At 42.8% G+C, this 60948-nt stretch overlaps 1 protein-coding gene across 3 annotated transcripts; it reads left to right on the top strand.

Moving 5' to 3' along the window:
* The first annotated feature begins 694 nt into the window (after window positions 1–694).
* Window positions 695–55596, top strand: AP1S3 (adaptor related protein complex 1 subunit sigma 3). 3 transcript variants are annotated; one of them, XM_026491825.3, is made up of 5 exons: window positions 695–847; window positions 36365–36543; window positions 38614–38722; window positions 45738–45875; window positions 51477–53517. In XM_026491825.3, exons 1-5 carry the CDS (start codon window positions 845–847, stop codon window positions 51510–51512), a joined length of 465 nt encoding a protein of 154 aa, XP_026347610.1. In that variant the 5' UTR covers window positions 695–844; the 3' UTR covers window positions 51513–53517. The 3 variants fall into 3 exon arrangements, with proteins under 3 accessions (XP_026347610.1, XP_057161080.1, XP_044237000.2); XM_057305097.1 differs by lacking the exons at window positions 695–847; window positions 51477–53517 and adding exons at window positions 27525–29137; window positions 54540–55596; XM_044381065.3 differs by lacking the exon at window positions 695–847 and adding an exon at window positions 28285–29137.
* The last annotated feature ends 5352 nt before the right edge of the window (window positions 55597–60948 follow it).

Below are 60948 nucleotides of genomic sequence, written 5' to 3'. Positions count from 1 at the left end.
GAACATTATGTATACACTCAAAACTCTGCTTACAACCTGGGGGTCTGGAGACTTCTACCGTCCCAGGTAAAAACTCTAGACTTAAGAAAAATCAGGTGGAGAAAGAGAGAGACTGGAGACTTGACGGCACAAAGTCTTAGGAAAGACATCTTAAAACCAGACCTGTAGAAAACGATCTATGTCCTCGGATTGCAGGGTTAAAAGAGATAAAGAAAGAAAGAAATCGGGGCAAGTAACCTCTTCTAGTTCCGGATCTGCCAACCACTCCTTCCCTTCGCGGTTTAGGTCGAGCCCGCCTCTTGCCACTTTCCCTAAGTGTATTCTCAAGTGCCAGGGCAGATACACGTTTCTCAAATAAATGAGTGACACGTTCCCAGGGCAGAATCAGGAAAGCAGTCCCCTCGGGGCTCCCTCCTTAGCGCTTCCCAGCGCCCGGGGTGCGGAGGCGCACGCAGGTGCCTGTGCACCTGCTGCCGCCTGCGGGGCGCTGGGCTGGGAGAGCAGCGGCGCGGGGCGGGGAGAGTGGCGGAGAGGCGGAGGTGGAGGAGGCAGAGGAGAAGATGGAGGAGGGAGAGGGGGAAGTGGAGGAGGGAGGGGAGGGAGAAAGCGGGGGAGGAGGGCGAGGAGCCGGAGGCAGAGGGGTAGGAGGGAGAGGGGAGGAGCGCGGGGAGGAGTCTGCAAACTTTCAGTTCGAGGGCATTGTGGGAAGCAGCCATGGTCTGAGGCGGGCACCTCACCTGTCAGCCGCGCCGGCTCCTGCGCTCGCCTCGCGCCCTCGTGACCACCGCGCTCGCCACTCGCCGCTCGCTCCTCGGCGGGCGGGGGCGGCGGAGGCCCGGCCACCATGGTGAGTGACCCGGGAGCGCGCGCCGCGGGAGGCATCTGCGGCGGCCGGGGGTGGGGTAGGGGGAGCCGCCGCCGGGTCCGGTCCGCGCGCGTCTGCGGTCCCGCCGCCGGAAGCCGTCCGGGACTCCCTCGGCCACCGGCGCGGCTCCTTCATTCATTCGCTCGTTCGCTGTGCGCGTCGTCTGTGCCGGGCACGAGGCCAGGCTCCGGGTGTCGCGGGGGACCAGGCGGACCTGTGCTGGCGGGGGGCTTACACTCTCCGGGGAGGCTGCGGACGCGGGGAGACGAGTCGTCTACCGGGAAAGTAAAGGTTACCTCCGCGAGTGTGTGCTCCGAAGTCCCCGCTACCACCGGATGGGGGGGGGGCACCTCTAGGGAGGACTGCGGGGAAGGCCTCTTGGGGGAGGTGACATCTGAGCTTTTGGAGGTCCTGAAGGGGCGCTGCCCTAGTGGGCGCGGACGGAGCAAAGGCCCAGAGAAGAAACCCTTGCTTGTAGCAGAAAGACGGACAGAGGCCAGAGCCCTTTGAAGCAGGTCCTAGAAGCCAAGTTAAGGAGTTCGGGTTTCATTCCAACAGAGTTGAGCCTTGGGAGCCTTTTAGCAAGATAACAGACCTCATCCCTTCTACACTGAAAAAAATGCCTCTGGCTGTTGGCAGAGAGTGGACTGGGGTGTGTGTGAGGAGGGGTGTCAACGCAGACACAAGGAGACCAGTTTCAGTGCCCCAGCTGAGAGATCCTAGCATGCACTGGGGTAAAGACTGTCGCAGGCACCCCTTCCAGTGCCTTCAGTCCAGGGCTACTGTTCTGAGAGTGTGAGGGCCCCACTTCCCCAGGTGAGCTCACCTCCCAAATGTAAGCAGGAACAGAAGTGACCTGCACTGTGAGGGCTGGAGGGCCCTCCTCAGGCAGGAGCAGGAGGGCCTGTGGGTTCAGAACGTTGGTGGACAAGGACAGCAGCGGGGTGCTGAGCCCCTGGACGGAAAGGCCACAGATGCGGGTTCCCAGAGGAGGTTTGGTTGCACAGACTTGAGGTGCCCTGGTAGTTTGTTGAGGGTTCCTTCCTTGTAAGTACAGCACCATGCAAAAAGGAGGCTGTAAATAATGGAGCAGTTCTGTTGGCTTGCTCAGGTTTCCCAAGGAACATGGTGACAGTGTGCCTAGCTCGCCATTATCATTTACCTAATGGAGGATGGAATAAGGCCCTGGAAATTCTGAGTAGCAAAATGCTACTTCCATCCCGAGAGCTGGGGCAGGATCCTTGCTCTAGACAGCGCTCGCTGTGGAGTTTTCTTTTTCCTTGTGATGTCATATAAACAGGTAATCAGAAATGTGTGAAGTTTCCCTAGCTTTTCCACCAGGCCTTGCCTAACAGAAGTGTTCATGTTATTACTGAGCACTTCTGCTGGGCCACACGGGATGCTCAGCCCTTTCCATTCACCGTCTCAGGCAATCCTTGTAGCAACCAGATGAAGGTGTTATGCTCTTTGCGTTTTACCTGCTCTGATCTGTTCAGCAGTGTGGCCTTGGACAGCCCCCTTGACCGCTTTGTGCCGGTTTGCTCGTTTGTGAAATGGGGATAATAAGAAGGGGTTCTCCAAGTGCAGTCTGAGGAACTTAAGGAGTCCCTAAAACTTTTCAGAGGTCCACAAGACCCAAGTATTTTCATAATAGTTCATAATAGCACTATGATATTATCTGCCTTTTTCACACTCATTCCTACGTGACTGTCTGTGGAGTTTGCTTGAAACTGACATGCGCTGAGATAGCGTGACAGTTTGAATGCAGAAGCCCCTCGGAGAGTCCAGCCACCTCCTATTGAGTCGGTCGTCAAAGAGATTTGAAGAATTGTAAACCTGCGCCACTCTTCTCACAATTTTTTTTTTCTTTTTTTGCTTTGGAAAATATTGTGACTTCGTGAAAAAGATATTTCTCTTAATGTGTAATACTACTTAAAATGAATTAGTAAATATCTAAAAATTTTTTCCCATTAAATGTATATTACAGTACCTACCAATGGAGACAACCTACATACATAAAAGGTCTTGGGGGCTACCTATTTTTAAGAGTGTAAGGGGGTCAGAGACAGGCTCTGTGAGTTAATGCAAGCGAATGCATTTAGAGCAGCTTTGCCCTCTGTAAGAGCTCAGGGACTGGGGCATCTCCTCTGTTCTTCCTGCCACGAGGTGACACCACCCCGCCCCGTTGCCCAGCAGCTTTGGCTTTTTGGCGAGGGCCACTTGGTGACTCCCTGTCTTTCTCCTGCTCCATTCCTGACTCTTGCCATCTCTTACTCTAGGAACCTGGAAGATGCTTACAACGTCCCACCTGCTGCCTCTCCACCAGAAATGGTTCTTCATTCCCTTGTGCGGGTGGTCCGCATGTCTAGCACTAAGACTTCATACGTCCTGAATCTCAGGACTGTGTTTGTATCTGGATTATCTTATTTGAATCAGTTTTGTACTTCTGCACCCTGTCTTTGTTTTTGAAACCTCTGCCATGGAAAACAATGTAGGGTTACTGTGTTTCAGGGATTCCCGCGGTTTCTGAGCCCAGTGTATTTAAACATCTTAGTGGGAAGAGTTTAGTACTGAATGGTTGACAGTGTTGATGGAAGGAGGAGGATTTTCTTTCTTTCTTTCTTTTCTTTCTTTCTTTCTTTCTTTCTTTTTGTTTCTTTATTCTGTTTTCTTGTAAGAAGTTGGCAGTGGGGACTTGGTGACATTTGAAAAGCTTTGGGGACACCTTTAGTAAAAATGCAAGTCGACTTTGCTTTATGTAGTCTTCATGCTTTTGGAAAGTTGAAGTGACTTTCAAAACCACATAGTCAACAAAACAGAGGAATCACTCACTGAAAGAAACTCAAACGGTGACTGGTTTTTTGAAATAGGAACCATCATCTTCTTGTGCTGCAGAACCAATTCTCATCGTGTATGCTGTTTATCTAAAGTGAGAGAGACTTCCACTAAAAAAAAGAAAAAATCACAGATTTCTTTGGTATGATTTTAAATCTTCCTTGAGAGAGAGAGAGAGAGAGACCTTCCCAAGCTGAACTGTGAAGCCGTTTCTTTATGAGCATTGATGTTAGCTTGAAACAGCATGAATGCTTCTTCTCCTAAATCAGGTCATTCAAAGTTGCCCATGTTCATCCTCATCTCATTGTGTTACGTGCAAACAGGAAGGGTGAAGAGGAGTTGCGGAGGGTGAGGGGGGAGAAGTCTGACCCGGAACCTATAGATCCTGCTATGATCCCCTCCTCCTCACCCAGTAGATCAGTGTAATTGTCCCAGGCTTAAGTGAATTGTAATAAGTGTGTAGTTACTCTGGCAGTTTAAGGCCCAGTTTGAGGGTGAAGTAGTCTGTTAGAGCAATGAGCGCCTGCCTGCTCTGAGGCCCGGTTTGGGCTGCTGGCCGGGGGTGAGTGTAGAGTAGAGGGGGTTGGGAATACGGGAGGGAAATGTCCCTCTGTGGTGTTCAGTTGTCCCCAGAGGGTAAACCACGACAGCCCTTCCCCAAGGTTTCCCAACAACACCAGTGAGACTTGTATTTACCCCTCGCCGGGATTGTTACTTCTGAGTTCCCATTACCGGCTTCTGCGGCAAATACCATCAACAGGTTACAGGCCTTACCTGGCATTTTACGAACAGCAGCTGGAAGGAAATGGTCAGCTGATTTGTAGTTGCCACAGGGCATTTGCAGTGTGTGTCCTTTCGCGTCCCTTGAATGATTTCATTATCGACTAAGACAGAATAGATAAAGCTACCCCTCCTCCCCACTCCACCCCCCAACACAAACAACAGAAAACTCCTTGAAGAGTCCCCAGAGATAAGCAGTTTTGGTTATCTCCATGACTCATTCCTTCGATATTATTTTGTAGTTACAATGGCCAGAGGTTCTCCCAGTGGTCCGAGATTTCACTGGGATAACTTCTTTCCTGGGACCCTTACTTGCCTCTCAGAAAGTCTCCTTTCTGGTCTATCTTGTTCTTCTCTGATGGAATTCTTTGTTTTCCCTAGAGTATCCTAGCCATTTACCCAGGACAAACTTCCTTTTGACCACCCGGATCCCCCAGATTCTGTGATATGAGAGAGAATGCACACAGGAACCAGAGGCAAAGCCCGTTGAATCCTCTCAGGGCTGCCCTGACCTGTCTCACCAGCATCCTGACCAGCTGGAGAAAATGTGCTTATTATGTGGCTCCTGATGGCAGGATAAATTGTGAATTTTAACTATGATAAAGGAGTGCTGCAAATGATTTATGTTAGAAATGAAATGCCATTGACTATTATGAGGAAGCTGGCCTTTGAAAAATCTCTGACAGAGTCCCAAGTCTGAGACCTCAGATCTGAAATGACTCTCTCTAACGAGTTTCTGGAAAGTGCCTGGGGGAAAAGAATACAAGCGTTCGCTAGTCTCTCCGTGTGATGGGGCATAGACCTATGTATGTTCGGTCAAGAAGGGCACTCAGGATTCCATATTTTAATGTCCTTGTTGGATCTTTTCTAGCAAGACTTCAGGGCTGGGAAGAAATGACGGGTGTGTGGTGGGGTTCAGTGGATACGTAAATGCTACAGTAACCTTCTTTCCACACTGGGCCATTAAAGAGGGGGAAACTAAGGCCATGGCTTGCAAGCTGCCATGCTTCTACTCATTCTTGTAGAGGGACAGTAAGGAATGAACGTGACTTCTACAGATCATTTCAGATTAAAGAACTTCTCTACACAAAAACGCGAATGCATTTGGGTCCAGGATACAAAATTCATACAGACTTTCAAGATAAAAACCTAGGAAATAGCTTGTTTATGGCTAGGTGCTTAAGATTAGCATGCTTCACGTCTGCCTTCGGCTCAGGGCGTGATCCCAGAGTCCTGGGATCGAGCCCCACATCGGGCTCCCTGCTCCACTGGGAGCCTGCTTCTTCCTCTCCCACTCCCCTGCTTGTGTTCCCTCTCTTTCTGGCTGTCTCTCTCTCTGTCAAATAAATAAAATCTTTAAAAAAAAAAAAAGATTAGCATGCTTCATCTCACAAAGCTTCCTGCCTTTTCTGCTGTTTCAGTTATTTGGGTAGAAAAAGTTGAGCTGGTGCTCTAAAGCAGGGATCAGAAAATTTTTTCTGTAAAGTGCTGGGTTGGAAGTATTTTAGGCTTTATTGGTCCTATAGTCTCTATCATTGTCACTTAACTCTTCTATTATAGAGTGAAAGAAGTCATGGACAAGATGCTAATGGGTGTGGGTATGTTTTAATAAAGCTTTATTTATAAAAGCAGGTGGAGGGCCAGAATTGAGCTGTTGGCTATGGTTTGTTGACCTGTGTTCTAAGGTAACTTCCATTAATTCACTATATTCGACAAATGAATTGGACACCTGCCCTATGCCAGACAGTGCTTCAGGTAGGACTGGCTATATAATTTGTGGCACCCAATAGAAAATGAAAATGTAGGATCCCTTGTTTGAAAATTATTGAGAATTTCTAGATGACTGCAGAGCATTAAACCAAGTCTAGGATCCTTCCAAACTCAGGGACCCAGGTAAAGACTCTGGGTTCATGGAAACTAGCCGTGAGGTTAGTTCATGGAAACAACCCAGAGGTTGCTCATGCTGTTCGGGAGCCCATGTTCTTGGTGGGAAGTTCTCTAAACTTTCTAAATATTTTGTATCAATTACACAGAAGAAGATATTGCAAAGCATTGGTAAATCATCATCTCATTTTTACTTCGTGGAATTTGCAGACATTTCTGAGGCAGGTGATGTGGGGACCTGTCGGGGCATGTGGAATTGGGAGCAGTCCTGGGCTTGGTGGCTATGTCAGGCCCTGCCATTTCAGCCCTTTGTGGCCAGAGGAGGAGGGTCCCTTCATCCAGCGACTCAGCTGGCCCTTGGTCACTTCCTGAACCAGTTCTGGCTGGACAAAGAATTCAGGATCCATATCCTTCTCCCAGGCATTGCCTTTGTCCATGTCCGCATACGTAACGGCTTCCCCAGCCCCTCCCAGGTTTGCCCTAAAAATCTGGGTGTGGTATCCTTTGTCAATGTAAATCCTGTACATAGCTCCCCATTTGTGTAAAATAAGGCAGATACACCCATATAGAAACTGGGAACTTCTAGGAGGATATGCAAGAAACAGTGATTCTTTCTGGGAAGGGCTCTAAGCATCTGCTGTGATGAAGTTTCACTTTTTATTGTATGTTCTATTAGACCATTCAGTTTCCTCCATTTGAATGTCATATCTTCTAAATTACATAAAAAATGACTTTTTAAAAATTATGTCATTTATATTACTTCTCCAGCAAAACTCTGTTTTGTTTTCCCCTATTTTTGTAACTTCTTAAGGTTAGATGTGTCTGGAATTGGGATGGAAGCAGAAATTCCCTGAAAATACACACACACACACACACACACACACACACACACACACACACACACAGAGGCTTTCTCTAACTTGGACTCTTGGCCAGACTTCTGAGATTCCTGTTTGTACCTTGCTTTCATATGAGACTTGAGAATAACCGAGGGGGAAAATGTGATTCATCTTTCTCATTTCAGAGACTCCGAAAACCTTTGGTAACAATGTAGAATGTTTTCTACTCACTTCCTAGGACTCAACGATTAAAATACAGAGATGGCTGTCAGATCACCTGGGGTTGGCCTCTCTGCATTCAATACAGAGCCAAACATTCCAGCGAGATTAAGAAGTCATGTCCCTGAAAAAGTCCAGAAGGCCCTATCAAATGTGGCATCAGATTCTGATTATCACTGAACTGTTCTGCCCCCAATTTCAGTGTCTGCTTCACACCCCCAGCTCCCCTTGCTGTCCTTAAAGAAAAGAAAAAAGAAAAAAAAAATCAACTTTTCATTATGCAGGTGAAGCTAGAAAAGACTTGGGAAAAATGTTGCTTTTAAGAGAAGTGTCAGAATTTCATCGGGGGACAGGACATGCTGTTGGAAGACACATCTTTGTTGTGTAAATATTTGGTGACTGGTTCCCTGTGGAAGTGACACACAGGGCGTTTTGCCCAGCTTTCCCCCCCTGGAGCCGCTGGCGGAGGGCAGTGTCAGATGTCAGGGCAGTGTGTCCAGTAAGAGAATAAGATGAGGCAGACAGCCCCAGGCCCTGCATGTAAGCTCTGTGATCTTGAGCACTTCGCTTATCCCTCTCACACTGGGCCTACTTCCTCAATTTACCTGAAGATCAAACAAGATAATCCCGCTCAAGCCCTTTGCGCGAGGCCTGGCACCTAGAACGCATTCCATCAACGTTAGCTAGGTTATTTTTAAGAGAAACTGGAAAAAAACTCGCAAAATGTTTAAAAATGGTTCATAAGTTGTTTTTTTTTTTTCTCCCCCTAGGGAACTTATTTGAACCAATGAACTAAAGAAACAAAGTATCCTAGACTGTAAACACTGGGGAGGTGGGAGAAGGTAAGGGTTATCATAAGATCACAGTGTTTTTCCAGTGTGGTTCAAAACCCAGCGTATGTCTAGGACATTTTTCTTTTATTTCTTAGACAAGTACTTTCAGTTTCTTTACTAAGAAGCCAAGTCCTCCATTCTGGTACGTGGCATATGAATCCTACCTTTCAAAGTGTATTTGGCCTCATGACTTCCATACTTTAAGGATTCAGATAATCTACACCAACAGTCTTGGTAAAATAGTAAGGGGGAAGGGGGGAGTTGACTGTATAACCAGGCAGATCCATCTTTCAGATTGAACCTGAACTTTGAAGGAGGGTGATGGATGTGCCATCTCCTGCCTCCTAACAAGTTTTGTTCAGGCTGTAGACATCGTTGTCCAGGTATAAAGGCCCCGGGGACAGATTTTTAATGAGTGCTGGGTAGGCTGCGGTAGGAAGAAAATGAAAGTTCTTAACATTTAAGTGATCATTACCAGGCAGGGTACTGAGGTCAGCCTAGTAAGCATAGCCTCTCAAACTAAGTTGTTCTCAATCACAAAAAAAATTCACATTAAGAAAGATTAAATAAGCATCACTGTGAAACATGAATAGGGTCCCAAGTTATTAATGTTTCGTTCGACTTCAAAGTCATAATGAAAGTTGCCTGGAATGTCTACTATTTCCAGTATTTCCTTGCTCCTCAAATGATTTGAAAGAGAACCAAAGTCCAGTCTGCCTCTCAGAAGACTCCAGGAGAAAAACCTAATTAGAGGAGTATTTACTATGAGACAAAAATTCAATGATTAACCAGTATTGTTGGTATATTCCAAATTGATTACTCTGTCCAGACGAAGTGATAAATGAAGAAATAATATGTGAATCACTTCTCAGGTTTTTTTTTTTTTTTTCCTCACTTGTTTTCCTCTTTGAGCTCTTAACTGGGGAGGTTATTAGAAAAGAAAAACCCACAAGTGGAACATCTGTTTCTTGATTATAAGAAACTTGTATTATCGGGAAGAAGTTTCTCACATGCACCGTAAATCTGGATGAGTGTGGGAGTGGATCATTAAGCACCAATGTTTGTTGTTCAGATTATGTCATTGCTGCAGGAATTCCGCGGAGCAGGACTTGGGAGGGGCTCATGGGAGGGAGAGAGAGGCACGGGACTGAGTCCAGAAGGGCAGGGCTATCCTGCCTTCAGCTTTTCAGAAGAGAGCAAACCGTGCGTGCGCTGGGTGTGCGTGTGAGTGGACGGGGTTGATAAGCAGACCGTAACGACAGGCAGTTATAAGGAAATGCAAATGCTGGAGGAGAGCCTGGTTTCTCGTTGAGGCCCCCTTGTCTAACTTTGCTCTCCCATCAACCCCACTAGGACAGGATTCATCTGGTATCATCCGGGAATGAGACTTCTCACAAGTGGATTTTCCAGAAAGTTCAGAGGGAGAAACTTTTTTGTTTTTGTTTTTAATTTTAGAGGTGGAAAGATGTTAATACTCTTCTCAAGCACTTGGGCAAATGGGTCAAAAGTAGCTTGAGGCTTGTCCAAAGTCAGGAGCAGCCTCACTTCACTCCTTCACTCCACTGCTTGGTTTTGGAGATGAGTTGCCTTCGTAGCGGCCAAGGTACAGTGTTACTGAAATTGCAGGTGGATTTAAGAGAGGGTGTGTGTGTGTTTTGTCCCGAAGGGGTTAGTTCCCTTGTGTACCTCTAAAATACCATTGGCTGTTCTTTCCCTCACTATCCTGCATGTCTGTCCCCAAACATTCTTCTACCACTTTCATGTATGTTTCAAGAAGGAAAGGTCATTTTAATGGCGGCGTAAGACAGACATCACTAGAAAGACAGAAGAGGATAACACTTGGAAGGATGGCTGCCCTGGAAATAAGGGGACTCAGGGTCGTCACCCGGCTATGCCAATAGCCGTGACGTTCACCACTCCCCTACCTCCCCAGGCCTGTTTTTGCTGTCCCATGAAGCAAGCAGCAAGCAGGGACCTGAGGCATACTCTTAAAAATCCTTTCTGGCTCTCCCAGTCTGTTATGAGCCACAAGAAAATCCTCTGCCTCTCCAAACCCAAAATACACTATTTTCTGAATGTCTCAGAATCAGAGGCAGGGCTGGCCTGATGCTCAGTTGTTGAGCCGTGTGTCCTTGTGTTGCTGTTGGTGAGAGTTGGGCTTGTCCTCACTGCAGCCCGCAGGTGGAATTTTCACGTCCACAGCTGGCCTGAAGGAATGATGGCCACACCAACACGGAGTACGCGTAAGTAGATAGTGAGTCATTGCGCTGCTCACACGTCTGTTTGTTTACAGAGTCTAGGCATGGTCGTGAGTGCAGTTTTGGCCTCGGTCAGGTCAAGTGTAAAGAAAGCATAGCATTATCGTTTTGCTTTAGGTACACATTTACTGCATACCTACTGTGGTCTAAACCCGGAATGGGAGCTTATGAAGAGCTATAAAGGAAACAGAATTGATAATGCTTCTGATCCCATTTGGGGGGGGGGCATATAAATAGAGCAGCTTGTATGCTACCCTGAACTGTGGGTTTCTTCGAAGACTGTTGAAAATGAAGATGTGGCCAGCAGGGGCTGGGGTTCATAGGGAAGTGGAGATTTTGAGAGGGGTCCTGAAAGGATGTTACGGACCTGCTTCCACGAGGAGCATATTTCAGACATGGGCAGAGAGGAGGAGACAGGTGGTAAGGTGGGTCCCAGCAGGAGGTGCCTCAGGGCCCACAAGCCCATTGGCATGGGTGCGTGGGGGAACGAGTTTGGAAAACATACATGCATACACACACCCAAAATACCCAGATATCTAGTGTGCAAGAAGAAGTGGAGTACTTTGGTGGAGGATGTTGAAAGACAGGAGATTTTCTCCATGTCATTCATCTGGAGGACGGTCCAGGAAGGTCTGGCTTTTTTGTCTTCTGTCCAGCACTGTCATTTCATAGATGTGGACTATGAGTGGTGTGACAGGCCCTGCTTGGGACAAACACCTAAACTAAATCCCTGTTCCTCTGCGTATTTTTGGATGGTGGAGGGCAGTATGTACCCATACGAATGTTACTGATTTGAGGTGTTAAAAATGTAGTTTTATGTTCATCTTCTTTGTATTAGGTAAGTTGAACAACAACACCCATTTCTCAGAAGAACTTGAACCTATCTTTGCCTATGATCATTTTATTTTATTTTTTTAAAGATTTTATTTATTTATTTGTCAGAGAGAGAGAGAGAGAAAATGAGAGCGCGCACAAGCAGGGGAAGCAGCAAGCAGAGGGAGAAGCAGTCTCCCCCGCTGAGCAGGGAGCCAGACACGGGACTCGATCCCAGGACTCTGGGATCATGACCTCAGCTGAAGGCAGAGGCTTAACAATTGAGTCACCCAGACATCCCACCTATGATCATTTTAAAACAAATTTCAGGCAGTAAATATTTATTGAGCAACTATATGTCAATACTTATTAAAATTCAAGCATTACACTTACTTAAAAATAAAACATTTTGAAACATACGAGACTGGATGTGAAAACTTCAGCTTTGGTGCCTTTTGTAGAGCTTTGGAAAAGACTTCTCCTTTTGTCAGTTGCAAAATAAATAACTTTTGTTCTGAGAAAAAAAAAGTTTTTCAAAGTGCCCTTCTTTGAAATAATGGGCTTGTCTGATTAACTGATGTTTATCCATATTTATGAGTAAAATCAATATCAAAAGTGTCTTTTAAATCATGGTAGAAAGTAATTTTTGGAGGAACGAGCTTAGCAAACATTATCCCAATAAAATTTGCATTGGCGCCATCTCTGCCCCATGTAAATCAATTTCAGGGTCAAAATGCTGATATTTTAAAGACCACACTAAATCTTGCTAACACAGAGACATTAAGAATTTTTAATAAAACCAGCCTTTAAATCCGATTTTCCTGAGCTCCTTCGTATAGCTAGTTAATGTAAATGTATTTTATCAGTAAGTGTTCAAAGAATAGAATAGCTTTGCAATAATCCTTATATTTTTAGCAAATATCTACAACATAATACACTTCCAATTTAGAATTATATTCTGTACTAGAGTCTTGACTGTGGAAGCTAAAAATTTTAGACCTTGAGCCAAAGTGACCCAAAAAGGTGTAAAGTTCTTTTTTATTAACTGCGAAATAAGACATTCATAAACAGACTAAGACTTCCTTTTCTTTACAAAGCATCTTTTTTCTCCCCAGTTTTTTTGAGATAGAATTGACCAATGCATCTTGGGGTGGTATTTTTTTAATAACATCATTGAAAGATTTATAATTAAATATCAGTTTTACTGCCAAGTCACACATTTATGGGTGCCAATGACTTTGTTTTTTTCTGTAGCTACACATTGCCAAAATTAGATTTGATTTCTGAATTTTAAAATGTTGTGCAAGGAAAAGAAGTGAGAAAATAGAGTGTATTTTTCTAACATTGCCAGTTTCTCTATTGGGTGATGTGAAGAATGGTTATTTCCAGCGAAAGTGATCCCAAAACATCTGTTGTATTCTCCCTTAAAAACAAACAAACAAACAAACAAACAAACAAAAAAAACAGTTCATGCTGTTTGGAAGGTCTAATCAAAGAGAAACAGGTGTTCAAGATTGAAGATGTTAAGTCCATCTTCAGCCCTGTCGACGCATGGCGGACTGTGATGGCCCCCCAGTGGGCCAGGCCAGTGCAGGGTGTGGTCTGGTGCTCCTTGTGCTGCTTTTGCTTGGGAGTTGGAATCACCAGGTAGAGAGTAGAAGCCCTTTGGCCAATGCATGTTTATTTCATCATCCACCCTTCATCACTCACACTGAGAGTAGAAGGGGCCCGGCAAGGAATCGTATAATGAGATTTGAGCGGAGGTCAGGTTCACGATCAAGTAATAAGCCTTGAAGTTACTTTAATGGCAATTACAATAGCGTTAAACTGTGGACCTATGGCTGAAGCTTAAATCTGTGACAATGAAATAAAGTCACGTTAATGAATGTAGCATGTATAAAGTACCATGCTGGCGGTTCTTCAAGTTTTCTGGGGTAAGAACCCTTTTGAAAATCTGTGAAAATTTCTGAACCTATTCCCTAGAGCAAGTGCTCATAAATCTAAAATTTTGCATAGAATTTTAAGAAGTCTACCAACACCCCTCTCCCTTTTAAATTATCTTAAACCTTGGGCATTTATTGTAAAGGTATAGAATCCTAATCTGAAAGCACTACCTAGCCCTGCCACCTATATCTTGATGATTCCAGAAAAGTCTTTTAAGTGTCAACAACTTAATTTCTTTTATCTTCAATATGATACATCACCTAAGTATGTGGACTCAACATATAATTTGTGTAAATGCGCCCCAAACCATGCCCGCCATGGAATGGGTCGTTCTTGTTGATAAATATCATTGTCACGTGGAATACTTTGTTCATATTGGTCAATAGACTGGAGTCTTCCTGGAGGACAGGTCCCTGAGAAGTTATAGAGCCCAGACAGGGCACTTCTTCCCCTGGAGCTGTGTTCACAAATTTTTCCAAATTGTCCTTGTTTTTCAAGGACTCTGAGCAGAACACTGCGGCTAACACGGCTATCTTCAGACAGCTACTGTTGAGTAGATCGTGAAGCCTCTTTCTGGTTGTCGTTCCAGCCGTGGAATGACCACACCATGGTTGACTGGACTGTGTCTTCTATAGAGAGCTAATCTTGCCACTGTGGGCTATTTTAATTGCCAGGTTATGAGGATTACCTGTAGTCTTCTGTGAACAGCCTACAGTGCTGTGGACGGTAGTGTTATGCATCTAGTGAGCACAAACTCAGAAGGCTCAAAAGCTGTAATTAGTCTCATGTATGCAATGCACATTTGAAGACTGCCTTTGATCGGTAGGAAGGATTGATGTGTGGATGGTGGGTAGAGGTCAGGCTTTAAAGCCAGACGTATCTGTTTTGGAATCCCTCCCTGCCATTGGCCAGACTTTGAGCTTAGTCACTGACTTGGGTATTCTAGGACATCTGTCTGGGGTCTCGTATCAGTGTTCACTATCTGTTCCTTGCTGGTGGTTATCGAGATTGTGATGGCTTGTGGTTACTCACACTTCCTGCTTCTCTTAGCATCGCAACATGTTCATGGCCTGGAGTCCTGACTTTGCTCAGAAAGGGGCCCTATGATCTCTTGATTTGTTTTTGACAAGTGACCAACTGAAGTAGTTTTTTTCAAATGTATGGAGATGAAAGGAATAATCATCCACTCTCTGTCACAGAGGTTTGTCATCGCCTATGTTACATTACATTCCTAATTTAGCCAGTTAACCCGGATGATAAAGTTCCTCTGGTAGTATCGTGTTCTTTGGACTGCAGAGTAATGTACACATAAGAAGGGTTTATGTGCTTGAATTCTTTGCTGTGGAATTAAAGCCTTTTTAGATTTCTTAGGAAACTAGAACCCATTGCTTTAGTTTTTCTGACAAGGTTCACATGTCAGGTTGGTTTTACAAATCTGTGCGTCATTCATTTTAGGTTAGTTAGTACCAAGGTCTGAAGTTGGTTCATAAACCTTTAAGGAAAATGATTGTTATCTGAAGGTTAAATCAGAACCTAAAAGAATTGTTACTTGGGTCTTTCTGAAATTAATTAACCCAGTCTCTCTGCTTTCCCTGGATTGAATCCAAAATCAACTGTATACAGTTTCTCCCAGACTTACCTCCTCCAGACTCTTCCTCGCAAAGAATATGTGTCCTACACTGGAGCCCACGACTCAAATTAACCACGCAAGGAGAATCAAAGTCTGTCCAGTTTTATAGCAGATTCTCAAACGTTCTCCAGGGTGGTTTATAGAACATTTACCAAATCAATGGTATTGTTTTATTAACTCTATTAATCCTCTTGGTAAAATGAATTAAAAGCCCAAGTCAAAAATTAAATCATGTTCATTTAAAATAAAGTTGGGTCTTTGTTATTACTGTCAGCCTGAAATCTCTTGCACAGTCTTAGAATTCTTGCTGTATTTTTTAGTTTAATGTGCAAACCTAGTTTGGATTGAAGTAAAATAAGAGTTTCTATATTTGAAGTATGAGGCTGTTTTGTAAATGGCGGATAGTCCCATGATCGGTGAGAATTTTGTTCGTGCCGTTTGTTAGGGTCTTTGGAAAAGTAGTCCTAGGTACATGCCCCTGATTATTTCGGCCTGGAGTGGTGACCAGAGATGGTTTAAATGTTACTTTTTAAGTATATTTGGTTTCAGAATGTGGTTATGTCTGAGAAACAGAAAGGTCAACCCTTTGTCGTTTTTGCCTCTTTATTAAACTCCATTCTGATGGGTGTGGTCTCTGTTCCTAGGCTGTAGGCTCTGAACGAGACAGAGCAGAACAAAGAACAAAAGGCAGAGAATAGCCATTTCCCATTGTTATCAGAGCAGACTGTGAGATACCCAATGATGCGAGTTATGCCCACGGCAGCGTCTTCTCTATGATTTTGCTCACACTTACTCGGCACATTCTTCCTTCCAGTGACAGTCACAGGGGTCAGGGGTCTGGGGTACAAAACGCAGGCCACTTCCATATTCTGAAGTCACTGGCATGTGAAAAAAACGAAGTGACTAAGCCAGGCTATAAATACTGCGGCACTTTTTCAAGCCTTGTGCTTAACCGGTGAATGTGTGTAGCATACATAAAATACCGTGCACTTTCTTTTTCCCTTTTGCAGAATGTTTTAGGGATTTATAAAACACATATCGATTCACTGTGTAGGCCCGGAGCTTGGACTGGAAATGGGCACAAGCTTATGTCCCGTATGAAGAACATCTCTGTCTTTTGGCCTCACTGGGGCTTCCCTGTGACCTCCTGGATAATACACAATTCTAAGTTTGAGATCCTTTGTGGATGTGAGGCTGGCCCCTTCCTTCCCACCCCTTGCACTCAGAGGGGTACCGCGGCTTCTGAGGATGACTTGTCTGGCTTTACGGGAGGTCAGAATGGCATACATGAGGCAATCGTGCAAGAAAAGTCCATTTTGTCATTGGCTTCATTACTGGGTTTGATTCCAGTTTACTTGTTTTTGTGACTTTATGGCACATTCCTGGTTTTACCCCTCCCTCTCCCTCCATTATTTGAACAGTAGGACAGCGGTGTTCTAGCAAAACTCCGTGGAGATCCCCAAAGCCCCCCAACATCTCTAACCAGAGCTGCTCAGATTTCACTTTCTACTCTTTGTCATTGACTTTTATTTAGATCTAGACATTCTGTGTTTAAAAAAAAACAACCCTCAAACTTGAAAACCACTTCTCTAAGGGCAAAAGGTAGAAGAGAACCAAGTTTTATTGCCCTTGTCTTACGTCAGGTAAGCAATGGCTCACAGATCTGGGGGGAAGACTTTGCTCAGTCAACGTGATCCTTGTGTTTTTTTAGAATATTTGGTTTCTGAGAAGTATGAAAAAGTGCTTTATGACTGCCCATCTGAGAAGCGCTCTCTGCATCCCATTATTTGAAAGAGTCTGTGGTTATTGTTGCCTCGTGTGATAGGTATCTAGAGTCAGACAGTTGGGGTTGAAAGGAACCATGGAAATGATTTCAGGTCCAGCACCCCAGAGATGCTGGTCAAGTTGCCTAATCACATGGAACTGATTCTTGGTAAAATCCGGGATTGTAACCACAGTTGATACCACTAGGCCGTGTTGTTTTCCTAGGGCAATTATTTCATTGACTCAGTAGTAAATAGGTAGAGAATAAGCAAGCTTTAAACTACTCACAGAGCACCTAGAAACTACCAAATCACATATTCTAATTTCTATAGCTGATGTCCAGGAGGCCCCAAGACATAAACACAACTCCCAAATTCCAAATAGGCTTCAAACCAGAATGCCCCCAGCATCTACAGTTGTATATAGATGGAATTGTTAAAAATGGAGCCAAAACAGCTCAATGAAAAAAATGGACAAAGGTCTTGAAGAGACATTTCTCCAAAGAAGATATCAAAATGACCAACAGGCACATGAAAAAAATGCTCAGCGTCAGGATTCATTAGGGAAATGCAAATCAGGATGATAATAAGATAACACTTCACACCCATTAGAATGGCTGCTATTTAAAAAACCCGGAATATAACAAGTGTTGGTGAAGATGGGGAGAAATTGGAATTCTTAGGCACTGCTGGGGGGGAGTAGAACATGGTGCAGCTGCTGTGGAAAATGGTATGGTGTTTCCTCAAAAAATTAGAGAATTACCATATGATCTAGCAATTTCATTTCTGGGTACGTACTCAAAAGAATTGAAAACAGGGACTTGGAAAGATTGTGGGAGCTCCTGGGTAGCTCAGTCGGCTAAGTGTCTGCCTTCGGCTCAGGTTATGATCTCAGGGTCCTGAGATCGAGTCCTGCATTGGGCTCCCTGCTGAGCAGGGAGTCTGCTTCTCCTTCTCCCTCTGCCCCTCCCCCTCTACCCACCCCGGCTTGTGCTCTCTCTGTCTCTCTCTCAAATAAATAAATCTTTTTTTTTTTAAAGAGAAGATTTGTGCATCCATGTTTTAAACAGCATGATTCATCAAAAAGTAGAAGCAACCCAAATGTCCATTGATGGATGAATGGATACAATGTGCAATATATATATGCAATGGAATACTATTGAGACTTACAAAGGAAGGAAATTCTGACACAGGCTACACTGTGGGTGAGCCTTGAAGACATTATGCTAAGTGAAATAAGCCAGTCACAAAAGGACAAATACTGTGTAATTTCACTTCTGTGACATATCTAGAGTAGTCAAATTCATAGAGACAGAAAGTAGAATGGTAGTGGTTAAAGAAAGGGGGGGTAATCAGAAGAGGGAATGAAACATGAGAGACTATGGACGATGAGAAACAAACTGAGGGCCTCAGAGGGGCGGGGGTGGGGGAATGGGATAGACCAGTGATGGGTATTGAGGAGGGCACGTATTGCATGGTGCACTGGGTGTCATACGCAACTAATGAATCATTGAACTTTACATCGGAAACCGGGGATGTACTGTATGGTGACTAACATAATATAATAAAAAATCATAAAAAAAAAAAGAAAGTAGAATGGTAGTTGCCAGGGGCTGGGGGGAGGGAGGAGTGGGAAGCTGTTGTTCAGTTCAATGGGGTACGGAGTTTCAGTTTGGGGAAATGACTAAGTTCTAGAGACAGATGGTGGTAATGATTGTACAACATTAGGAATGTATTAAATGTCACCGCACTATACATTTAAAAATGGTTCAAACGGCAGATTTTATGTTAGATATATTTTACTACAATAAAAACTTAAATCCTTAAAAATGGAGCCAAAATTTAAACCATAATAAAAGGATAAGGCACTTCTTAAAAGAATATTGTAGTGAATGGATCAGTAAGAGAGGGACCTTAATGGTTTATTAAAAATAGTGGCTGTCTAATTTATTGGGAGTTTTCTATCCATCACACGGTATTTGTTGAGCCTTTTCTGCATAGCATTTCTTGGTGGAACAGTAGATCTTTGCATTTTGGTAAGTAGACATTACTTCATGTGTTATTTCAAGAAAGGAAATAACAATGCTTCTTTGGGCCAGCTGCAAACTTAAGAGTCGTGTATTTCGCAAAAGAAAGAAGGGGGTCAGGTATCATTTATTTTCCCTCTGTCATGTATTAAGCCACTTAGTCTAAATTTTCACTGGCCCAGCTGCATTTTACTTTGGTCAAAAGACAGCTGTAACCTGGAATTTAAAACAAACACACATGCGTGTGTGCGCGTGCACACACACACACACACACACACACACACACACACACACACCAACAACAGTATTTGACTTCAGTATCCCCAGGCAATCATCCTGACTCAACTGTTACTACTGATAGAACTTTGGGCAGCACCTCTCCTCTAGAACTGAGTTTCTATTAGATCATATCCAGTAGACTATTCAGCTTTAGCATTTTGCGAACTTTCTGGTCGTACCTTGAGATTTTTAGTGCATATACAGATTTAAAACAGCTTGCTCTTGTCTCATGATCCATATAGCTCTTTTTTCATTTCTCAGGCAAAAAAGTCCTTGAAGATTGCTTTTGAAGAAAATACAGAAAACCCAGTAGACTCAGTAAATAGCCTAGACTTGGGAAGAGCCATGGTCAAAGATGTCAAATCATCTTGATGTTAGATGGTGTTCTGTTAACGTCATTCTCAGTGTTGTTATGGAAACATTAAGCCCCCACACGCTAGCGTGATGGACTGTGTTATCAACTCTGGAGTCGTGCAGCTGGTGGGCCCTGCCGCTTCTCTGCCCTGGGAACAGTACCTGGAAAAAGCACGAGAACAGAAAGGGATGGATGCTGACAGAGACTTGGATCCCCATTCTGAAAATACTGGCTTGGAAATTTAAAACAGAGTTTTCCCAGGAGAACAAAAAAGTGAAATGGCTATGTCTAATGAGTGGTTTTAAGAAAATTCTTTTATTACCTACCTACATGTTTCACATGTCCTTAGAGGCTTGCTTTCTACTTGCTGTACCGTCATCTAGGTACATGCTAGGCAACAAGCCTGGTCTACTTTTGTGTTGTCAAGATTTTTCCTTTGGCTGTAACTTTTTTCTGATAGTTGATTGTCTCGTTTTCTGGGAGGGGTAATATCGAATGTGCTGGAAGAACAGATACTTGTATCCAGTTGAAAAGTTGAATGTTCATCAACTAAACGTCACATCCCCATTGCAATGACTTCATGATTCTTAGTCGTGCCAGTAAATGGGCTAAGGGAGATTTTCTTTGACTATAGATGATGGATTATTCCTTTTTTTCTTTTACTATAAAATTTATAGGAAGAAAAATGCATAGTGTTCTCATGTTGCTTTTTCATCTGTTGTCCTAAATTTATCCACCAAAGATTGGCACTGAATATACACTTGCATGCTGATAGTATATCAACATTGCCCAGAAGAGATGAATTTATCTTCTCTCCCACAGGCAAAATTCTGCAATTAAGATGTGAAGCAATGGTTGATTTAGACATAATTCAAAAGCTATCAATATTATTCTAAACATTAATCTTCTAAATTCTCACAGCTCTATTGTGAGTTAACTAAATAATTCCATTTTACACATTAGCTTTTCTTTTTCATATTATGGAACTACTATTGAGTAAATTACTGCTTCATTGTCTTCTTACAAGAGCAGATCTGTCATATTCATTCATTCATTCATTCATTCATTCATTCAAAAAGCATTTATTGAGGGCCTACTATGTGCCAGGCACTGTTTTGGAAGCTTGGGATACATCAGTACACAAAAGGCTACATGACTACCTCATGGAGCATATGTTGTATACTGTGGAAAATGATAATAAAATAATAAAGTGGGGCACCTGGGTGGCGCAGTCAGTTAAGCATCTGCCTTAGGCTTAGGTCATGATCCTAGAGTCCAAGATCGAGCCCTGTGTCAGGCTCCCTGCTCAGCGGGGAGTCTGCTTCTCCTTCTGCCCCTCACCACACTTGTGCTTTCTCATTCTCTATCAAATAAATAAATAAAATATTTAAAAAAATTAAATAATATAATAAAATGTTAAGTCACAAATACTTTGAAAAATACTGGAGTAGGGTTGGAGGATTAGGAGTGTTGGGGCAGGCCAGTGATGGTAGCACATCATATGTAAGTGGTCAGGGTAGGCCTTACTGAGAAGCGGATTTTTTAACAGATTTGATGGAAGTGAAGAAGTGACTCATGCAGATATATGGGGGCAGAATGTGCTGAGCAGGGGGTACAGCTGGTGCAGAGGCCCTGAGGTAGGGCATGCTAGTATGGCTAGGAGAGGGCGAGTAAGGGGAAGAGTGTTTGGTGACATCAGAGGTAGGGAGGGGCACATTGAGTAGGGCCATGTAGGTCATGGTAAGGACTTGGCTTTTTCTTAGAGAAAGCATTTTGAGCAGGGAAGTGACCTGTCCTCTGTTCAATCTGGCTGCTTTATTAAGAACAGATGGTAAGGGAGCAATGGATGAAGTCATTGTTATGACCTGTCTAATTAAGTCTCTTAAAACTTCGCCAGGCTGATAAAATTTGTTGAAGGGAAAATGTTGAGCGTTCTAAGGAAATTTAGTTGCATTCTTTTCTAGTGCTAATATCAGTCTGGTGCATCCGAGTTGATTTACCATCAGAGTATTAAAATTTAAGGGCCTTTTTAGGTCTGCCTTAAAGAAAAGGATGAGCTATTTAAAAGTGGAAGTTATGTACCATGCAACTTTCTAATGTAAATGTGCTGAAAAAGAGGCCTTTCTTCCGTTGTGTTTCTGGTGGCCTATGGAATAGCCAAAGGAGAAGCAACCCCCACCCCGCCATGTACTCTTAGATTAAATTCCCAGTAATAGGGGTGCCTGGGTGGCTCAGTTGGTTAAGCGTCTGCCTTCGTCTCAGGTCATGATCTCAGGGTCGTGGAATTGAGCCCCACATCGGTGGGCAGGGAGCCTGCTTCTCCCCCTCCCTCTCCCTCTGCCTGCTGCTCTCCCTGTTTGTGGACTCTGTCAAATAAATAAATAAAATCTTTTAAAAACGTTCTCACCAATGGCCTAGAATTTAAAATGTATCCAAAGGGAGGAGGTTGCACAGGGAGGAGTAGAGGCAGCACTTCCCAGCCTGGCTCCCTGGGGCTTCAGGGACAGTGTTGGCTTGAAGCTGCCAGTGATGCCGTCAGAGCAAGATGGCGGTCTCCAAATCCTCAAGGCTCAGTTCTAGCGATGTTACCTCCCTGTGTTTTGGTTCTTACTTGCCCTTTGAGAAGAATTTATGTTAACTGTTTTTTCACTTTCGATGAAGGGAATGCCTACAAATACTGGGCTATTTCTTGACCTAAAGCTCACAACAGCAAAGCCGTATTTTCTCTGGCAGGGTGTGTTGGTGTGGGGTTGGGGTATGTGGCAGAGTCCTTGGTCTGGCGCCCCTGAGTAACAGCTCTGCCTCCAGCTTCCCAGCATCCCAGAAAACCCAGTTCTTGCCTTCCTATGTTACGGTAGCTACTGTATTGTGTAGTTCCCTAGCAATCTTCGCTTAAAAATTTTTAAAACTATGACTAATACATAATTATTGCAGAAAATTTGGAAAAAAACAAATGTAAAGAGGAAAATACAAACCACCTGAAATGATGCTTGAGCAAACCTTGTGATGTTGTTTATACAATGACTTTTTTCTGCAAATATTGTAAAAAATAAACATGAACAATATCTGAAATTATTGAGAGACAGAACATATACAATTTCAATCACGTGTATAAAGAATATACAGATATTCTAAATACTGGAAGTATAAAGTCAACTTTCAAAAGTAAGAGAAGTAAAAGGGAGAATCTAAAATGATATAAGATGGGGGTGCCTGGGTGGCTCAGTTGGTTAAGCATCTGGCTCTTGATTTTGGCTCAGGTCATGATCTCAGGGTGGTGAGATCGAGCCCCGTGTTGGGCTTCATGCTGGGCGTGGAGCCTGCTTGAGGTTCTCTCTCTTTCTCTGCCCCTCCCCCTCTAAAAAAAAAAAGAAAAAAATGATATAAAATGATAGGCGGCAAAAATGATCTAAAACACAACTAAGTGATATGATATAAAAACAATCAGCTAAGTGATATAAAAATATATAAATGAAATGATATAAAATAATCCTTTGTTTATATCAAAAACTGAAATGTGACTATGAATTTTACAAGGCATGCATTTTACTTTACTGGAGTGATTCCCGGGAGGGCTGATTTGGGTTTGGCACATTTAGTAATGAAAGCATGTGGTCATTCGGAACCTGTCTGGTTTCTTTTTAACTTGGCAAGCATGCCTGCTGGAGAGCTATGTTGTTTTTCTAGTGTTTGTAATTGAGTCTGTCTGCATTTTTATTTTTCTAGAAGTTAGAAGTTTGACATTGTTTCTCTCTCTCTAACCTTAACTTAGTACAGCACCAATTCTCCTATAACAAATTTGATTCTGTACTTGATCAGTCAGCTTTAGAAATGGGGGTTTCTGGTACACTTGGACTAGTGAAGGCACAAAGTATCAGATTTAATCTTAGGATCATCATCGTTTGCAAAAGTTCTGAAAACCATTATAACTAAATTGTGTGTATTGCTTGGGTAAAAAGCATAAAGCAACAGGAAAAGAAGACCTCAACTCATTGAAACTTCAAAGCAAAATAGGTTAAGGATCAGCTTACGAGAAACTAAACTACATTAAAAAATTTTTTTTATTGTTTCAAGTTTTTACTTATATTCTTATATTAACTATATATATTAACTAACTAGAATACATATATAGTGTATATACTATATATATATATATATAGTGTATTATTAGTTTCAGGAGTAGAATTTAGTGATTCATCACCTACATACAATACCCAGGGCTCATCACAACTGCCCTCCTTAATACCCATCACTCATTTAGCCCCTCCTCCACCTACCTCCCCTCCAGGAGCCCCCAGTCTGTTCTCTGTAGTTAAGAGTCTCTCTCATGGGGGCACCTGGGTGGCTCAGTCAGCTAAGTGTCTGCCTTAAGCTCAGGTCATGATCCGAGGGTACTGCACCGGGCTCATTGCTCGTCGGAGAGCCTCTTTCTCTCTCTCCCTCTGCTGCTACCCCTGCTTGCGTGCACTCTTTCTCTCTCTGTCAAATAAATAAATAAAATCTTTTTTTAAAAAGAGAGAGTCTCTCTTATGGTTTGCCTCCCTCTCTTTTTTTTTCTTTCCCCTATGTTCATCTGTTTTGTTTCTTAAATTCTACATATGAGTGAAATCATGTGATATTTGTCTTTCTCGGACTGACTTATTTCAGTTAGCATAATACCCTCTAGTTCCATCCACGTCGTTGCAAATGGCAAGATTTCATTCTTTTTTATGGCCGAGTAGTATTCCAAACTACATTTCTTTTTTAAGATGTGTATAAGAAGGAAGATGGACTTCTGAACTACAATAAGGTATTAGCATGTACTTGACCACGCACCGTTACCCTAAAGTAATTTAGAATGGTATTGGATACACGTCGGAAGTGTCTAATGGATCACTTATGCGGCAGAATAAACTTTGAGACTAAATGCTTTTGTCTTGACTTTAGAAGCGTAGCACTGTCTGTTGTGAACTTAATGGTAGAAAACACAATCTCCACAAGTATTTCAGGAAAATTGCGCATAAACCTGTAAAGTCACAATAGTCGTTATTTCTTTCTTCCTAAGCCCACTGACAAGTTGTCAAGGCTTCTGTTCAATGCTGGCCTTTTCTTCGCTGGGCTACGCAGAGGCAAGTTCTTTCTAGGGTGGTTTCTCCATGAATATTTTCTCACGGACTCTTTTTACTTGACTTATAGTTGTACACATTTCAAGGCTGTATAATTTCAGGTGCTGGCTGAAGGTGATTTTCAACTTACCAGCACCAAAATGCCCATGGCCTACAACACGGCTGCAGAATTAAGTCTTTTCCTAAGATTTGGTATTCGAGATGGACATACAAACACATTTTACCATGAATATCCTTACTTAAAAACTTCCCTTCCTTCCACGTGACCCAGAAGATCCTGGTCTTTTCTGTCATCCGGTAGTTTGGAGTCAGTGAGCTGGAAAACTGGGAGAAAGGGAATGACGGCATTGGCAAAGCGGGCGTGTTCACTTGAACGTGCGTTGTGACGTGAATTAGCGGTTACACCTCCGTGTTGGCAGCGCCGATCCACAGCCACTAATTAGAGCGTTCGGGACATGTGCTCAGCCACTGCCTGATGGCTGTCCTGTCATGCCTGAGCCGTGGGTGGGACCTAAATTTAGGAGTGTGAACCTAGGCATCGATTGGGAGGCGCTGCATGTCTGACTTTACCTGGCTCTCATCATAAGAGTTTTTGGGTCTTTTGTTGGGTTCGTTTTGTTTTTCAAGGGCTGTTGTTTAGCCTCTGGGAAGGGGAGATGCAGGATAGGGTAGGACACAGTTCAGCCTTCTGCTTGAATTTGAATTGTGACAGCCTTGCATTCCACATTTCTGCTGTCAGTTCTACCTTGCAAAGGCTGGGAAAATTAAACTTGTTATTAAATGTGTTCTGAGGCTAATACTTCCATCATCCTGGCTCTTTCTCTCTTGTTTTAGTTACATCAACTTTCCCACATGTGTCCTGAACTCAGGGATACAGTTTTCACCCCAGTGGCAATACGTGACCTGCCGTCCTGGGACTTTACAAGAGCACTTTTCTTTGAGTACACAATATGGCCGGACCCATCACCTCCACCCGCATGCTAGGTGTCATGCTGTTAGGATAAAGCCAGTTAATTGTTACATGAAGCAAAAAGCACTTACAGATGGAATGCTGAGAGGTAATATTTAGTACCACTAAAACCGCCTCACGAAATTGGGGTATTATACACAGAATAGCCCCTAACTTTTGTGTGCCCTTTTGGCTCCTCTTGACTCATCTTAGATATAAATTAAAAAATCAACTGGCTGCATTTGACTTTGAATAAAGCTTTAGCTTTCTGAAAGAAGAAGACCTATAAGTTCACTTACGATCTATTTGAGGATAGAGATCTGAGACCTGGGGTGGATTGTCTTCATTGAGCGTCAGTGATTTACAAAAAGCAAAAGAAACTTGGCTGCTGGGGCGCCTGGGTGGCTCAGTCGTTAAGCGTCTGCCTTCGGCTCAGGGCGTGGTCCCAGAGTCCTGGGATCGAGCCCCGCATCCGGCTCCTCCGCTGAGAGCCAGCTTTTTCCTCTCCCGCTCCCCCTGCTTGTGTTCCCTCTCTAGCTGGCTGTCTCTCTCTCTGTCAAATAAATAAGTAAAATCTTTAAAAAAGAAAAAAAAAAAGAAACTTGGCTGCTGGTAGACCTATTTGTTCACCATTGATAACATCTTTGTGGTTTAAAATTGCTTTAAACAGGGTTCAAGCAGTCATGGAAAAATGTTGCCTTCTAGTTACAAAGGGTGGTTCAAAATCATGGTGACTTTAAAAGTGGTGAAGCCGGCCCAGTTGGTGCCAATGCAGGGGACTTGTTTTCCCTAAAAGGAGCCGATGCCACATAACCACTTAACCGGTGGGCTCTAGAGCCAGCCCAGCTCTGGAGTCTTCTAGCTGATTGACCTGGAGCAAGTACTTCACTTTTTGGGGGCCCCAGTTTCCTTGTCAACGAAATGGGGCAATAATAACATTTTGTTGAGGACTAAATGCGGTGTTGCATGTAACGTGCTTAGCGTGGTGACTAGCACATGCAAAGCATTCAACCATTTTTAGTAGGTCTCTGGTGTGAGCGTAAGACTCACTTGGTTATAATTATTTGCATACACAGAGAAAATGAGGAAGAGTTGTAATTTTAGCTTTGCTGGAAAACAAAAAGTGGTTGAAGGCACGAGTGCGAAGAGCCTTGGTCTGGGAGGCGGGAGCTCGTTTTAACTCTGCTGCTTACTAGTGACGCAGCCGAGGGGCCAGCCATGAGCCCTGTGGGTCTGCAGTTCCTCCTCTTCAGAGGAGAGGGTTTGCACCGAAGCTGCTCTGTTGTCCTTTCTAATGTCAGCATTTTGTGAGTCCAGGAATGAGGGATTATTTCGTTTTAAATACCTCCCTGTGGTAGACGGAGAATAAATATTTGCAGAGTCGAATGGCATCTGCCCACCTTATCTTTGGAATGTAGATGCTTTGGTTTTATGATGTGCATTGTAATGGCATAGAAAACAGCAGCGATGCTTTTTGAGATTAAAAAAAAAAAAAAAAGACAAAATTCAAAGCCACGGGCACACTGCTGTAATAAAGGACCACAAATGGTTTGGCTTAACCAACAGAAATTTATCGAAGTCCTGGAGGCTAGAAGGCCCAAATCAAGGTTTCAGCAGGGCTGGTTCCTTCTGGGGACCCGGAGAGACTCTGTTCCATGCCTTTCTCCAGCTGCTGGGGGTTTGCTGGCCGTCTTTGGTGTTCCTTGGCTTCTGCTGCATCACCCCCACCTCTGCCTTTATCCTCCCCTAGCATCCTGTCTGTGTGCGTGCCTGTGTCCAAACTCCCCTTCTGAGAATGGTACCTGCCATTGGAGTAGGGGCTCACCCTACTCTAGGATGAGCTCATCTTAACTGATGACGTCTGCAGTGACCAAGGTCACATTCTGAGCTACTGGGGGGCAGGACCTCAACATATGAATTTTGGGGTGATGCATTCCAACCCACAATAGGCTGCTTGTCCTGTCCTCTAGTGCTGCTGCCCGGAGGCCCTTCCTTCCTTCCTTCCTTCCTTCCTTCCTTCCTTCCTTCCTTCCTCCCTCCCTCCCTCCCTCCCTCCCTCCCGTCCAGTAAACACTGCTGTGCCCTACAGTATAGGTAGATGGATACAGATGGTTTTATAAGAAATTTTGTTTACAGAAGGAGCTTTAAAGTTGTACATAGGTGGTCACAGGCTAATTCTCAGCAGTTAGTCCTTTAATTTGTGGATTACCTGTAACTTCTGTTTCTGATCTCATTCCTTTCTTCCTTTGCTCTTGCTGCCCCTCTGATGCTCTTCCTCTTTCCTCCTCACCTCGTTGGCCTGGCGCTATGCCTTCTTCCCTGGGCATTTCACTTGTCCTAAGCAGACCGTTCTGCCACCAGATGGTGTGCAAGGATCAGGAAAAGAATGGAAAGATGTTGGCTGATGGAGCTGCTTTTCAGTATATTTAATTCAGGAAAAGGCTGACACAGTGAGCCAAAAGTGAGATTCTGAGATGGCGTGGATTTTACTTTCCATTTAATATTATCTTCTTTTATTGTAGAAACAGAAACCAGAGCTGGAAATCTTGAGGAAAAGAAACCTATACAATTTGATGAATTAAGTTAATAGGAGATTCTGATTCACAATGGATTTGACAGTAATATGGGGCTGAGATGTGGAAGCAAGGTTCTCAGGTCAGAGGGCTGCTTCCTCAAACAGACAGACTGAGAAATCACAAGAAAAGGAAATCCACTGCGTGCCCGAATGCTACAAAATGACATTAATACAATAGGGGGCTTCAGCTGTCCCCCTAACTCAGCAGTGTCACGTGAGGCCTGCAGCCCAAATGCGCTTCGAGACCACAGCCATCACAGCGTGCTTTGCTTAGCTTGAATACTATTTTGTTAGTATTATTATTAATATTAATTGCCAACATTAAAATCACCCCAATATTTTACATAATCATCCAGATTTTAGGCTTCTTTTGGAAAAAAACCATCTGAAGACCCAGCAATACTGGCTGATATTTTTTTTCCTGGCAATACCTTAGTGTGGCTGAGTTGTGCCTGTCCCTTTAGTCAGGACCTGCGATTTCCCGTTTCTCTGTGTTTCTTTTACCTCCTATTATATTACCCTGAACTTTTACCTTTATTTGAAAGGTTACCTGACTCTGTGCCCAGCCTGTGAAAGGTATTTGAGTATGTGACCCCGCTCTCCTGTTTCATAGGGGAGGACACAGGGCCTGGAGGGAGGAGCCGATGGCTGGTTGAGGGCCACACCTGCCCCATGGTTCCTGCTAACCCTTGCCACCCTGGTGGGGAGAGAGAGAAGGCAAACGCTAAGAATTAATGCATGAACTGCCGTTACTCAGTCGTGGAAAAGGAAACTGGAGGCTCAGACACACATAGGTGAAAAAACAGGGAGCCTGAGGTAAACGCCTGATCGAGCACTTGGAGAGAATTAGATACACGACCAGAAGGCCGCAGGTCAGCAGTCAAGAGAAAGAAAGGGGCTCTGAATGACTTACCGGCAAGTTTGGACTTGTCTTTGGGGCAGACTCATTATCTGAGGGTTGGGACGGTAACCGAGGAGAGTAGGTAGCAAGTTAAGTCGGCCAGAACTGGGTGGTTTATGATTACCCAAAGAATCAACAGAAGGCCTCTCCGTGTCCCTGCGGGATGCCCGTCAGAGGCTCTCTCCGTCCCAGTGTGGGAAGCGGTGAGGGAAAATAGATGGGGTGCCAGAGGTTCCAAAGGAGGAAGCAGAGAATGTGTTGCTCAGGGAAGATGAACGGCAATGTAAGTGGGCGGACTCCCGGGTGACCGATTGGCAACTGCAGACATTTATTGAGCGCTTACTCTGCGCTGGGCTCTGCGTGGGATGTCGCAGCCCCCCAAGGCCCGGCCTGGTGATACCTTCCCTTAACCAAATTTGGGTTCGCCGATGGTGAAGGCATAGCATACTCTGGACGTAATCTGAAACAGTGGTTGAGATACACAGTTCTGGTTGGGTGGCGTGTAACAAGTTTTGAAGAAGTATAATTCTAATGTCTGGCGTGTGACAGGTTTGTTTCAAAGGGTCACTAAGCTAGAGGACTGACAGATTGTCAGTGAACCTTCATCCTAAAAAGTTATGTAAATGACTTTTGTGAAAGTATCATCCAGCAAATCTTATTTCCACTCAGGGCAGGCTGGTAAAAATCTATAAATAGAGAATCTCCCTAAAGACTTTAGCAAATGGCCTTTGTAGAGGGAAGATAGCTTGGCCTGTGGAAGAGCAAGCTCTCTATGGCTATAGCCCCATAAGCAGGGAAATACATCTGGCTGGTAAAGAAGCAGTGGATACCCCTCTTCACCTTCCAGAAGCCTCTCAGATGCTGGAGAAGCAGCAGCCGTGGAGGGATGGTCTTGCAGGTTTGAAAGCAGGCTTAGAGGGAGGAGGAAAACTGTGATTGTACAAACTGTGTAACCCTGAAGGAATGAGTGCCCAGACCAGTTGTGTGCAACACTTTTATAATTTTATAATTGATTCTAAAACAGTAGCTGCATCTCACCGTTTGTGGGCCGGAGGACTGTTAAACCAGTCAGGGTGAGCTGCCAGAAGATCTGGGATGCAAGTGCTGAACTCATCTATTGCATCTGGAGAGATGTAATTCCACTTGTAAACTTAGGATGCCCAATAAAACCCCAGGCTTGTAAAAGGTCATCTCAAGAAAAACCATAATGTTCTCTAAGCCTTATAGAAAACCCAATTCTCTGCTCGACTGTTATTACAGGGCTCGGTGCCATTTCTCAAAATTCAACAGTCCCACCAATATTTATTGAGTCCCTGTTATAGGCGAAGAATAGAACTGGACATGATTCTGGAGAAACGTGCGGATTGAGAAGGGCGTTTGGGAGTTTCTTTTGTCCTTGCTTTCTTTACTGCATCCAGCGGTGTATTTTTCCCGTTTGTTCTAAGGGCATCGTCACACCCATGACAGAGGGAGGCATTTTCCTCCATTTCACTTGCTTCTTTAGTTTGTCTGCATAGAGAAGAAGAAGTGTGAGCTCATTCCTACTCCGAAGAGAAAATCTTTCTATTTTTCGCAAGCAGACTTAGTTATTTGGCCTGATGTCACCCTTCCTAAAAGTTGGCTTTCTCCCTGTTGACGATGTCATGGTTTGCTACACCTGGAGATCATTCCAAATGGTGGCTTCTCATACTGGGGAAACAGTTATGTTAATGGGAGTAGTCTTTCTCTAAGAGTAGCATTCTCTAAGAACTTCAGTATTAATACTGGATAAAGAGCTGCTTTTTTCTGTTAACATTTCCCTACTGACTAGCTTTGCATAAACATATTTTTTCTCTGCTTCTTTACCTCATTGTGGACGACCTCTTCACTAGGCTCAGTATCTTTGTCCTTGACTTCTTCCCCATATCCTCATCTCCCTCCTCTCCTTCTTGTAGCCACAACCAATAGCAAGAAATGCACTTTATGCTACTGCCCAGGGTAAGTATGTGCTATAGGAACAAGTTTCTTGAAACACACACCCTTAATATACATGATAGCTCTGCTATATTCTGTTCTGTCCTTTTTTATTAAAAATATGCTGATTGTGATGCACTGAGTTTGTCAGCCTGTTATAAAAGCAATGCTCTGGTTAATGTGAATAAAGCCTAAACTATTAGTTCATACTTTTGCTCATTCTCCCTGTCTTTACTTCATTGCCAGAATTAAATAGCATTATTTTGAAATTACAGAAAAATAACTACCAGGGCCCCCATCTTAGTAGGGCAACAATGACCATTTTTGCATATTCTTTCCCTACCCTCCTTGTCCTTATGCAGGCATAGTCCCATGGCCAGGACACCTGCTATGAGCTCCTGAGGGGTAAGGGGGCCTTTGTCTGTCTGCAGGATCTCTTGAGTAGCGAGTAGCAGGCAATCTCCTTGAGGTATAGTTTTATTTGTTGAAAGCACTTTGACATTTACTTACTATTTGGCCTTCAGATAGAATGCTGACTGATTTTTATTGAACTTGCTAATATTCTTTTCATTTAGCATTTTTTTTCTAATTATAAAATCATGCATATGAATTTGGGAAATTCCAGGCGAGTACAAAGAAGAAAATAACATTTATAATTCCACTCTTCCAAGATAAACACTATGAACAATTTCATGTCTTTCCTTTATATAATGTCTATGTAGGTATAGTTTTAAATTGTTGCTGTAATACTCCATGTACCTTTTTATATATTTTTTTAATGTGACATTATACTGTAGGCCTTCTCACTTATTGAAATCATTTAATAAATAGCATTTAAAAATTTCTCTATTGGTAATTTAGGTAGTTTACAGTTTTATTGTTTGTTACTATAAAGAACTACAGTAAGCATTAACGCCTAAATGTTTCTCTGCATTTTAAGGCACAGCCTTAATACAGATTTAAACAGTAGGCTTATTGGGTCAAAAGGTATGGGCGCTTTTTGGACTCTTGACACTGATGGCAGAGTCAAAGTTGGGATTCTAGAGAAGACTGTTGTTTTTTAAACATGGGAGAGACTTAGAGTTACCCAGTATCTACATGTAAGGAGTCTCAGAAGGGAGGGCCAGTGTCAGAATTCTGAAACTACATTCCCGAAGACAAGTGAGGGTGGACAGCCAGGAGAGACGATGATATTGTGTTCTCTGACATAGGGAGAAAGTACGTTGGTGGGGGTGGGGATGGGTGACAGTTTGTGCACGTGGGTGTGTACAGGTGTGGGAGGAGCTAAGGAAATCCTGCGTGATGATTTTTATCCTCTTGACTTTTATCTTCCCAGGGTCAGGGAGTAAGGATGGAGGTAAGGAATAGGAGGGCTTGGCAGTGACTTGCAGTAAGCCCTGTGGGGAATAGAAGGGGGAGTTGCTTAGCAACCTTTCACGTGAAGAGGTAGATGGAGAGTTTCCTAGTAACACTCGAGATTTCACTGAGCTGGACCTCACACCCCTAGAGCAGTACCAATCTGCGAAGGCCTCTGCGGTTTTTCTCAGGGGTGCTGATGCGTCAGTAGAGAATCAGAGATGAGAGTGGCTGGGCTGATCTGGGTTGGGATCTGGGTTGGGAGTTTGTAGAGTGGCTGCTGAAGTTGGAAGACGGGCTAAGGAGGTGAGGACTCTAGCAATAGTGTTGTTTAAGTGATGTATCATGGGTTACAGGGCGCCAGAGGAAGGACCTGTCAAGTGGATGGAATTGGAGGAAAGGAACATATTCTGTGGGTTTATATTTGCAGCTCAGATCCTGAAATACAAGCCAGGCCTGAATAGGTGGGGTTCGTGAGGTGAAAAAGATTCCTGGATACCTCTCTTCTTGGAAGCTAGTTGTGGGTCGACTACTCCGGACTCAGGGGCAGAGAGATTTGCAAACATTAAGAACCAAAGCTGCTCCTGGATGTTTTCACCTTTTATCTTTAATGAGAAGGAGAATGCTAACATTGGTTCACAGCAGCAGGCTAAGTAGATTGGCATTGGTCTGCTTTGTGCTTCCTGCGAAGGCCTAAGGGTACCTCCCTGGACATGCTTCAGATATAAAATTATGAAAATGCCCAGAGTGGTTTGCATTCTGGGTGAAAGTGACAAATCTGGGCTATACCCAATTAGGTCAAAGATTATACTAGTGGACACTGTGAGGACAAAGAATGCTTGGATTAACCGGATGTTATTTCGGTTTAAAGGATCGTCTGGTACAGCACCAGACCTCGGAAGGGCTTCTGGAATAGGACTGAGAGATCTTGGTGAAGCTAAGTGTCCACCTGAAGCCAAAGCATTTGGGCTAAATAAGAAGTCAGTCTTGCTCAACACACTTCTTTGGATTTTATGGTTATTTCTGGAGTTAGCATTTTCCAGAAGGGTATTACCAGTCCGCCTCCCCACTACTCCTCTTGTCTCAGCAGTACTATGGAAGGGGAAGGTCTGGGTGTTATTTTCTGAAGTCAGATGAAGTTTGTTTATGACATCACTTGAATGTAAGTTGGCTCTTTGTAAATATTGAAAAAACCCTTCCAATTGCTTTTCTCCTACTCTCAAGCTAATGCTAATCAATAAGGGTGTTTGATTAACCTCTTGAAACACATTATTCAAATATGCCTTGAATGACTAAACTGATAAATTGGATACAATTAATTGCCAGAGGTGATGAACTCTTGTGAGTCACTACAATTCATTCTGCCGGCTCTCTCAAGCCACACCGTTAACTCTGAAGGCGTGACAGACACCAGACTCCACAAACACAAGCCATGTTCTGTCTCGGTGCGAACTTGAGAGGGCTAAATCTCTCAACACTGTCTTATGCAAGGCAATTATGGGATAAATGTGAATCAGTTTGGTGCTTCTTTTGAATTTAGAACATATTTCTCTATTTTATGTGGGCTTTACAGATGTGTGTATCATGTTCCTGATCACCCTTTCTCTTTGAACTCATTGTTAGAATAAAGAGTTGCTCTTCGTTCATGGTCCTACATTGTTGATCCACATTTAAGAAGGGAGGCGCCTGATCTCGAGAGAATGTGGCAAGGTAGAAAAACTAGAAAGTAATCTACGATGAAACTTACCCCTAGTTCCAGCCTCTCACTGGAACTTTGGGTATTGATCGCAATGCCCTCAATTAAAAGTAACACTTAGCCTGTGGAGAAATCTGGGAGGAATCACAGGGATGATTTTGAGACCTGGAAATAGAACCAATAAGAAGGCAACATGAAACCAGGGTTATTTCTCTTGGAAGGAAAACGATTCATGGTAGCCTAAAAGGCTGTCTTCAAATATGTGTAGAGTTATTACTCCGGGGGTGGTGATATCCTGTCTTTTAACATACTCTGTGGATAAAATCAAGGAAAATTGGTTTAAACTATAACAGAAGAGTTTTAGGTTAGATGGGAAGAAAAACATTTTCTGAGAGGAAATGCAAAGTGAACACTAAGAAAATGGGTGGATTTCATTTCTCTAGTGAAAGTCTGACCATGTGCTAGACTTGGACTGAATAGACTTATCCATTGGTGACGATCTAAAGCTGAGCCTTGTTCTCAAGATCCTGAGGTTTTATGGTTCTATCACCATTCCACCTTGTACTTTTATTTTATTTTATTTTTCCACCTTGAACTTTTAGCATGTCACTTTTAGGATGATCTCTTCTTGGAAGTAGAAATACCTTTCTCAATTTAATTCTTAGAAAGCAGTGACTGTGTTCCCTTACTGAATTATTTATACCTGTGCTGAGAGTGAAATGGGTATATTAGAAAATGCTGTGTTCTCAGCAGATATTTAAAATTCCAGACTGAGGGTGATGTTTCTTAAAGTTGCTGGATGAGCTTTCGCGCTTGCTTTCTCCTCACTTGTGATGTCTGGGTCCTCAAGTCCTTGTTCTAAGAGATGTTTTCTTTCTAAGACAGAATATAACCTTATTAAGAAGACCTCAAATTCTATAGTTTGGAGGTAGGAAGAGCTCTGATGAAAGAGCCTGGTTGCTTTTGGTCCTCAGATGTCACCACCTAGTGAGTTTTTATGACTTATGCCCTGATATTCAGAGCCGAGCCTCTTCAGTAAAAGGAGGTGAATATTTTATTTAAAAATGTTTTTAAAGGGGTGCCTGGGTGGCTCAGTTGGTTAAACATCTGCCTTCAGCTCAGGTCATGATTCTGGAGTCCTGGAATCCAGTCCTGTGTCCTGGGGCTCCCTGCTCAGTGGGGAGTCTGCTTCTCCCTCTTCCTCTCCCCTCCCCTTGTGCTCTCTCTCTCTCTTTCTCAAACAAATAAATAAAATCTTAAAAAAAAAAGTTTTTAGAGTATTAATTATCTTGGCTTCTAGTATATATCATTCTCCCCTCCATGACACACTTCACCCCTACTGAATTTGGAAGAGATGTCTGCACTTGCAAGTTCATTGCAGCATTATTCATAATAACCAAGATACAGAATTAACGTAAGTGTCCATTGATAGATGAATGAATAAAGAAAACGTGGTGTATATGTGTGTTTTGTGTGTGTGTGTGTGTGTGTGTGTGTAATGGAATACTTTCAGTGATAAAAAAGAAAGAAATCCTGTCATTGGTGATATCATGGATAAACCTAGACGACATCATGCTCGATGAAATAAGCCAGGCACAGAAAGACAAATACTGCATGATCTCACTTATATGTGGAATCTAAAAAGCTAAAAGTCGTAGAGGCATGTAGAGTAGAACCATGATTACCAGGAGTGGGGAGGTGGGGGAAATGGGAAGATATTTGTTGAAGAGCTCGAAGTTGCAGTTACAAGATGAATAAGTCTAGAATTCTGCTGTTCATGATGATGACTATAGATAATAATAGTGGATTGAATACTGGAAATTTACTAAGGGAGTAGATTTCAAGGGCTGTCATCACACGCACACAATGGTAACCGTGTGAGGAGATGAGATGTTAATTAGCTTGATTATAGTAATCTCTCCACTATAGATGTGTATATCAGATCACTCTGTTGTATGCCTTCAATATATACAATTTTTATTTAAAAAAAGACTGAGAATGTAGCCCCTTTCTTGCTTTCTCACCCTTGCTAGTGCTTTATCTTCCTTTCCTTCCCTTCTCTCCTTTCTTCCCCCTCTATTATCATTATGTTGCCATAGTTTTGATATGGAACTGGGATGTAATTTTTAAAGTGAACTCTTCCACTCTTATTAACACTTTATTTCTGCCTTGTGAAGGAAGATTTTACTGTTTTCTCAAAAGAGTTACATACTTCCTCTCTATATTTTTCTGCCTATATAAATTTGTGACTCCAAAAAGGAATAATGTTTTAAACTCTTGTCTTTCCCTCTAATATCAATAAGCCCTGTTTGTGATTCACACATTTCTTTGTTCTCGGATGGGTTAAATGTAATTTTCAGATAAGATAGTTTTCATGCTGGTGAGAATTTTTTCATTTGTTCAGAATTATTATCATTTGTAAACCCTGCCATTTAATTTCCAGTGTCAATGTAGAATGATTTAGCTGATCAAGTTCTATTTTTCTCTGTCCTTTATTTGTTCTAGATACATTTCATATTGCTTTTCAGTCGACAGGGGAAATTACGGCTGCAGAAATGGTACACGACTCTCCCTGACAAAGAGAGGAAAAAGATCACCCGGGAAATTGTTCAGATTATTCTCTCTCGTGGTCAGAGGACAAGCAGTTTTGTTGACTGGAAGGAGCTAAAACTTGTTTATAAAAGGTGTGCGTAACTTTATGAGAACTGTCTTTCTCATTATTGCTTTGGATTGTTCAATCCGGAACATTTTCGATTACAACACTAATTGCATCACTTACCGAAATGTTTGGAGTCTGGAGCCCAAATATTTGTACCAATAGATTAACAAAAAAGAACTGTCATTTATTGAAAGGCTTTCCATGTGCCGGGATGGATTCTAGGGGTATAATCTACATGTGGGCAATGTACAAATGCATTCAAGAAATAGCTTCTGGGCACCTATGACATTTCCAGCACTTCTAATGGCCGTGGATGCTGTAACAAACAAGACAGAAGAGTGCTCTTACCAAGTGTACTCATTGGTTAGGCAAGCAAAACCTTACCCATTAGTAATAAATGTTATGGGGGAAAAATGCAGGTTAAGGTGCTAGAGAGAAGGGCAGCTTTTATTGTTGCCATTATTACTCATATTTGCAGAGGAAACTGAGCCACAGAGAATTTCCAAGTAATTAGTCTTCAGTTACAGGAACTAAATGGCAGTTGGGAGAGCCAGGATTCAAAGGCATATCCTTCTGGCTTTATATTTTTTTTAAGATTTTATTTATTTATTTGAGAAAGAGCATGCGAACGGGAGTGGGGAGCGGAAGAGGGAGAGGGAGAGGGAGAAGCAGACTCCATGTGGAGCAGGGAGCCCGACTTGGGGCTTGATCCCAGGACCCTGGGATCATGACGGGAGCTGAAGGCAGACACTTAACCAACTGAGCCACCCAGGCGCCCCTTCTTCTGGCTTTAAAACCTATATATCCTCTTGTTATTGCACCTGCTTGCCATAGCAAGACCATACTGGCAAGCAACCTCAGTTTATGGATAAGGAAACTGAGGCCCTAAGAGGTAAAGCAATTTTGCCCATGAAGGCTCAAATAATTGATGTCTAATCCAGGACCAGAACCTAGTTGACCTGACCCTGCATTCACCATCCTCCTGCCACTCCCAGAAGGAAAATGCACATTAGGAAGGCTCTTGCAAAGGGTGTTTATAAAACCTGAAAGGCAAAAACAGGCAACTTGGCAGGCTATATTTAATGGAGTAAATTACCAGGAAGTGCCCGGGCAAAGCTGTTTCTGCCGGGTCCAAGGTTAAAGCTTTCAGTGCTACCATCCGGAGAGATGTCAGTGAAGGCCCCTTTTAATAAGCATCCTAGGGATGGCAAGGCAAAGTCCCAGGAAGCTCTTGTCAACAAGAAGCTTGTCCCTACTCTCTGCCTGCTGGCTTTTTAAAACTTTGAGTTCATTTGTGATTTAAACCACTGTATAAAGAATAGGCTTTAGCAGTCCTCTCAACAGATATCTGCAGCGCCTGGGTACGTGATGGTGAGCAAGGCAGACTCAGCACCTGCCTTTGGGAAGCTAGTGACCTCGTGGGGCGGAGAGAGCCCATGAAACGGGCGATAAAGAGCACTCGCCGCTCTGATGGCGGAGGCACAGGCGTGCGGAGCAGGGCGTCCAGTCCAGTCTGCGAGGCTAGAGATTTCCCGGAGGAAATGACACCCAAGCTCAGAGCTAAGGGGGAAGTCGGCGTGAACCACACAGATGGGGCTGGGGAAGAGGATTTGGGGCAGAAGAAAGACACCGGAGGATGGACTGCATGGGCTGAGGGTGGGTCACGTATAGAAGGAGTGCAGCACCATGTGAGGTGAGAGCCTGGGTGGGGGGCTTGAAGTTTCGAAAGGATGGTTCATAAGCGGGGGAGGGGCATGAGCAGACACCCCCATTACTGTGGGCCAAGGACTCTGTCTCCCTGATTATTGTTCCTCAGGGTAAAATGATGTTGAGAATCTCTGAGATGATTGACAGAAATAACCCAACGGCCACCCTACTTCTATATATTCTCTTTCACATATCGGGAAGCTGTTGGATGTGATGAGTGATGACTGCTTTCTTGGATTTGGGTGGGGACTGGGACTTGGCTGGGTCTCCAGAGAGTCTCTGGAGAAGAGGGAACTTCGCATATTCCCCGCAGAAAACACCAACTTCAGGTTATTGGATGTATCATCGTATTTTACTTTTCTTTCTTTGTTTTTTTTTTCCTTTCAAGGTATGCTAGTTTATATTTTTGCTGTGCAGTAGAAAATCAGGACAATGAGCTCTTGACACTAGAGGTCGTACATCGTTACGTGGAGTTGCTGGACAAATACTTTGGAAATGTAAGTGCTGTTCTGGTCTATTTGGAATTAGTCCCTCTTTCAGCTCTTACGTCAGTTCTGCCTTTATCACATGCCTTCTCTCTCTCAAGTTTAAAATATGAACTGCATTTGCATAAGGATCAAAATACAAGGCATTCTCCCACTTCCCATGGTTCTTTGTAAACAAAGGATCCAAAGCTTTCTGCCTCTCTGTCTTCAGACCACAAACCCCCTAGAGACCTCATTCAACGAACAAGAATTTAATTGTGAAGGGTTCCTTGATGTTTTCTTCCTCATTCTTCATCGCCTGTCATTTCTCTTCTATTTTGCCTTTTTAATCCCCTCTCTGGCTTCTTTTACTAAGCTCCAAGTGTTCTCTAATATTATTTATATGTAAAAAAATGCCAAGCACATAAACAAGGAAACCCCAATTCTTTCCCCTTTCCTATTTCTATTTAACCTCCATGCGTTTACTGCCAAGTAATATCCTATCTGAGGGGCCCCCATCCTTAGAATTCACTCTTACAGCTCGGGCTCCACCTTTATGGCTCCCGGGAAATCATAAAGTTACACTGGCCCCTTCCTAATGGCCAACACCAGTGATGCTTCTTCAGTCTTCCCCTGCCTCTCCTCTCTGCAGCACCCGATCCTTGCTCATCACTGTTCCCCGTTCTTTTTTTTGCCACAACCCTGAGTTCTGCTGATTGTCATCCTGTTTCTAAAGACCCCTGCTTGGTTTCTGCCCTGAGCTCTCTTCCTTCCCCTGCCCTTTCTACTCTCCTTGTGTGTCTCGCTGCCTTCCTGTCCTGGAATCCATGACCAGATGCCTCTCTTTCCCTCTGCTGAGGACGGTCTTCTCTGGGCTTCTCCCAGCCGTCTCCATCATAACATGTCAAGAACTAAAATATGTTCTGCAAACCTGTTCTGTCTTGTGATTGAGCTTATTATGTCCCAGGATCCTTCAATGCATCGTTCTTTCTTCTTCCCCCACCCTTCGCTAAAGGCTGCCTTTGTCTATTCGGGTGGGACTACAATCCTTCTCTTTCCTTCCACTCCCACTAGTACAGGTTTACTTGGGATTGCAGTTTTGCTTTTCTTTGAAACCTCTTCTCTGGCTCTTTGTGCCTCTGGGTTCGTCTCTGCTTCCCTTTCCTGGCTTGGTAGTTACCGTCGTCCTTACAATGCGTGGATCCGGGTGACAGCCGTCCTCAGTCACTTTCCACCATCTATAGTGTGTAAAAGCCCAACCTCTTAGCCTGGCATTTAAGCTTTCTAAACATCATCCCCAGACCACTTCTCCAGCCTTCTCGCTGTTCTCTCTTTTTATCCCTGCCATGCTCAGTGCTCCAACCACATGGAACAGCCTGGTACTATCCTGAACTTGTGCAAGCTTTGTATGACCACCAAACTGCAAGTCTCCGGAGATCATGACCTGGGAAAAGTCATGTTTGATTTTTCAGCACTTGTGAGCAACTCTGGGCCAGATTTTAGCAAGTGTTCCAGAAACATGCCATCCAGTTCACAGTCATAAGAAATAAATCATTGGATTTGGGATATATTTTCTCTCCGTAATGCTCCCTTCCCTGTTCCCTGGCTCACTGAGGATTTCTATTAAGTGTTGTTGGGAGAGTTTGCTTCTGCAAGACTTTCTGTGCTCTGGTCAATGGAATGAGTAGCATTTGCTCTATTGGCCAGGGTTTTATCAGATTACTTGCAACAATTTTCACAAGGGTGAGTACATGAAAGGTTTTTGAAAGAATTTTCTCTCCCTCCCTCCCTTCATCCTTTTTATTCCCCTTCATTTCCCTTCGTAAATGATGTTAGAAGATGACCTTAAATGTTGTTCTAGAGATTGAGGTCATTGGTCAGTATACAGAGTAAGACAGCCAGACCATTTTTCTTTCTCTTTCTCTTAGCTCCCCACGTTTATTTTCATTTTTTAAAGAGAGATTTGCAAGTGTATAATTGCATGTTTTTGAATGTGAGATTATTTAATTTTGTGCTTTCTATTATTCAAAGAAGCCTGATATTTTGAAATCCACTGCAAACTTGGCCTTTTGTAAAGAAAGGACAGAGGTGTTTTCCTGAGGCCCAGGCTCTCCCCAGACCTGCCTTCTGCCCCTAATTTCTGCACTCTGGTTTGACCTGTTGTGTTTTCCTAGATTTCCCTGACTGTGAAAATGTGAATGGGGGTTAAATTTTGATCTCAATCTTATCTGACCAAATTTTAAGTATTTCAGAACACATTGCTTTCTTAAGAGAATCTGAATCACCTTCACCAATGCTGAGCCCAGTTAAGATATAAGGAGAATCAGAATGAATTCCTATTTCTCTAACATTAATTTTTCATCCTATTTTGGCGTACCTTTAGAAGCTCTGTCTTTGCCATGGACCAAAATTTAATTCACTAAAAAATTCAATGAATCTTTTATTACGCTAAGGGCAGCTAAGAGCAATTCAAGGCTATCTGCCCAGTAGGTGTTCAGTTCTTATTAATTAACTGTGATGAGCAAAGCCTACCGGTACTGATTCTCATTGACATCATCTCAGGAATAATAATATTTCTCTTTGGCTTTCTTTTCCTCTTGTGTTAATCCTGAAGGTTTCCTGGAATTCTGCCCTTATATTATCGAAGAGAAAACTTTGTAGCGAGCTTCTCTTATAACATTGGAAAATATTACCTTCCCATGACAGATAAATAAAAATCTCTGGCTACTAATTTATGTATTTTTGAGCATTTTTTTAATTCCAGGGAGATTTACAAGGATTAACTAGTTAATCTTTCTATCTTCAGTAAACAGCATTAACCCCAATTTACGGAGGCTAAGAGGAAATGCCCCAGAGTCTCCCAGTAGATAAAAGTCTGTCTGAGGATTTAGCCACCTGCTGTAGTGTTACAGCCTGTAGTGTGAGTTTTTACGGATGTGCTCAGAGGGTATGGGTGTTGCTGTCCCAGAGACATTTGATCTTGATTTAGGGAGTTTTCTGGGAGAAGGACTCTGAGTCCTGCTGGGTCCTGGTGCCCACTCACTTAACCACACCCATGATTTTGGCTCAGGATAGATCTCTAATTTTCATATAAGAAAAATAACACTCAAAAAGGTTAATAGAAATATTTACTTTGCTGATCTCATGGGACTGTTGTGAGGATCGAAGAGACAGTGTAATTAACAATACTTTACAAACTGCCAGTTGCTATATCATTGTACCTTAAATTGCAGTTATTGTGTGTATGGTTTTATACATTTACTGCATATAATTTAAACTTTTTGTATTTACTTTAGAACAGAATTTAGTAAGAAAAGGTTCTTAGACTCTATCCAAAAGTATTTAGTTATTGAAATGCCAGAAATAATCTTTTGCCTCATGTGTTGTGCTGTAAGAGGAGACCCTCAGGCCAAATTATGGTAAAGCATAGGCTAAGAGATCAAGGGTAAAATTAAATTATTACTGTTTCTGCCTTTTATAAGCTTTCTTCCAGAATACAGATACACAAGAAATGAGAAAAAAATTTAACAGGCTCATGTGTTTATAAACATGGAAACCATTTGTTTTTGCATAATTAGATGAAATGCGGTCATTTGAGCATCAAGGGCATATTCCTGATAGACTGGGACAGTACCCTAGAGGTGGACTCACAAGTTTTTGAGTAATTGGTCTGCATTTGGTCTAAGGTGCTCTGGGAGATGTTTCCTGCTCTTACTTGCAGATACAGTAGCCCCGTGGGGTTACCCTCCAAGAATAACCATAGAAGTAGCATTTTGGAGTTGCTGTATATGAAAGAGTTGTTTATTTGTAACACTCTCTGTAATTCCAATAAAACTTGCGCGTCTGTTTCCTTATGCTCTAGAGATAATAATTGTATATCCAAGTTGCCTCTGTGTGTGTGTGTGTGTGTGTGTGTGTGTGTGTATCTGGCTTTGCATGCCATGTTACTTTATTCCCATCCCTTGAACTAGATGCAGTAAATTAATTGCCCCATGGCTGCTGGCCAGCCCTGCAGGTTGCCACTCTGAAAGTGAGGTTTCAGATAGTCCTAGAGAATAGAGAACTTGCACTAGTATCTGCCAGGTTCATCTTGCAGGATTCTGATTGCGGTTTCTCCCACTGAGGCTCCTGTCTCTCTCGGATTCCTGGTCTACGCCTGCCTTGAACCCTGAGGTTCCTCAGCTCTTGCTACTGTAACTCCTGACTTCCTGCCTCTTCTGACCTCTGGTAACTGCTTGCTTCTCATACCTTCTCTAATGAGCATGGATGTCTGATCTATTGTGCCTTCTTTTTGTTTATCCGTATTATTTAAAATTGCATATTTTTTACATGTCCTTCTAGACGTATAGTTTTATTTTTAAATGGGATCGCATTATGCATATTATTCTGCAACTTTTTCTTTTTTTTCCCCCCTTTACAAATGTATCTTGGAGTTCTTTCCACAGCTGTCCATGGAAATCTATCTCATTCTTTCCAACTTCTACTTGGAATTTCCATGTCATCACAACAGGCAGAGACGGACAGGCTGTTGAGGGAGGAAGGAGGTAGCTGTAGATATATACACCCGCTTGTTGTAGATTTACCCACTCGGTGCTGCTTTCTAACGAATGAGGAGACCATGACCTTTGCAGAGAGTTAGATGAGTTTTTCTGAGCTGGCCATTTATGATAGCGGTATTTACCTAACCGTTTACCTTGTGGAGTCTGCAAGTTCATTGACCTAAATCCTAAATATATGGAACAGTTTGCTAAAACGTTGACATCCATTCTATGTAAAGTTATAGCACTCAGTAGCATCAGAGAATGGTTGATCTGGGAAGCCATTAATTCCCAGCATCATAGAGACAAGGCCTAAGCGGTGACCGACTCATTTATCCTGCAGACATGTATGTGTCCTGTTATGTGCTAAATACCAGGGATAGCAAGATGACTGATAGGCTAAAGTCTGTGCCTGAGCTCACAGTGCTGGGGGAGAGACTGGTAAGTCAGCGTGTACTAGTGCCCACAAGATGTGACAGAGAACACAGAGCAAGTGGTGTGAAATCTGAGTGGGGGAAAAGAGGCTTTGGTGGAATCATTGTGCCCCTGAGTTTTGAATTTGGCCTTGAGAAATGAGCTTCATTTTGTCAGCAGAATAAGGAAAAGGACATCTGGGGGTCATCCCAGGAATTGCTGGAATGGGCAAAGGGTAAAGGCATAGAAGGACCCGGTGAGTTAGTGGAGTGTGAGTATAGCGTGGGGTGAGTGCTGAGACAGGCAGCAGAGAGCCCGCCCAGACTGGGTGGTCAGGAGTCCTATATGCCAGGTGGAGGAGTGGAATCTTCATCCTGAACCTCGCACAGGAGAGCAACAAGATCGGCACAGTAGCAGAGTGTTAGCGGTTGTTGGCCTCGGGTGCGGACGGACAGCACCAGGAAGGTCCCTGCGGTGGCCTTAATGAGAGAGCCTGCAGGCCTGCGCAGCGGCGGTGAACGGGGAGAAGACAGGAAGGGTTGGGATTTATTTACACGATGGAATCAATAAGAATTGGTGACCAGACTGAGAGGGATGAGACTGAAGGAGGGAGGGGAGATGAGAGGGAGGGGGAAAGAAATGGACTCGTGGGATGAATTCGATTGAGCCACAGGTAAAGGTTGCAGCTATGAAGAAGCAAAACAGGATCTACAGGGAAAAGACTACGCTTAACCTCAGTTTGGCACCTGGTGACTCACTCGGATGGAGGAATGTCCAGGCCGAGTTGTCTAAAGAGCTCGTGAACATATCGGACTCACTCCAGAAGGAGATCAAGGCTACAGTCTAGGTTTGTTAAGACATCTTCCTGCCAGACACAGCTGTAGGGCATCTGTGGGATTATCTAGAATATATGTAGGGCGAAGAGAAGAGGCTTTCATGAAAAACACCAGCATTTAAGCAGAAGGTGGGTCACTGGCATGGAAGCAACATGCCACAGTGATGCTGACTGAGGTCCCAAGCACTCCATATATACTTCCTAACCGAATGCCAAGGAGTGGGGAGAGAAATCATCCAACAAGTCTGAGAAGGATTCAGCAGAGATGGAAGACAGGAACAGGCATTGAATGGCATTGCCAGAGTCCAGGAGTAAGGAAGAAGAGGATTTTCAGGAAAAAGATTGCTGCAGGGTGTCCAGTGCTGCTGAGAGGTAACGGTGGGGAAGTGTTAAAAACTTGCAGGTGGAAACCTTCCAGAGCATGTGGAACAGGAAAGGGAAGTGTTGGGGAGTTGAGGAATCAGTGAGAAGGAAAACATCAGGAGAGTGCCTGAGTGCTGTCCAGTCGGAGAATTGGCAACAAGCTCCATTTGGATTATGAGGGGCGGTGCTCTTGCTACTTGCTTCACCTACACAGCAAAATCTATCAGACTCTGCTTTGGTCTATGGCAGTGGTTCTCCCTGTGTGGTCCCCAGACCTGCATCGTTAGCATCGCCTGGGACCCTGTTAGAAGTTCAGACTCTCAGGCCTTACCCAGACCCACCGAATTGGAAACTCCAGGGCTGGGGCCCAAGCGGTGTGTCCCTCAAGGAGCCTTCTGGGTGATTCGGATACACTCTGAAGTTTGAGAACCACTGGCTTGTGACATAATTTTGAGAAAAAATTAGCACAGCTGAGCTAATTTGCCTCTGAAGAGTGAGCTTCTGAGAGTCCTAAAGCTAGGAGCCAAGATTTCCAGATGGGAGAGCAGGAGGAAGGAGGCCCTGTCCTCGTGCCTGACTTGCAGTGGGGACTTGGCTTCCATTCGTGCAGATGGAAATAGGAGCCCCTGCTGCCTGATTCCTGTCCCAAGTCTCAAATTTCTTGTTGTGACATAAAGGAGTATTATTTAGGGACATGGTCTGCTTAATGGAATGTGGTTTTACTTTTGCTAGAGGCCTGGGATCCCCTTGTTCTGTTTCTCAGTCCTTTCGATACCATCTGATGGTTTTATCTTTGGGATGCCACATGGGTGTAACTGCCGGGGAAGCTTGAGACGCTGGCATATGTTTGCCCTGATATTCCTGCAAGTTTATCAAAACATTTGTTTTTGTCTCCCAGGTCTGTGAGCTGGATATTATCTTTAATTTCGAAAAGGCGTATTTTATCCTTGATGAGTTTATAATGGGCGGAGAAATTCAGGAAACATCCAAAAAATCTGCTGTCAAAGCCATCGAAGATTCTGATATGTTGCAGGAGGTCAGTACCCAGTGTTGGTGCCAAGGGAAAGATGATGATGATGGTGATGGTGGTGATATATTGGTGGACATTTACTGAGTGCCTCTTCCGTGCTGGGTGCCGTTTCTAAGCAACTTACCTCTATCAACTCATTTAATTATCACAATAACACTAAGAGATGGGTAGCATTTTTGCCTTCATTCTGAAGCTGAGTAAACTGAGACACAGAGAGGTTAAACAACCTGCTTGATGTCACACAGCCAGTAAGTGGAATAGAGATCTGGGCACAGGATGTTGGGCTCCAGAATCTTCATTCTTTATGTTTGGCTGAGTTTTTTTAGTGAGGATACCTCACTGTCAAAAAAAGCATCAAAAGCTTGGTGCTGTTTTTTTTTTTTTTCAAGAATTTTACAAGAGGTATAAAAAGATTTTCATTAAAATATCTGCGCTACCCTGGGAAAGGAGAATAGGAGTACGTCATTATTTCATTTGCCAGGGATATTAGAACTTTATTATTGAAGATGGCATTTATCATTTTAATTAAAATTTCTCGAACCTCCCGGCGAGGCTGCATGTGTGCTCCTATTTGCATAAATAAATTGGGAATACTGCGGCTTGCTTGCCAAGGTATAAATGGGCCCTGAAGCATCCGTGTACTCCTGATTCTGTGATATTTATATAAAATACAGCGGATCTTTTAGAAGAGTCTAGATTGGCATTGTACCCAGTAAGGGGACTCACCTGCATCAGCCCCTTCCCTCCCCCCAAGGATACTGAGAAAGAGCATATCACCCCTCTGACCTTTGGCCTCCCTAATGAGGTGACCCCACCAGCTCTGTCCCAGCTCCGCCACCTCTGGCTACTTCTTCCCACAGCATCCTTGGGTCTTTCCACCTGCCTGTTTTATAGTACCAGGTCAAGAGTTCCCAGAGGATCATAAGCTCTCTCTTAAAAATCAGCATTTAAGCCATTCTTCCTGCCGTTTGAGAAAGAAGATACTGATTGTATTAATAAAACATCAGGCATGAGTTCCCAGCCACTTTTTCGGGCACATCTCTGAACCGATGACTTGCTCCTGCCCATCCAGGGGAACCGGTCCTCAGGGGAACAGACCCTGAGGAAGACCTCTGTGGAGCGGTACCCCCAAGTGTCTACGTGTGCCTTTTAGGAGATGGTGCATTTCTTTCCAAAGGTGTTCTCACCTCCAGAAATGCATTTAAACTTTCTGCTGTTTACTTGGCTCTTTCCAAATGCCACAGGAAGGGAATTTTACAAGGTACTTGAGAACTCAGTGGTTTGGAAATTCCACAGAACAACCTTTCTTAAAATATGCCAGGGGTTATTTATAATGCTATCCTCCGGGCCCTGACTGTGGAGTCTAAGCCTTACAGGAGAAAGGGACTTTCAGCAGGGTCTTTGGCACTCACAGTAATTAAAGCTTTTTGAATTGGGGCCAAGACACACCTGGGTTATTCTGAATTCTTCCTCTGTAAGAAATAGAGTTTTAAAGAGCTCACAATGCATCTGGTGTTGTGCGTTCCACAGAACTCTGGGGAGCACGGATTTCAAGAGAGAGCCCTTTCACAATTAAACGCTAACTGGTAGTTCACGTCCCTGGTGATCGAGTGGAAGGTCTGGATGAGTCGGCCTTGGGAGGCCCTCCATTTAGCCCCCGCGTCCCCATAGTGAGCATGACTGCCCTTCAAATCTCTCTTGGTGAAATCACAGCACCTGCCAAATAGAGAGAGCGTTATCAGCACTCTCTTGGGCTCTGGGTACTTCAGCTAAGTCAATGAATCAGTGAATGTTTGGGGAGCTGGTTGAAAAATGGACCGTGTCTATCTGATCAGAAATGTTTAGAATGAGGGGGCACAAGGAATATAATTACATAAAGAAAAAAAAGTGACTGCTTTCTTTTTTCCCTGTCCTCTGGACCTAAGCACACTCTTATAGCTACTAAAGGTTAAGGGAGGCCTTCGCAATATTGCTTGCGCTTGTAGCCTCTGGAACTTTCCCCGACTCCTACCTAAGAAAGGTTTCTTAGAATAGAAAGGCTGTCCTCGCGTATTTAGTAAGAAGATACATAGTTTTAAATCTCCAAATGCTCAAAGATTATTCTGAGCGTACTGGGGCTTGATGTTAGTAATACAGATTAAGAAAAGAACAATTTCATTGATTGGGGTGACTTTAGGGGATGCCTTATTTTGAGGGTGACAACCTGTGGACAGTGGTGCAGAGTGAGAAGAAGGGAACAGAAGCTGAAAGGGGAAGATGGTGCTCCTTACCTCCGGGGGCTGCAATTCCTGGCATCACCAGCAGGGGCGACCGACGGAAGAGGTTTCACCACGGAGTGAGGAGCGAGGGTCCCAAATGGTACCTCATTAGCTCATGCAATAGGATACGTCCCCTGTGTATGTGTGGATGCATGAGAAATGTCTAGGTGCACCCCAACATTGTCACCCTTAAAAGCACAACCCATGTTGGCAGCTAAGCGAGTCCATAGTGCCGTAAAAAGTTGTAGCATGTACAGGGCTGAGTCCACAAGAAACTTGGGGGTACAGGATGGAGAACAGAAGGGGTCCTGAGGGACAGATTTGGGTCCTCTGGTGAAGGGCCAGGGAGAGCTCTTTAGGGTGTGTCAGCCTGAAAAGTCTGTTCCAACCTTGAAAGTGGCAAGCTCAGGAAAATATGAACCTCGTAATGTAATCTGGGGAACAGCGTGGTTCAGAAAGCGCAGTCCGTGCAGTCTTTAGCAGGCGGAGTTTGCCAGTGGTGTGAAGCAGGGCCCATAACTAGAGGCCAATGAACCATGAAGCCAGTAAAGTGACAATTCCAGAGCCTTTTGCTGGCCCAAGCCCCTTCCAAGGTTGCAGGCTTACATGGTCAGATTTGCAAAGGTAGGATATCTAACTGCAAAGCGTCTGTAGCCACACAATGGATATATTATAAAGTGTGTCAGGTACTCAATGAATGAACACCATATGCGTTGTTCTAAATTTTGTGATATTTGTCCTCTTTTAAAAATTTATCACCTGAGGGACGCCTGTGTGGCTCCGTTGGTTAAGTGTCTGCCTTCGGCTCAGGTTGAGTCCTGCGTTGGGCTCCCTGCTCGGTGGGGAACCTCTTTCTCCCTCTGCCCGCCACTCCCCTTGCTTGTGCACATGCTCTCTTTCTCTGACAAATAAATGAATAAAATCTTTTTTTAAAAAAAATTTATCATCTGGGGACACCCGGGTGGCTCAGTCAGTTAAGCGTCTGCCTCTGTTTGGCTCAGGTCTTGTTCTCAGGGTCCTGGGATCGAGCCCCACGTCAGGCTCTCTGCTCAGCAGGGAGTCTGCTTCTCCCTCTCCCTCTGCACTCCCTCTCTCTCTCTCTCAAATAAATAAATAAAATCTTTTTTAAAATTATGTTATTTCTGGGGCACCTGGGTGGCGCAGTCCTTAAGTGTCTGCCTTTGGCTCAGGGCGTGATCCCAGTGTTCTGGGATCGAGCCCCACATCAGGCTCTTCCGGTAGGAGCCTGCTTCTTCCTCTCCCACTCCCTCTGCTGTGTTCCCTCTCTCACTGGCTGTCTCTCTCTCTGTCAAATAAATAAATAAAATCTTTTTAAAAAATTATGTTATTTCTTTTCTCATTCTAAATAAACTTTATGCCCAATTTTGTATTTGTATCTTTGGATTTTATTTATTTATTTATTTATTTATTTATTTATTTATTTGAGAGAGAGAGAGAGAGAGAGAGAGAGAGAAAGAGTGCAAGCTGGGGTTGGGGGAGGAGCAGAGGGAATCTTAAGTAGGCTTCATGCCCAGCATGGAGCTCCAGTGCAGGACTCAATCTCACAACCCTGTGGTCATGACCTGAGCTGAAAGTAAGAGTCAGACACTTAACTGACTGAGCCACCCAGGTGCCCCTTTGTATTCCTTTTTTAATGGTATAAACTCTAGATGCCACAAAATAGGCATGGGCCCCAGGCCAATGTGATACCCGGCTAACTTTAAAGACACCAGCAGCATCTGTAAGAGAAGACACAGGGCAAAGGTGTTAGGGTGTGGGCTCCTCTAGGCCAGTGCTCATCTAAGAGGTGTAAGAGCTTTAAAAGAAAGCGTGGGTGACTGAGCACAAGTATTTCAACAGAGGCGCACTGGAATTCTAAACAGAGCTGGTGAAAACCAATTAGAACACCCGATTTCTCACTCTCGTACCCTCTGAGCAATGTGCTTAGCCATGGCCTTGCTCTGTTTGGCCCATGCTGATCAATGTCTTCCCTGGCAGGTGCAAGTGAGTCACGCATCCTGAGGTTCAAGCCTAATAACAGGTTGCACATTGCTGATTGAGCTGACCGTGGCTCACACGGAAGAGGCAGGGGCATTACCCAAGGCTGCTCCCTTGAACTTCCTTATTGATTCAACCCAGGAGCCACGGTGTTACACAAATATATATGTTTACAATAGGAAAGAATGCAAGAGAAAGTCCATTTATCTTGCATGGTAAAGGGCTTGCAACATCACTGTATATTTTAACTCTGCCTATAATTCCGAATCTGTCCAAACATTTTTTAAAAAGTGCTGGAAGGGGCGCCTGGGTGGCTCAGTCATTAAGCGTCTGCGTTCGGCTCAGGGGGTGATCCCGGCGTTCTGGGATCCAGCCTCACATCAGGCTCCTCCGCTGGAAGCCTGCTTCTTCCTCTCCCACTTCCCCTGCTTTGTGTTCCCTCTCTCGCTGGCTGTCTCTCTCTCTCTCTGTCAAATAAATAAATAAAATCTTTAAAAAAAAATTAAAATAAAAAAAATTCAAAGTGCTGGAAAAAATTATGGTCTTGTGTCGTGTTAGCAAACTTGCTAACTGATGGAGATGCAGAAAGTTTGCATACTCGGAGGAAAGCCGTTTCGAGATACATGGAAGAGATTCTTAAGAATCATAGTCTGTTTGTCCTTTCTATTTTGCTAGTAAGTGTAAAAAGATGTTTTGCACCGAATCTGTAGTGATACATATGTTACACAAATACAATTGAGATTTCTCTAATACATGTGCTTGGAAGTGGTTTTTGTGATCATTTCGGTAGACACGTTTACCTGAAGTCAGCAGAGATATACGGGCAGCTGTTGCTTTAGTATTTTTCTTACCCGTCACTCTTTTTATGATCAAGCTCAGCTTTTTCTCTGTTGAAAGTTATTTAGTTCCAGCCATATGGATATATATGCAATTTTTTCTCAAACTTTGAACCACCGTTCTTTTTTTTTTTTTTAAAGATTTATTTATTTATTTATTTATTTATTTATTTATTTATTCGACAGAGAGAGAGACAGCCAGCGAGAGAGGGAACACAAGCAGGGGGAGTGGGAGAGGAAGAAGCAGGCTCATAGCAGAAGAGCTTGATGTGGGGCTCGATCCAGAATGCCGGGATCACGCCCTGAACCAAAGGCAGACGCTCAACCGCTGTGCCACCCAGGCGCCCCTGAACCACCGTTCTTGATCAGAATGCAAGATTTATGTCCATGTATGTTTCGGAAATTTCTGTTCAGTAACAGCAAAAAAAAAAAAAAAAAAAAAAAAGTGAGGTTTCACATTCTGCTAAAGGTTGTGACTTAAGGGGAAATCGTTCTAATTTATTGTTCTCTTTCAGACAATGGAAGAATATATGAACAAGCCTGCATTTTAGCTGTGTCTCTACTTGAAGAGTCCGAGTGCTACGTGCTGGGAGCTTGTAAATTAGCAATGCCGGGCGTCCAGTTCTTTGACAGAGCCCCGGCATCATGCCAAAAATAACCTAAAAGGGATTCTTTGTTAACTAGCAAAAAGTTGTTTAACATATTTATCATTATTACAGATCTGTATTATATTGTATATACCTACTTATTGAAGTCTGGATATTAAAATAACTGCTTCGTGACTCAGTGGACTGAATTATTTGTTTTGCAATGTCTGAACTCCTTGTGATATTTTTAAGCTAATTTAAATAATGTGTTGCAATATGTTTTTTCTTGTATTTGATCCTCTACTGACAGCTGAAAACTGTATTGTAATAACCCATGATTTTGAATGTAAAATATATGTTGTATCAATAATTCTTTCCTAAATGTTTAGCTTTTTAAATTGTGTAACAATTCCAAATCACATTAAGAGTTCGGAGTTCATACATAATGCTAGGCATTTTTAATATACTTAGTAAAATGTAATTTCAGTCCAGATACAATGTATCTGATTTTAATGGCCTGAAATCATTTTTTTTTTTCAGGGTTGGAATTAAAGAAAATAACCAAAGACAATAAGGGACTTGAATGGTTTTGATGTCTTGGAAGCTGCTATCTAGTTGAGGTTTTAATTTTACCTTTTAGTTGAATATCAAGGGCATTCCAACAAGGCTGTGTTTCCTACAAACTCGAGGTATTTATTAAGGATTTGAGACTTCCGGAGACACAGTGCCTATGACTTCCCGACTTATACCAATAGCAGTAATTATTATTACTACTACGATTTTAATAATTTTTGAGGTTCTGAACACTCGTTGCTTGAGAGATTTTGCTTCAAATATGTTTTAATGTATGCCTACTATATTTGAAGACTTATTGTTTATTAGACTTACTTAGAGAATTGAATATTATCACAGCCTATATGGTGGATGCTCTTTCTTCTTTTTTATTTCCTCATGCCCCATATTTTGCTGCTGACCGTTATTATTGTGAATATGTTGCATTCGTGCTTCCTGAAATGAAAGTTCTATATAACCAGGTAGTAAATGTGATCAGGCATTATAGGGAAATAGCTCATAATACTCTGTCTTGATGTCCCACTTCTGATGTCCTGTCTGTGCATTTCCAATGTTACTTTTGAGGTCTGGTATCATTCCTGTTGTAGTGGTTAGGAGCCCCTAGTGCTTTTCCTGTGAGAAGAGTGTGCTGGCTGTTGTATTCTTTCTCCAGAAGATCCTATATGGTAGATCTTTAGAGAACATGATGGAAAAATGTCTTCTTTGAGGGAAAAATGTCCTCTTTGATTCATCTTGCCAGATAGATTTAGGGGAAAATAACAAGAAAAGACCACTTCAAGAACGGAAGAAAAAAATTGACCAATTCCTCAATAGAGCCATTACTAAAAAGAAATAACTCAGATTAGTATATGAAGGAATTATTGGGCTTTTAATAGCTAATATTTACTCACATTAACCATGTGATTACAATGATGGCATCGGCTTGAAGTTTAACTGTCTTTTTTGATCACTTATGTTTATTTTATGTCTTCAGATTTGTGGTTTCACTTTTTTGTTGTCAATATGGTGGAACTCTTTATTTTTAAAAAGTTTTGTAAAGATGGACTTTATGTAAATCAGCACATTTTTTTCTGGTTCTTCTGAAGTTTTCCACCATTTTGGGGCGAAGGTATTTATTCATGTATTCTTTCAAATTGGATAATTCCACATTAGACACTGTTGAGCTATACGTATGGCTTTTCGACCCCATGTCAGTGTCTCACCTAGAAAATGAACATAGTGATACAGCACGCTGCATATATTTGAGGGATTTGGGGGACATTTTATGTGGGCCTCGGTGAAAATCATATTTTCTTTATATTATATAATTATAATAAAACTACCAAGTGAAAGATAATAAATACTAAATTTGTATAAAACTTACAAATAAAATATTTTTAAATTTTTTAATGAGAAACTTGAGTGTGCTTTTATGAATATAATTATTTTTTAGTGCAATTTTATGCTTGAAATTGCTACCCATGCTTCCTGGTGAAGTCCCTTTAACGTGCTCTCTTTATTTTCTTGGCATTTACTGTCCAGGAACAACTTCATAAGCAGGTGACAGCAAATGAGAGAAGAGTATTTACTGCTTTGCTCCTATTGACTTCTTTCTCATCATTCACCCACATTTTTCTTTAAAGATTTTATTTATTTATTTGAGAGAGAGAGAGCACAAGCGGGGGGAGGGGCACTCAGAGGGAGAGGAAGAAGCAGGCTCCCCGCTGAGCAGGGAGCCTGACCTTAAGGCTCAACCCCAGGATCCTGGGGTCACGACCTGAGCTGAAGGCAGACACTTAACCCACTGAGCTACCTAGGAGCCCCCATTCACCCACATTTTGATAATCTGATCTCTTTGCATTTACTGAGTGATGCAATTGTTCTTTAAATCTAGTAATTTCTTTCACGAACAAATGTAAAGTTGGCATTTAGTGTGACAAAGTAAGTGAATCTTTACTTCATTCAAACTTTTTTTCCAAATCAAGTCTCCTAAAATAATGATAAAGCTTTTCATCAACTGTTGTTCTTCTAGAAATTCCTCTCTAGGATTCATATCACTTGAAATATCACTATGAAACACCACTGAGGAACCGTGTTTAACTTTACTTTTCTAAGGTTTAATCAATGAACTTTGTTGGTAAATGTTAATGTATTCTTTCACACAGTCCCTGCCGTTTTGGGTTAAGTTCAATCAGATGCTCTGGGATGTAAGTAAAATAAGCCAATGACTGTATTTCAGTAATTAACAAAGGGAGGGCCATTAAAATTTCCTTAAATTCTTATTTTAGCTTTTGACAAATCTGAAAAAACTCTTTCCATAGACAACATACTTTGGTACTCAACAGTGATGATCTGTTCTGTCACATAGAGCTAAAAACAGAAAGGACCATAACAGCTAGGGCTGTATTAGCTTCACTTTTTTTTTTTTTTTTTTAATAGGTTCACACCCAGCATGGAGCCCAGTGTGGGGCTTGAACTCACAACCCTGAGATCAAAACCTGAGCTGAAATCAAGAGTCGGATGCTTAACCAACTGAGCCACCCTGGTGCCCCAGCATCACCTTTTGCTAGTATTTAATATGGAATTCAGACCTACAGACGTACTTTTACTTCTGATAAGTTCTTTGTGAATAAATTCACCTAGTAGCTGAATCTCCGCCTTTCCCCTTTCATCTCTGCCGTCAGTATTTTAGGTAGTTTTCCTCATAACTTATTTGCTTCAAAGTGTTCATTTACTATTTTGTTAACGAGTTTATTTTGCTACTTTATAGAACAATGTTCTAAGCATTTCTCTTCCAGAGTTAACGGCATTGTTCCTAACACAGGTAGATTAATCCGAGATGATATACTAATGATTTAACCATCTTCTAGATTTGAATTATTTCCATGTGTTTGACACATCCTCTTATCTGTTTACTGATAGTATTATTCAAAAAGCACTTTTGTCTTTCCTTTGGAAGATGTTGAGAGTTTCCAGGAGGCTGGTAAAATGAGCAATTCTGCAACTGTGTGAGTCTGTGAGCTTTTGCTATGGTTAGTGTGGCCTTCTGACGGACTCTGAGCTATACCTGATACTGTTATAACTTATACACCTGATACTGTTATAACTTGTAAGAGAGTGTTGCTTCTTGATACTTGCACATGTTTAAAATGCTAATCTTGTGTGTAAGATGAATATTTAGTAAAAGGATGCCACAATAATTTACTTGATATCATTTTGAAGTAAATAAGACATTTAGGCTGAAGAAAGGGAAGTATGAGGTTGCTTGGTTTCAAATGTGAGATAATCCTCATTCTGCTTCAGTAGTAATTTAAACTTTTTTTTCTTTTTTTTACTGTTTGTTGGAGGGGGAGAAATCTGAATTTGGGAAGACTCCAGTTTTAATGAATTTTTTTCACTGTGGTGAAAAAATATCTGCAAAATTTAAGACTATATAAATGTGAAGAATAAAGAACTAGTGGACTTGAAGGGGTTTGTGACCCAAAAATTAAATCTCAAAAAATTTAAGTCATTTGCAGTTTTTAGAATGATATAAAACCAAATTGAAAAATGAAAGTGTGTTAATATAATTTTGCAAATTAATGCAGTCAAAACTGGAAGTACTAAAATATTAGTTTTCCTTTAATAAAATAATCAAACTTCTAAAGACATCTTAAAATATAAATATTACTTTTACTTGTGTAGGAGTAAATATATTTTGGAGAAACTGATGAATTGATTAAATTATGGTTTTCTGGCTTTAGAAATAGGGATCTTTTTACTTCTGGAAAAACGTTTTTAATGATACTTTATCAACAATCACACTTTGGCTAAGTATAACAATTGCATTACTGGATATTTACCCAAAGGATACAAAAATATTAATTTGTAGGGATGCATGAACCCTGATGTTTATAGCAACATTATCTACGATAGGCAAATTATGGAAAGAGCCCAAGTGTCCATGGACTGATGAATGAATAAAGAAGATGTGGTGTATACATACAATGGAATATTACTCAGCCATAAATAAGAATGAAAGCTTGTCATTTGCAACGACATGGATGGAACTAGAGAGTATTAGGCTAAGTGAAATAAGTCAGAGAAAGAAAATACCATATGATTTCATTCATATGTGGAACATAAGAAACAAAATAAATGATCATGGGAGGAAAAGGAGAGGCAAACCAAAAAAAACAGACTCTTAACTCTAGAGAACAGACTGCTGGTTACCAGAGGTGAGGTGGGTGGGGGATGGAGGAAATAGGTGAAGGGTACGAGGAGGGCAGTAGTCTTAACGAGCACTGGGCGTCGTATGGAAGTATTGCATCACTAAATTCTACACCTGAAACTAATATATTGTATATTAATTGACTGGAATTTAAATAAAAACGAAGGAAAAAAGAAAGCCCAAACTGACACAGTGGATGGATGAATGATTAAACCAAGGCACATAATAAGAAAAATGAATAAAATCAATTATGTTCTACTTGGAATACCTAATCTCATCTGATAATAGTAACAGTTGCAAAGAAAGCAATTTGTACAGACTTTGTGTATTCGTTGAAAACTTTATTTAAAAAGTAATTAACAACATAGAGCAGATTAAGTTGGAAGAAAATTTAAATCTTTATCAGACACAACCTCAAGAATGATAAATCATAAAGTAAAAATGAGATGAACTCATTAGTTTAGAAAGTGCTACGTGTGCAGACGCTTACTTATTCCAGCCCTCCGCCTTTTGTCAGTGTGTTCTATATTCAAAATTATAGGAGCCAAAATACACAATTGCTAAATATTTCTGAAGTTGATTTTTCTGAGGCAGCCATCCAAATACTATTCAGATATAATTCCGACTGTTGTGAGCTTTTGAACTAGTGGGAAATAATGGCTTGTTTTTTAATTTTTTTTTTAATCTCTAATATGATTTTCAGCCATCAGTCTCTCCGAGCAAACAAGTGGACCATTACGCACTGGTTGGGACCATAACTTACTGTTGGGATTTTTTGAGCCATAAGATGAAGTATCATATTTGTGGCCAGAGCGTCAAAATGGACTAGAAATTGGGACCTTTGTACTGGTGCTGGATATTCTGCTGAGAAGGCTCAAGAACTTGCCTTTTTCAATGGATGGAAAGTTAGAGTCAGATAGGGTTTTGGAAGTGAGCTAGTCCCTACTACTCATTATACAAAGAAAAAAGAGTAGTCAGGTCATTACCATTTATGCCTTGATCAGGTCTCAGTGCTAATCTTTTGCTTAATGAAACCTTGTCTTTTTCTAAGGTGTTTCCTCATGAAAGTATTTGATGAGCTTGTTTTCCTGGCATGAAATACAAGCCTAATGACATTTAAACATGTTTTTCACCCTTTTAAATGACACAGACGAAGTATATTGAGTGCACTTTGAATGAGGGATGCCATTGTAGGAATAGAAAAAAAGCCGCTGCTGGAATATAGGAAAAGGGTGAATTGCCAAGTTTGTGCTTGTTGAATTTTGGTGGTGGAACTTCTTTTTTTTTTTTTTTTTTTAATATTTTATTTATTTATTCCACAGAGATAGAGACAGCCAGTGAGAGAGGGAACACAAGCAGGGGGAGTGGGAGAGGAAGAAGCAGGCTCATAGCGGAGGAGCCGGATGCTGGGCTCGATCCCATAACACCGGGATCACGCCCTGAGCCTAAGGCAGACGCCCAACCGCTGTGCCACCCAGGCGCCCCTGGTGGTGGAACTTCTTACATGTTTCTGAGTGAAGGGAGTCCAGAAGAGGAATGCTTTTTTTTTTTTTTTTGGCTAGTCTTGAATAAAAGGAACTAATGATCTGGAAAAATCCTTGAATTCAGTGACTGCTTCCTGCATGTAGTTAAAGTTTATCATTTCAACCCTCTTTGTACCTAACTATTTAAAAAAAACACCTTTGCCTTTGGTTCTGAGCTGAGGAGCCAGTGCGGGATGAAACCAAACACTGCTTGAAAAGGAGGCGGAAACCAGCTGCTCGTTTACGGGATCATTTCCTGTTTCCTCCTGGGCGCACGGCTGGACATCCTCTCCCGGCCCCTCTTCAACCGTGGCTCCTCCGTGGCGAACTGACGGCCAGTGGAACGTGGGTTGAACTACCCGACCCCCACACTGCAGGTCTGGCTCGTGAAACACTCCCCCACGTGACCCTGCATTTTCGGTCTTTCCCTGCTTAGAGCTGAATCAAAACCCTCCAGCATCCAGAGAAGGCAGAGCCCTGAGATGGAAGGAATCTAAAAACGGCTGTCAGGAGGGCCAACCAGGTAGGAACAGCCACACTGGACCTTTCCATGCGACGAAAAGAAACAATTGGGTTAAGCCCACTGAACTCAGCCACCAGCCCACCCTAACACGTGGAACGATCATGGGCTACCTACCATCGGTGGGATCAAGATAGGGGTAATCAAGTGTATTTGCAGATAGTGGAAAAACATAGCCCCCTTTAGAGCTAATACAAGCAACTAATTATCTAGACGAGGGTGGGTAATAAATCTGATTGGGAGAGTAGGCTGCTGAGAAGTAGAAAGATTTTGATGTTACCACCCACACATTGCTTCCGTTTTCTAGAGGGTCAAACGGGGTCCTTCCCAAAGAATACCCTGAGCCTGCATACAAATTTTGTTCGGCTCTTACTGGGTAAGAAAATTGAATCAATTGAGTGATTTCACATGAAAATTAGGTGGGTTTTTGGGTTTGTTTGTTTGTGTGGTTTTTGTTTTTGTTTTTTTTTTTTTTTTTTTTGCTTTGCTTGGAAAATAGTAAGAACTGGGCACTTTGGCCTTGCAGCTCTGCATGGCGAGAATCAGAGGGAGCTGGAGGTCATGCGCTGCTGCTTTCTACAGTCCTCACTGTTATACCTGCCCCCTTCACTGAGGTACAGACTCGCCTGGTGGGGTCGGGGGGTATTTTCATTTTGTCTTCTGCGCTACATTTTCACTCTGCTTCTGTGGTTGCTGGTGCAGCTCCTTAGTCTGCCTGTTGAGACCTTTCATGATCTGACCCCTTCTGAATCTTTAAGTCTCCTATGCCACGCTCCTTCACAGGTCAGCGTGTTACTCTCTACTTTGCTGGTGCTTGTTCTATTTATTCCTTTACCTGAAGCATTCTTTGCTCCAATTGTATCCAGATTCTTCAATATGCTTTCTTCATGGCGCTCCTCTCATTCCATCCTTCCTCCCTTTCTCTGTAATCCCTTTGAATTACGTATATGCATGCCAGGGCACTTGTCGCTTTAATATTATAGTATAGATATTTAAATACATGGCTTATCTCTTGCTGAAAAATACTTGAGAGCAGGATGTGTGTGTGTGTGAGAGAGAGAGAGAGAGAAAGAGAGAGAGAGAGATTGAGAGAGAGATCAATCACTTTTTAGACTCTCCTAAAGGGCCTGTTAGTGTCTTACATACACGAACAGAATTATCAACATCTATCAGATCAGAATATGAAAACCTCCCCTTTAAAAAGGTACATTTTCCTTAACACTCCCTCACCGGAAGGTTTTTGAACCATAAGAAGTTTATGAGGCCAGCAAGCACTCTGCCCATTTCTAGAGTATGTCCCCACAATAGTGTATTTTTGGCCAAGAGTGTATGTACTATCTCTTGCATTGTCTTGAATTCTGAAATAATATTAAAATCTTAATTTTCTGATGTATGACTGGATCCTGGAAGCTCCAGGTGACTTGTTGGATTTTGTCTCCTGCTGGATCCCCAGCACCCTCCCGCCGTGCCTGAGCCACAGTAAAATATCGAGAAATGTTGGCTGAATGGGAGCTGAGTGATGAAAGGCTGGGTGCAATGTGCCAATGAATTGGCCACGGTTGTTTCTGGGATCGCAGCAAAGTGATTAAAATTAAAACCGAGCACTCAGCGGCGGTACCATATGGATATGTTTTGTTTCTTGCGAAAGAAGACACAAGAGAACCAGTGGGCTGGGACCAGAAGGGAAGCCACCACACTTCCGGGCCAGCCTTCATTCAGTGCCATTTCCGTGAGTGACACACCACACTTCTGTGTTGGAGCCACTCATCTGGGGGCACACCTGTCGTCGACTCTCATTGGCGTGACGGAGGAGAACCACGTGGCTTGCTGATGTGGTCGTACGCAGAAGAACAGCCTCTTGAAACATGTGCGATCTACTCCTACCCAAAGACGAGTCTTTTTTGTATTTTTCATTGGGTCACATGGGTTAGACTCTGCTGCATGATTATGAAAGGGCGTGGCTTTTTGTTAGAATGGAAGCTCCCCTTTTGAAGATTTTTCTCTCTCTCTTTTTTTTAAAGATTTTATTTATTTACTTGTTAGAGAGAGAGAGATTGCGAGCATGAGCGGGGTGGGGGTGGGAAGGCAGGGGGAGACCATACTTCAGGTTGAGCAGGGAGCCTGACGATGGACTCGATCCCAGGACCCTGAGATCATGACCTGAGTGGAAGACAGACGCTTAACCGACTAAGCCACCCAGGCGCCCCTGAGGATATTTTTTCTAACTCATGAAATAGAATGCAGTGATGTGCTCAGTCCTGTCTCTCATTCCCTTCGCCCTCCTGCTACAAAAATGAATTGACTTGCTTTTTGGATACCATGTAAGATCTGTGTGAATTCAAGTGACATGAAAACAAAGCTATGAAGGCACATCTGTAAACAGAAATGAAAAAACACCTTTTAAAGAAGCGCGCTGTAGCAGAAAGCGGTATTTGCCACAGGAATGCTTGGCCACCAATCATATATCACACCAAACCTAGCTAAGATTTTGCTCATAAGGGACAAGAAAGGCAGTTTCTATTTTAAAAAGATTTTTAAAATCTAGGAACAGCTGAGGAGGTATGGGAGAACAGGCAGCAGTAAAAGAGAAAATGA

This window comes from Ursus arctos, unplaced genomic scaffold, assembly GCF_023065955.2.
Source record: "Ursus arctos isolate Adak ecotype North America unplaced genomic scaffold, UrsArc2.0 scaffold_1, whole genome shotgun sequence".
NCBI classification, from domain to species: Eukaryota; Metazoa; Chordata; class Mammalia; order Carnivora; family Ursidae; genus Ursus; species Ursus arctos.
The sequence above is the reverse complement of the archived record's forward strand: the minus strand, read 5'-3'. Positions and strand labels throughout refer to the sequence as shown.

Excerpts from the sequence above, each read along its gene's own strand:
- AP1S3 (XM_057305097.1), top strand. The coding sequence starts at position 29,072 with ATGGGGTGCCAGAGGTTCCAAAGGAGGAAGCAGAGAATGTGTTGCTCA. Across the intron at positions 36,544-38,613 it reads CTAAAACTTGTTTATAAAAG|GTATGCTAGTTTATATTTTT; the intron begins GTGTGCGTAACT and ends TTTCCTTTCAAG. Across the intron at positions 38,723-45,737 it reads TGGACAAATACTTTGGAAAT|GTCTGTGAGCTGGATATTAT; the intron begins GTAAGTGCTGTT and ends TTTGTCTCCCAG.